At 40.5% G+C, this 72089-nt stretch overlaps 1 protein-coding gene across 1 annotated transcript; it reads right to left on the reverse strand.

Moving 5' to 3' along the window:
* Positions 1-3268: 3268 nt before the first annotated feature.
* SMAD1 (SMAD family member 1) lies at positions 3269-45507 on the reverse strand. The gene is made up of 7 exons (XM_075199155.1): positions 45271-45507; positions 33555-34111; positions 16491-16745; positions 11304-11420; positions 6907-7128; positions 6068-6324; positions 3269-4621 (listed from the first exon to the last, which is right to left on the reverse strand). The coding sequence occupies exons 2-7, from the start codon at positions 33952-33954 to the stop codon at positions 4478-4480; spliced, it is 1395 nt and encodes a 464-aa protein (XP_075055256.1). The 5' UTR covers positions 33955-34111; positions 45271-45507; the 3' UTR covers positions 3269-4477.
* Between the last annotated feature and the right edge of the window lie 26582 nt (positions 45508-72089).

The following is a 72089-nucleotide window of genomic DNA, read 5'->3' on the forward strand; positions in this document are numbered from 1 at the left end:
TTCACCCTGGCATGCAGTCAATCAAATTCTGGGCCACATACTGACTGATGGCCACTCATTCTTGCCTAATCAATGCCTGGAGTTTGTCAGAATTTGTGGGTTTTTGTTTGTCCACCCGTCGAGGATTGAGCACAAATTCTCAATGCAATTAAGGTCTGGGGAGTTTCCTGGCCATGGACACAGAATTTCAATGTTTTGATCCATGAGCCACTTCGTTATCACTTTTGTTTTATGGCAAGGTGCTCCATCATGCTGGAAAAAGTATTGCTCGTCAAACAGTTGTAAATGGTCCGAGGATGCTTTACTATTGGCACAGGATTGATTGTAGCTCTCGCCATTCCTTTGAGACAAAAGTTTTTCAAGATGCCCCAAACAATCTGGAAGTGGATCAGAGAAAAATTACTTCAACCCAGTCCTCAGCAGTCCAATCCCTGTACCTTTTGCAGAATAGCAGTCTGTCCCTGATGTTTTTTCTGGAGATAAGTGGCTTCTTTGCTGGCCTTCTTGACACTAGGCCCATCCTCCAAAAGTCTTTGCCTCACTGTAGCAAGCTCTGCATTGGCAATGCCCCAATCCCGCAGCTGAATCAACTTAAGATGGTCCTGGCGCTTGCTGGACGTTCTTGGGTGCCCTGAAGCCTTCTTCACAACTATTGAATCTCTCTGAAGTTCTTCTAGCAGCAATGATGACTGCACATGTTTCTATGCAAATAACCAAGGTTAACCGAGGAACAATAATTTCAAGCACCACCATACATTTAAAGCTTCCAGTCTGTTATTCTAACTCAATCAGCATGACAGAGTGCTCTCCAGCCTTGTTCTAATCAACACTCTCACCTGTGTTAACGAGAGAATCACTGACCTGATGTCAGCCGGTCCTTTTGTGGCAGGGCTGAAATGCAGTGGAAATGTTTTTTGGGATAAATTTTCATTCTCATGGCAAAGAAGGACTTTGAAATTAATTGCAATTCATCTGATCACCCTTCATGACATTCTGGAGTATATGCAAATTGTTATCATAAAATCAGAGGCAGCACACGGAAAAATATTTGCGTCATTCTCAAAACTTTTGGCCATGATTTTACAGCCTCCTACACAGCTGTTTAAGTTAATGACTTAACCTACATACAAGAATGATCATTACCACCTGTTTAGTATGATTGGTTAATCATACACCCGACTATAATCCTACAAATTCCCCGACTTAACCTAGAACGCCGTTTTGAAGGCACACTTGCACAAAGGGTGGTCACACCAGATATTTATTCGATTATGATTTCTTCTGTTTATTCACTTTGCATTTTGATAATTGGTAAAAACAACAACTATTAACACTTCTATGTTAGCAGCATTTTTCCCCTCACCTGCCTTACACTTTGACAGTATTGCATTTCATTTGTGTTACTATGTCAGGAGCTATGGAATCCGGGGCGCCATAGAAATAAATTAAAAAAATATTTTGTTACTTGATTTATTTGTTTCTCTATCAATTGTTAGGACTTGGATGAATACATTTAATTAGAGATTAAAAAAACATAAGGGTTTGAAATTTTCAAGCACCACTGTACATGTGACAATTTAAGCTTAGATGTCCCTTTACAGACAAGCAAATATTAGAGCAAGTAAAATTATGTTCTAATACAAGAGGTATTCTGGGGTGAGCTCTGGATTCAGAAATACCTAGAGGTTCTCCTTGTTACAGGAAAACACTAGCAATGTGATGTGGAAGCCATCCTCTGGCATGTTCACACAGTGTTCTATGTTACAACATTATGTGCGGCTATCTAAATGCCAGGGACTAAATCAAACTCTTCCCATTAGATACATTATACACTGAGTGACTGCCCAGCTTCAATGCAGGTGGGCAGAAGGGTATGCAGACCAATTACAGATCTGTTGGGGGACATTAAGAACCTTCCCCTTAGATCGTAAACTTACATTAGTTGGTCAACAAGTGGTTAAAATGTACACCATAGATATCCGTAACATGTTAAACATTAAGCAGGTTATTGATTTCAGGAAAGATTATATTGCAGTTTACAGGAATAATTATTCTCTCCATACCCCTTATACAAGATGGGGAAAAGCTTTTGAAATTAAACAGTGAAAAAAATAAATAGGTCTCCTTTGATGTTCTTGCTCAGATAAGGTAGAAGGGGGGAGTGTGTGGGGGGACACTCCACTTAATATGATAGCAATTCAGTGGCCCTGTCCCTTACTTCAGAGACACTGCATTTTCCATTGAAGTAATCGACTGATGCATCAGATTGCTTGAGAATCAAGCTGTCAAAACTAAGCAGTGCTCAATAAGGTATCCTTCCAACTGCAAAGTTAGAATTAGCAGTAAAACTTAGAGATAGCAAAGAGGTGCTGCAGCCCCACACACTGTAGTAATCAGTTCCAGGTGGCGGTGAAGGAGCCTGGTGATGGCAGTGACAACTCTCCTACAACTGAGGGAATCACAGTGGTGTACCGTGCACACTTAGTCAGTGAACGTCCAGTGGTCGAGTAACATCAGTAGGAGTTATCTGTAATCTGTTACTGACTGTAAGAGGAGCCCCAAGACAAAACTGTAAGACCACCTCTCCCAGACAGGTTGGCAGAGCAAACCCAACTTGACACATTAACCCTTTCTCCAACAAAGAGGTTTAGCTTTCTAAAAATCCACCATTCAAGTCAGACTAAGGAACAGGACAATAGAGGCACTTTAAACTGTGAGGCTTACAACTAGAGATGGAGGAGCTGTCATTTTTGGAAGACTTCTCCACCTTCCAAGAGGAGTGGCTACCTACATACTACAATCTATAAAGTATTATTTGATTGCTTCAATTTAGCAGCTAATAAAATGTTATATATAAAACGCTCTCAAATGAGATGGTCAAAAATTAAAGCCTTTATAAGCAGTTTGAAATATTAAAGGGTTACTGTATTTGTAATGTGTGGATGTGTTCATATTTAGCAGCAAATGCTGGAGCTTTTTTCCCTAGTTGAAAGACTTGTGCTCCTAAACTGAAGCAGGTGTTGGCTTGTTACCAGGTTGCAGAATATACACAGAACAATTCACACAACCAGTTCTGTATGAAATCACTTGAGGCAATTTAAATTGCGTCTTACATGTCAAAGCAGCATTTTAAATGAATAAGTGTGTTCATATCTCCATAAAACAGAATATGGGCAGGCACACAGAGGTATACACTCTTCTCATGAATATTACACTGAATGCAGTTATTTTGCTGCCTCTTTTTTAAAAGAAAAGTCCACAAGATTCATACAGGTAAGCAATAACGACCGTTTATTTAAACTTCTAGCAGAGACCATCCACTAGATTTGGAATAAAAGTACTTTTGATAAGTACTACAGCTTAACTGTGAATATAAAAGGAAAACAATTGTACAAAAAAGTAACATCATAAAAAAAGGGAAACAAATAAGTCTGCAAGTGAGTAAACCTTGGATTTTGTCATTTCTAATTAATCCAATTTCTAAGCTCAGCAGAAGTTTTGTTCAGGCTGTCAGATACTAGAAGAGGTGCAATATTTTAGTCCCCCCTCCCATTAGTTAAAGCCGAGATCTATGACACTGCAGTTATGTTACAATACATGGAAGGACATTCCCAACATTGCAAAGGCTTTCTAGTGACAGTGAAGCACATTAGCTAGATAAAAAAAAAAAAAAAAAAAAAAAAAAAAAGAAAGGGAACCTTGGCTGGTATGGCAAAGAGGAAGAATGTATACACTTTACTCAGTTTTTCCAGACCTGCAATTGCAGAGGGGTTCAACTGATTGCTTAAAGTTTAAAAAGAAAGAGGGACGCAGTACATACACAGATGGTCATAGAAGGCGCTCAAAGCAGTGCTCAAATTTTAGAATTTTACACAAATGACCCTCCTCAAACCACCTATTCTACCTTAACTATTCTTTACGCCTCGCAATAAGGGGATGGGGGGCGCATATATAAAAACACTGTACAAGTAGCAAAGAGCAACTCCTAACATCTTGATGGCAGTTTGGCCAGTACACAGTTTAAGTATTGATAAAATGTGTGTTTTAATGTAGCCAAAACCCAATGATGCATTTACCTTAATATTCCCAGTATGGAAACACCAAATGCTGATAATATCACCTAGATCAGCAAAGTTTGTATAAAATTCTCATGTCTAGTATACAGCCAGGAGAAAATCTGCTTCAGTTAATACCTTAAACAGCACAGTTTTAAATTACAACACTATACCGTGAACTCTAAATCCATTTTTTTTCTTTTAGCAGTAGCTGCTGTGAAGTTTTAGCCAAGTCTCATATTAGGGACCCCTCTTCCCCTTTCATGTTAAAAGTTGGTCACAAACATCAAGTATTAGAGGTGCCCAAACTGGAAATTAAAAATAAAAAGGAAAGTCTCCTCCTTTGCCAATATCTGTGTCTGACGCATACATCCTTCAAGTACATGCATGACTCCATTACATCCAGAAATGTCCAGTTCCAATTAAGAGACCGAGGAAATGGGATTATGGGGGGAGCCCATCTGAGTAAGTACTTTATCCAGCCACTGAAGTGGGCCATGCAGGTGAATCTCAATCCAGCAGGGGGTGCTAGTAACATCCTGACGATGATACTCTGCACCCCAACCCTAAAAAAAATGTAAAAGAAGAAATGGTTTGTTAAAATCTGCCAAATGAAAGAAGTTCAATTGCATCAGAAAACCAAACATCTCCCCCAAAATAAACAAGAAATACCCCCACAAAGTTGGACATTGATGGATGGCCAACAAACTTATTCACCTACAATTAAACAAACATTCTCATACCATAACCAAACATGTTTAAAATTGACAAGTACAGAACACATTCACTTATTTAGCAAATATAAATGGTTTTAGTCTCAGAGCTGACCTATGCCAGGTGGCTGAAGCACAACTTCATTTAGACCAAAATGTTATCAGCTACTTCTCACCAGTATTTATACTTATATTTGATGTACACACAGGTCAGCAACAAGGGTATTTTGGCCCATGTGTCACTTTTACCAGTGGAAGAATGACTGAAGATATATATAAGATACTGAGAAGCCAGCTGCTTTCCCCATTATTTCAGCCATGGGAACACTGATGTCACTTTGTAGCAGCACAAGATTTCCTTTTACACTGCGAGAACCCCGACATCTCAGCATTAGGATTACAGAGCATTTGTCACATGGTGCCTCATTGTCCGTTGTGGCCAGAACACTTTTTTTAAAAAACAGCCATATAAAAGGGTAATAAAATAACCCAGACTGTTTACCGCAAGGGGTTAATACAGGGAAATTATGGCAGATTTGTTTAATTTGTGGTCTGTGAAACAGATGGGTTCTTCACCATCCTCTGAGTAAAAATTCCATAGCCATTACTTATTTTTTCATCCCCCTTGAAGGATCATACGTCCAATGGAATATATAGGGACCACTCTTATTAAAAGTATGCACATCATTGCTCTAAAAGTACAGGATCACCTACTAAACTTAGATCGGTACATTTTGAAGGAACATTTCATCTTACTCTGGACAAGGATTTTCCCCTTGATGCTTCTAGTGAAGACTAGAAGATACCACGGCTATTAACAATCTTTGTTCTACGTACGATTAGTTTGGCCATTTATTGGTAGCTTCCAGCAAGACCTTACCTGCCAGCTTGCAATGGAACAACTACCATTCTATAAGACCATATTTAAACAAGAGTAGATTCAAATCTGACAATGAGATTGTTTACAAAGTCCACACACATAAAATTACAGTATCTGCTGTATATTATCAATGATTTATGAAATATTTCTAATGACATCAGTACATCAGCTACGTGCTGGTCTTTGCTCAATATTGGAAAGTGTGAATTTAACCTTGCCAATTGTCTTAAAATGTTATACTTTGTTTTTATGTTCTTTATTATACGATTGCCATAAGATTTCACTGTTAAACTAATCAAAAGAATAAATAAAAAGCAAGAGAAACCAAACAAACCACTAGTTCAATAGCTAAAATGTGAAGCACCACATTCTGATACGTGTGTACCGGTCACAAAGCCACCATTTATACTGCACATTACCTTAACAAAACTCATCCGGATAGTGCACATCTTTGTTAATTCATAGACTGTCTCAAAACCGTGGTTCACAGACTGGGCCAAGAGTTGAGCAAACTCCTGGTTGTTGAAGATCTTCAAGCTGCAGCCACTGGGAATTTTACAGACTGTGGTTGGGTGAAATCCGTGGTGATAATTACAATTCCGAGACTGAACGAAGATGCTGCTATCACTCAAACACTCTGCATACACTTCACCTCCAACATAGTACAAGTGAACACCTAGAAGAGAGCATTTTATTTTCTCTCTAGAAATTACATGTGTGTGTTGGTCAAAGAACACAAAAAATATTTTCTTTTTCCCCCCTCACACATTTTACAACCGACTAAGCAATATCAACCTTTTTAAAGCACATTTGATGGCATTAGATGCTTCAGAAACAAGGTTAAGACACCAACAAGTTTTTGTTAATTTCAGCAAGATTCTGGAGAAAGAAAGCATGCCAATAAGCATTTGTTTTATTACTTTTTAGCACCACCAGGTACAGGCAAGAAAAAGGAGGACGGGATCATTTTCCATGCTCTTGGATGTGCCCACATAAGTGTGGAAAAGTCTTTAGTTCAAAAGGAAATGCGGGAGCCTTCCAAGAATTTCTTTAGAAGAAATCAAGCTGCAAAAGGTTTTTTGGGGGTTTATTTAGGTCAACAATCTACTGCAGGCATAAAAGTGGCAGCTAGTGTATTATGGGTGATATGCAGCTGTTGCATTTTGATTGTGAGAGCACTATATCATGTGATAAGGATTAGAATCAGCTACAGTTACAGCTATTTTTTCCTAAATGTTTTTATTTTAAAAGCAAATACCTTTCCCAATATGCCGCCTAGTGTTCTCAATAGTGGAGTTGCGGTTAACATTGGACAAGAGCCCAAGGCAAAATCTGTTCCTGTTGTTTGAAGGATCGGTGAAGCCATCCACCAACACACTAGTGGAGGAGGCATGGAACGCTTCTCCTACTCGATTGTTCAGCTCATAATAGACAATAGAACACCAATGTTTTGGCTCCTCATAAGCAACAGCTTGTACATCTGCAAAAGAAAGATGGATGAAGTCACATGCAATAGGCACCAATTAAATAACCACACAGGTTTTTCAACTTTCAACAAAGTAGTAAATGCTGTACGGAAACACTAGTTAATTTCACAAATGGGGGAAAAAAACAAAAAAAAACAAAAACATGCTGTGCAAATATTTAGCATGTAAAATTGATGACGAGTTAACACACTTAAAAAAAAAATATATGAGTGCTATTTTCACAACTGTGGAGTAAATACACAGCCACGTTTGAAATAAAGTCTATACAACCCAAAACATATTTATAAAACATAGCATTAATATACCAGACACTTACATTGGCAAGCAGTGCGTCCCACTTTATGTCCAACTTAGCTACAACTATAGTGGGTGTAATTATGGCATTTTGTCTGCCATGGGAATTGACAATAGACTAAGAAAGTCACATTTTGCATAATACAACTTTTCAGCGGACCACATACTGCTGTCTGCGTTGGGAGGAGATGGTTCAAGGCTCCGGATTGGCTAGAGAAAAGCAAGTCCCTTTCTCCTTAGTCCTGCCACCCCAAATGAATGAAGCAGCGGGGCCACATTGCACTAGTCACGTCTTTAATTAAGCCCAACCCACTGTATACACTACTTTCCATGCTGCAATATACCCACATTCTTGACTATTATAGGCCAGGCACTAGTGTTGCCACATTTTCCACCACTTCTAACCAACATATGATAAATGCAGATCTGATTATGTGGGGTTCAGCTGTCTTTTTGGGGCCAAAACACAGATGTGCATTTAATCAGGTATACAGTAACAACTTGGGACATGAAGAGTCTAAGGACCTTTACAGTACTGCCCATGTTAGGTTTCATAACCAAACAAAAGCTTCAGCATGGTTTCGTTGCAAATTGTTTCCAAATAGCATTGCATACAAGCTTAAAACCAGCAACAAATAGGTCTCAATAGACACATGGTGGTCAGATGCTTTATTCAAACACACTCAACAAAAAACAACCCCCACCCGCAACAGCAGCAGCTGGCATCAGACACAGAATCAAAGCCAAATGCTGACGCATTACCCATTCCTTAAATCATGCTGCTTAATGGAGCACCCCCACTGCAGACATTATTAAAATGTGCCTTCCTTGTTATAAAGAAAGGGTTACTTAACTTTCACACATCAGATACCAGTAACCATCAAGGCTACAGCTTTCTCAAACTTTGTAAGAAACACTGCCAGCTGGCAATTCTTCTGGGATGAATCATCCCTCTCTCACAGATATCTCACACAACTTCCTTACATTCGCTATAAGTCATGCAGAGCAGGTGCGATATGTCTCTGTTCCCAGCAAAGGCCAACAATGGAAATCACCCAATTCTACCTACAGGATGCAGCTTGTTAAATTAAATCTCCCAGGTCCAACAAATCTCTGGTAGAATAGGCTGAACAGTTTGACTGGGACTAAAGGAGAGGTCAGTTTGGTAACAGAAGAGTCAGATGCTGAATACACGGCAGTATTTGCATGGATATTGGGCAACTGCCCCAACAGAACAACATGTGTGGTCCCAAAAGGACCCCCATGATCAATAAAGTTACACTGTAAGACACAGAAGCACATACTGTGGTAGTTAAAGGTGATTAACTGCATAAAAAAAAAAGACAGACAGTATCAAACTGAAGTATGGTGATCAGAAGAGGAGGGAGGGGGGGGGGGGGTGTTGAAGTTTAGAGACAAAAAAAAATAATGAAATAAAAATAATCAAGGACACATTTCCACCTTCAACAAATCTGGAAAACCTCTTGTTAACACACTCTGCTTAATCACTCAATGGAAGTAACAAATGCTCGTCATGCAGCAATGCGCAAAATGCTGCCCACTTACTACCCATTTAACACTCTTAATTAGTACTAGTGGCAAGTATATAGAATCATGGTGAATGAGCACAATTTTGTGCTATGCATGTCAGATTTCTCCAACAGTAATATCTTGCTCTGATAGCTCCCCCCTCCAATAGAGAATTTCTTTTTAAAAATAGAGATAAATAAATGCAGGTCTCAGTGAAGGACTGCTAAATATTTATATTATCTGTCTTATGCAAAAAAAATATTGAAACTTTATGTGCTTAAGCCTGACAGCTGTCTAAATGGTCACATGATCTTGTACCAGACACATGACATGTCAAGAAATGCAGTGCACAGGGTGTTAAGCAGCTAGTGAAGAAAGGGAAGTAAGAACAACTCTCAGGCAAAGACAAAAACTGTTCCCACGGGAAGAGCATAACAAGTTCCTAAAACAAAAAAAATAAAAAAATAAGGGGACAAAACTAAATGGAAACAAGTTTAGCAATTCTGAAATCCATTAAACTGTTCCACTATCTAAAGTGTATGTTTTTGGGAGCTTCATATTTAAGGGGGCCGGGGACAAAAACACCCTATACAGCACCAGACTTGCAAAACCTTCAATAAGGCCACTTTACTTTTTTTGGACACTTGCCATTTACAAGGTTCCACAAGGGTTCTGCAATACCACACATATGCAGTTGTAACACAACAAAATGACAAAAACAAAAAAAACAAACACAAGTGACAAAGTTATATCCTCCAAATACATAATTATGTAAGACCACCACTAAAAGGGGACCCTGCTCGTGAGTATTCAAAGCATTTTACGACACTTGTCAAAAGACCACTGATTTCTGCATTGTACACAGCCAATAGGAGTCAACAAAAGCAGTTTCAACAGTATGGTGCTATATTTTACCCATTTCTGTCAATGGCCCATTCAGTTTAATGGGCTTGAGCACTACATGTACAAACCCTAATGAACTGAATAAAGCTACACAACACTGGTTAATATTTTTCTCTATATCAATAGAGACTCAATTAAAAATACTACTGATGTGCGAATAAAACTTAGAATCCCTAGGACTCCCCTCCAGTGCCAGCCAATCACATTGTAGCTAGCATGGGAGATCACTTGCAAAAGGCTATTGACACTACTGGTCAACTGATTCTTCTGTAACAGGGCTCCAAGTGAAAGAAATCATGTAGTTTCTTACAGGATAATATTTCTGGTGGCTTAAATAAAAATATGTTTATTACAAAAAATGGAATACAGGCTTGTAAGTGTGGTCCACCCTCCCAATGACCACTCGCTGAAAACATCTGGGCATTTCAAGAAGGTCACCATCGTTTAAATGCAAGTTGTTTTTTCCCCCTTTTTTAATAAAAATAAATAAATTGCTGAAGGATTTGGATAGTTTTATTTCAAAAGTTTATTCAACAATCGTGTGTTTTATTTACATTATATTGCCCCAGCAGGCGGTTGGTGGTTATTGCAAGGGACAGCCTATGCTGGTTCTGCCAAGACATAGGGACACTGATGATTTCCCCATTAATAATGGGAACCAGTCCAGGCAGCTAGCTTGCGTCTGTTTTCCACTCTAGCAAATCAACTCTAAGCTTCTTAACGCCAAGCATTAGTGGGAACTAACCTGGTCTTGTGTTGGGGCTGGTTGAGTAATAAATAGGGGGCCCAAGATACCCAATTCTTTCCTTTATATAAAATAGGATTTATCTTGTAGCACATATACTGGTAACCCCATAAAAGGAATGCCTAAACGCATCCAGTACATGTTGCATATGTAGCTCACATGTGCCAATGTATAGCACTTGTGTTTTCACATGCAGTTTGCTAGTCTAGTGCAAACATTCATTCTGGAGACTTCTTTGCCAAGATGCCAGGGGTGGCAGACAGAGGGGGAGGAAGGGGGGAAAAAAAAAAAAATAAAGTGGTGTGCAGCACATTTCTTTTTAACAAAAAAACAAAAATAGCTGCTTGCAGCTCTTGGATTAACAAGTTTCTCTATTCCTTTACAACAAGCTAAAAAAATTTGCTACTGCCCCTTCTTTTCCTGTAGAGTGTTATGTAAACAGGGGAATAGTTGGTATGGCAATTACTTGTGACAGTATTGCTTGCACTGTATTACATATTTTCCAGTTTAAACAAAGCTTACTCAAATGACAGGCTACATCAAGAGTTTTGAAAATCAGTGAAAATGCAGCTACCTAGAAATACAAAGTCTAGCATCTTTAGTAAGTAAGCACATACAAAAATATAAACTGCAGCTACTGAGATTATACACATGGATCGCTTAAGTGAGCTTTATTTGTGCACTAGTTTAGCTTACCTGCTCGATTTATTTCTTGAGGGATGGGAGGCACTAACATGTTTGTGTCCATTGGTTGAGAGTTGTCCTGGGTCATCTGATCTTCAGGAGGCATATAAGCCGGAGGAGGGGTGTCAGCTGAAAATCAGAAAATATATTTTTTTAATGCAGGACTAGAATAAAATCTTATGTCCAACTATGAAAAATACACAAATGTCCAGTGTATCTCAATCTCACATATCTTCCATTTGTTTAAGCATCTGAATCTTCTACAAATTAATGGCCAATTATTTCATTTAGTTAGGTTTAGCTCTTTATTTTACACATACGTCTCCTATCTTATATTTAACCATCTTCCATATATACTCTAGTAGGTAGTCTACAATACTTGTGGCTATTGATTAGTCCCTGGGCGCATAAACAATGTAACCTTGTATAAAACAATTTAATAAATCATATGGTAAATTCATACAGTGCTTTACATAAACACATAAATAGCAGTAGTAAATTACTTTTTAGTGGTAGATAACTACCAGCCCTTTGCATATAACAACCATAGGTGACAACTTCTAGAAGGGCAATATGGAACAAATACATATATGATAGATGTATAACAGCTGGTAGCCAAACGGACTGGCCGTGTGTGCAACAGCACTGAGTTATAGTCCAACAAGTATCTTGTAATAGTCACAAACAATGTCCAAATGTGGATTCCATAAGTTCATACCTCATGGGTGAGGATATATAACAAGTAAGAAATGGTGCAAATAGTGAATGATCCCCAAATAGGCGGGACAGCAATGGGCGCGAAATTTGCGCCCAGTTACGCGACCCTGTTTGTGGCTGTCTGGGAAAACAACAACATATGGACCCACAATCCGTTTCTCCAATTTCTACAGCTTTGGTATAGATACATCGATGACGTCCTATTCATCTGGACAGGACCCCAAGACCAACTTACACTTTTCCTTAACCACATCAATTCCAATGACCTGAACCTACACTTCACTGTGGACACTAGTACAGAGGTTATCAATTTTCTGGATTTACAGATTTACATCCAACAAAATCGAATTGAAACCAAAACATTTTTCAAAGAGGTAGACTCCAACTCATTTATTCCATCAACAAGTAGTCACCACAAGAATTGGATGCACAACATACCCAAAGCCCAATTCACAAGAATTAGGCGCAACTGCTCCAAAATAGAAGATTTTGATAACCAAGCAGTAATACTTAAGAACAGGTTTCTTGAGAGGAACTATAATCAGGAAACAGTTGAACAGGCCCTAACAACTGTTAGGGAAACAGATAGGACTAGTATCCTTTGTACTCAGTAGCTGGGGCATTCTTTTTACAATGTCCCGTTCATAAATCAATACAGAAATGACTCAAAAAGAGTCGAGCACATCATTCAGAGGCACTGGAAAGTCCTTCTGGGTGATGAAAAGTTCAAAGAGATTCTCCCAAATAAGCCAAGGTTCATCTATACAAAGCAAACTGTCTTAGAACCCAACTTGTGCATAGTACTATAGCACCAAGCAAACCAAATACCAGCGAGACTTGGCTTAAAAAGAGAGCACAAAAGGTTTTTTTTCACTGCACCAGATGTGCAGCGTGCTTAAGTCAGCACCAGTAGACACACTAAACCTTCTACCCTGTATACCTCCACCACTACGGGAGAAACATCCCATAAAAGGAGAAAATTACATGTGACACCACAGGGGTTATTTACCTCCTACAATGCCCCTGTGGGTTACAATACATTGGGAGAACCATTAGAAAACTTCACGTCAGGATCTCAGAGCATCATAAAAACATCAGAAAGGGCTTTGACAAGCATAGTGTCTCAGACCACTTTGCTAAACATCATTCCAAGGACCCATCAAAATTGTAATTTATTAAAAAAGGTCATCAAACCTTGGAGAGGGGGTGACTATATAAAATCTATATCGAGAGAAGAGTCCAAACACATCTACTTTATGAAAACTCTTACACCAGAAGGACTCAATATTGACTTTGAACTAGGCCAATTCCTCGGAGATCCCCTCTGTACAATCTGCAAACCCTGTTTCCATGCAAGTACTTGCCAACTAATGTCACAACTACATATGGGAACTACGTACTACCCAATTCTGCACAACTACATATGGGAAATACATATTACCCAATCCTGTATAATCACCACAACCCCTAATTGGCGGTCAATGTGGGAATTTCAAGTGTCTAATACAACTTTATTGTTTAAATTTATTGTTTAAAAATAATGGCAATACCCACTATAAGTAGGGGCCAACATATTGCTGCATAACTAGCCAAACCACCATCACCGGTCGTGAATGTAGGGGCGACCCTTATGACCGTATGCATATATACTTGTGTTTAATGTAAAATTATGGCAACAGGAATTTGTTGCGAACGTAAGCATTACTTGCCAGTATGCAGCCAGCAATAAGGACCACTGCTCCCCAGAGCTTCTAGGAGATGTTTATTAGACATTAGACATTGCACTACTGCAAAAGGACTTTGGACTCCTTATAATGGAATCAAATGAAGGAAAATGCAGGCTTTGAAACCCATCTGGGAACATTATTAACAAGACTATAAAGTTAAACACTAATATGGACACACTTTATGTGTTTGTGTCTATTTATGGTATACTACCAGTCCACCAAATGTAACCTTAGCCCTATAAGTAACAACACACAATGTGGAAGATGTAACTACAAACAGCTGGCACAATACGAAGGGAGAAACAAATTTAGTCATCATGATCACTCCCATTGGGTGAGACATCTGTCTATCAAAGATGGGGCATATGACAACACAAATGACCTATCAGTAGCCTACCCGGAACATGGGTGCCTATAAGAAGCTAATCAATAGGCACCTTTCACAATCCCTGAGGAAGCCCCAAGGTGAAACGCGTTGGTTTGAAGCCACACAACACCACATTGCATAGTTCTCTGCAGTTATCGCTGAAAACACCCATATCCAAACCCACCGCTACGAGCGGCGGCATCACAGTCGCATGCGCAAGAACATACACTTCCGCCAGGCAACAGCACGTGACAAACATCTCCATGGCAACGGGTCCAAAACACAAGGGAGCGTGTTCAGGTTAGGACTATCCACAACTCTGTGATTCGCAATCTGCTTCACTAAGGGTAAGTCCCTCAACCAGTCTCCATAATTGGGCTCACCCGATGGACCTGTTTGGCTTATATAAATACTCAAACCAGGATTTATTTCGGAACCGAACTATTCCTATTTGGGGATAATTCACTATTTGCACCATTTCTTACTTGTTATATATCCTCACCCAGGAGGTATGAACTTATGGAATCCACATTTGGACATTGTTTGTGACTATTACAAGATACTTGTTGGACTATAACTCAGTGCTGTTGCACACACGGCCAGTCCGTTTGGCTACCAGCTGTTATACATCTATCATATATGTATTTGTTCCATATTGCCCTTCTATAAGTTGTCACCTATGGTTGTTATATGCAAGGGGCTGGTAGTTATCTACCACTAAAAGGTCATTTACTACTGCTATTTATGTGTTTATGTACAGCACTGTATGAATTTACCATATCATTTATTAAATTGTTTTATACAAGGTTACACTGTTTATGCACCCAGGGACTAATCAATATCAACAATACTGTGTCTAAGGGTTGAGCTACCCTTCATCCTTCCCCTTCCCATTTTCCCCTCCGGTCCCGTGTGGCTGCAGTACACACAGATCCATATGTGTAGGGAGCGCTGAATCAACATCCTTTCTATAGTCTATAATACTTACTTGCAATTTTCAGGGGAAAGACTGTAGAGGGTCCTGCTTATGGCTACATCACAAAACTTTTCATTCGATTTGAATGGACAAGTGGCAATACTTTTTTTTTTGCTCCATTTGGTCAGCAAGACTATACTGCCATAAACAGGACTCACTCTGGATCTTCCCCCTTGAGTGACAGGCAAGTATACACTTTGTATATAGAAAATGGTTAAAGGTGGGAGAAAAGAAAAAACTACACTGAAGAAACCGTTTAAGACAGAGCATTAGACTATTTACACCGCATTAGAAGCGATACCAACATTAGCTTACATTTTCAGATAACTGCTCCATGGAACTCCAGCTATTTTGAATTCCCCTTTGAATGGTGCCAAAAATACACATTTTCCATGATAGAGATTGAGGATGTGACCAGAACTTAATTATCCTCACAACCTAATCTGACACATTCAGTCTATTCAGAAGATAAGGCTTCTCTCCATCCTGCTTTAGTGAACAGCTGGATTATTCATAAGCTCTTTAATGGTGCTCAACTGATACCTAGCTTCCTCTGTACATAGCGTTCATCCATACAGCACTTTAAGCCCAGCTAAAAGGGTAGTATTGCATTTTAATTGTGAAGGGAAGGGGGTAGAGTTGCCAGAAGGGAGAGTATAAAACTTATTTTGAAGGTCTCATTATCAGTGGAAATACAGCAATGTACAGAAAAACGCAACATTTTGAATTAAAGCAAAATTGAGAGAGTGTTCCTTAAAACCAAGATCCTCTTCAGTTCTAGTTTAAGGATATGGCCTCCTAAAGAACCAGCACATCCAGAGTCATTTTTAAGACAACTTAGGGCTCCAATGAGCATGATTTGGTTTTGAAGATACACTTTAATACCCCGTAATCTAGAGTGATGTTTGTTCACAACACATGCTCCACTTCTGCCCATCACATCACTGGTTTACTGGATTTATCTTGATTTAGTGCACCATGATTACATGTTCCATCAGCTCTTACATGTGAAGGAAGATCATAACATCCTATTTTACTCCTCACCGGAGAGAAACAGACCAACACACACACGAAAAATAGTGATTTAATTTGCACAAGCCCTGTATTAATCATAGCACCCACTAATGTAATAGTGACCATGCAGAGATATGGTAAATGTCCCCGAGGAGAAACGAAGTCACATTATTTGTAACCGTGTTACTAGGCAGCATCTTTTCTAAACATGAATTATAAACCTTGGATGGGAAAATAAAGCAAGTTAAGCCAATGTGGAATTGTGGAATCCTTTAAGATAACAGATCATTTCTTCCTGCATCCCCCAAGTCAGATCATGCCATAGGAAACAGATTTTACAATATGTACATGTAGATACAGATTTGCATACAAAAATGGAGGAACAAACCTACACATACCTGGGATCTGGAAAGGGCTTCCAGGGTCCGAGCTTGCTGGAGAGTGAGGGTAAGTACTGCTACTGCCTGGAGAATTTGGATAACTGCTGTTGGGCGAATGAGGAAACGGGTGGCTGTTTGGCTGCTGGAAAGAATCTGGAAAAGTGGCATTGTGGGGCATGTGCGGCTCACTGGGCTCCATGGTACGGAATTGAGCCAGAAGACTGTGCTGTGGGTTGTATTCGCTGTGCCTTGGAACGAGGACTGGAGGAAGAACTACAAGAAGAAGAAAAACAAAAGTTAGAGGTTTCCTTTACAGTGAAACAGTTTGGACTTTTCACTTTTCCTAAATATAAATCAATTCATTTAAGGAGTTCTACTGGCGTTTTCTAGAAGGGTCACTGAAAATCATACCAAAAAGGACCAAGAAAACAGTTTCTCAAGGCCAACAGACTACATGGATGTCTTAAGATTTGCACATTTTAAAGCCAGCTTAACATTAAAGATATATAATTTTACCAAAGATAAGGTGTACTTTTTATATGCAGACAAGTTAAACTGACAAAGCATTTAACATTGGGAAATCACCAAGAAAAACTCATCCAAATCAAGTACAACAGTGGCTTGTCACTCACAAAGTAGAGTTACGAGTAGGACACCACGCCCAAGCAGATGACTGCTACACAACTGACTGCAGTGGTATGGGGAGGCATTTTTAGCTGCAGTTACTCCTATATTTAGGTTCTAAACATTTGCTTTTTCATACTTGTCTGTTTATTTTGGCACAAGTAATTCCCGTCTGGACAACATGCAGATACCAAGTGCTTAAAAATAAAAGTTGCTACAAATATCAGAGCAACAGTTCTACCTAAAAAGGACAATACTTTAAGAATTGTAACGTTTATTTAATTTTTCCTTAAACTTATAACAAAAGTGTTTGTCTATGGCTTACTGAACACTCTCTGCATCATTAGATTGATAAACATACTGCTTGAGCATTGACATTAGCTGGTCAATAACAGCCTAAAGAAATGAATAGTAAGCTTAACGTAACCTGTGGAAACAAATATCATTACACACTGGTGTGATCTAGGCTTTTATTTGTCTTTTAATGTAAAGGCATGTAGTAAGAACTATGTAAACTGGTGTGAGTTCCAGTAACCGTATTTGCACTTCAGGGAGCAGCAGTGTGAACGTCCCTCTCCTGACCGCAAGTGAAAAGGAGACCATTTCAAGTTGCGTCACGTAACACCCACTACGTATTTTCTCAATTAAATGTTTTGGTCTTAAAGGCAAGTAAACTGAACACACAAAAGTTGACCTACATAAAATGGATACCAATAAATTATTTCAGGAGCTTACCAAAATTAGAGATAAAGTGCTGGTTTGAGAACAGTTTTCTTACACACAAATACCTGTCCAGTAATGACCCTGAAGCCAGCCTTTCAAATTTTGCAATGGCCGATAATGTAGAATAGATTGCACTCAGCTATATAGCAAATGAACAAATATAAAGCCTCATGTTCTGGCAAGGTATGGGAATGTTTACATATTTATCTGTGTTAAAAACTGCCTTGTGTTTTTGGGGCACTTTAAACATTGCACACAGCAAAAAGCGCTTGAAAGTGCAGGGCAACAGGACATCTGGAGAGGTAAGCTGGGTTATACATCTATGCATTCTTACTTTGGATACAATTTCTGTATCGATTTCGGGAAAGATTGAAAGTCCCGATGAGCATGCCGATTCACGCGTGCACACCTACACAATTTAGACATGTGATCTTCATCTCATACCCATCTGCTAAAAAGATGGCGACTCTGCATAATATCTGCCTATGCTGCTGGTCGTGAGTGTATACACATTTTCAGATTTGCCAGACATCGTTCCATCGCTGATCATGATTTTTAGGACGTTAAGAAAGTCAAAGCAACAGATGCAAGGTGTTTTGGTATGATAAAACATGATCGTGGGAGCATGCACACTCTTGCAATATCTGAATGAACAATCGTGAGATCTGCATGATAATTGCATAGATGTGTACACAGCTGTAGATTTAACATTATAGGCTAGGAGTGCCAACATTCACTCTAGGCACTAAACAATTTGAGTAAAAAAATCATTTAAGTTTCCTTGTGACAAGCCCATTACATGAATAAATGGGATTTGTGAAATGTTTTGGCACATTCTTCAACTTCCAGTAATATGACAATGCTGCATGTAATAATTGTGGCTACTAACTATAACCCCCCACCATCCAGTGCATCTGTGTAAGCATTAGAGCTGAACTAAAACAGTGTGCCTGACTAACACTGCATGCAGCAAGGCTGCACTATCTAATGATTCAATTTTAAAGAGCCAATACCTGCAAAGTTGGTAAAAACGATTGAATTCTGTGTCATGCTGTATGGTTGGGCCCATTTTAATGAAAGCCACGGTGACAAATTTTTACTGCGCTAGTGAGAAAAAAAAAATACCTAATAAATAAATAATCCTCAATGCCCTGCCAATCCATTTAAACCAACAAGCCACACAGAGTGGTCAGTATATAGCCAAAAAGACTTGGCATAATTTATTAACTATGCTGCAGCACCACGTATGGTGCAGCTGCTCTGGACCCCACCTCCTGGTCACTGAACTGAAAAGGAGTTTTGTCTAAGCCAAGCAACTGTGGAGATGAGAGAACATTACGTGGGTGGGCAAGAATCAACGTGTGCTAAATGCTCCAGATTCCTCCTTTTATACCTTCCCTACTTCTAATTTTAGATGAGAACCACAATTTCACCAAACGGCTGATGTATAATTGGCTAATTATATACATATGAAGCAGCCAGACTGCTGCACACATGAACAGTTGCGAGAGGCAGCCTAAAAAATACAAAAATAGATGTTTATGTCACTGCCCAGCATGCAGCTATCCGACAGGTGGAAGACGATGTAACTACAACACCAGTATGGACCTTTTGGATTCAGATTTATGCAGTACATTAAATTACTAAAGAAATATAGTGAAGCTACACATTCTGCAATAGATTTTGTAGTGTTATTCTGTGTTGTAGTATTGAAACTTTAATGCCTGGTAAGCCAAACAAAAAGTGTTACTATTTTTTACCCCATAATACATTTGAAGGGGGCTCTGTTCCACAGTCAATGATCGTTAAACCTAGGCAGCAATATCACATCTTTAACTCATGGGAAAAAAACAAAACAAAGCGCATGCATCTTTGACCTGTCCTCCATATACAGTTTATCCACACCCTCGCTTTGGCTTTTACAAGCTCTCTACAGTATCTTAGATGTGGTGTTTCAGTACCGCTACAAGTGGTAACAATTCTATGGTGCCCAGTGTCATCTTCAGCATGTGCACTGCTGCCCTGGCATCTATTTGGTGATAAACTATTGTCTATTAGAAGATGGTGGCGGCTCCCTTACGTAATGTGTAGTATGCCATGGGGAAGGTCAGCCCAGGATAAACAGAAAGATGTGAAGGTGCTGTAGCAGCGAAGGCAGAAGAATGGTTGAAGGCCAGAATAAGAGTTTTGGGGCTAGATTTACTAAGCTGCGGGTTTGAAAAAGTGGGGGATGTTGCCTATAGCAACCAATCAGATTCTAGCTATCATTTTGTAGAATGTAATAAATGAAAGCTAGAATCTGATTGGTTGCTATAGGCAACATCCCCACTTTTTAAAATCCGCAGCTTAGTAAATCTAGCCCTTGGTCTTTATTACCTAACATTTCTAGAAGAGTTCACTGCTCCCATTTTGAAACCAGTGGGGGCTGGAAAAGGGGCAAGCATTTCACGCTGTCAGACTGCCAAACGTTTTAAGTGTTACTATGTAACGGAGTTTTGCAAGTAAGCCATGCTCAAAAATAGTGTGGTCTAATCAAAAAATAAAAAAATTTTTTTTGTCACCATTCCAAATAACTTTACAGAAATATTGTTTCTCGTTTTGTCAATTTCATTGCTCTTCAATTTTGAAATACACTAGCACTAGATAAAGCATGCACCTTCTAGCCACGAGACATCGCTGAAAAATAGAAGTGTGCCTAGATGCAAACATGCGGAACTCTCTAAAGGGGCATCACACGATTGTGTAAATATCACATTAAGTTCCAACCCTTTTCAATGAAACACTTGTCTTCCTACTAAGCTACTGTTCAGTATAGGCTCATTCATTGTCTCAAACATGAGTGAAGGAACAGAGACTGTTACGCGCAGCTTTTTTTCCCCACTAGCTTACTCAAAATCTCACTTTTGCAGCTGCTTCTCTGCCATACATGGAGTAAAACTGGTGTCTCAAAGAATGAGAGAACTGAAGGATGCTGGTGTCTACTCACTAGGCAGGTACAAACTTCTGATCCTCTCCATACGTTTTGTACCGAGCTTTTATGCAGCAGTGAATCCCCCCCCCCCCCCCACATTTGAAGGTTCTTTATAAAAAGCAAAAAAAATAATTTTGTTAAGTCAAAGCATTGCATACTAACTTGTACATATGCAATTTAATTAGACAATACAATTCTTCAACATTTTGCACTGTTGAAGGCTGTGCAATACAAATTGCTATTGTGGCCATTGGTCCTCTACCCATCACTTGGTTGTCAGTTGATTCTACTATCAAAATCAGTCTTTAGCATTCAGCCTTTACGGCTCCCAGGAACTGGATTATAGAATGCTGCCTTATTCCTGCATTAAAAGAAACACTTCTGTAATTACACGAGTATCACTATAGGGGGGTATTCAATTGTCAGTGGGTTCGAGCGCGGAAAAACTATTACCGTTAATACAGCAATCTCTCGCTGGATTTCAGCTCACAGCTCCCTGCTGAAATCCAGTGACTAAATTACTGTATTAACGTTTTTTCCCCGTGCAGGATTACCGTAATAAAGGTAATCCTGCGCGGACCGCGGGATTTTCTGCAATCCCACGGACAATTGAATATGCCCCTATGAGTGTGTTTGTAGCATTACAGCCATGGTAATCTCTCAGCATCTAGGAGCTCTAAAATGTCAGGAAACTAGTTTGGATTATTCTTAATAGATTGACATTCCAGATCATCCAGAGTTCACGTTCCCTACTAGAGGGAATGGGAAGTGGGCCGAGGCTGGTAGAAGCACTTCATGACCGTTGGTTAATAGGTTGTGTAATACAAGAGTGTGGATCTTATTCTGTGTTAGGGTGTCCAGATTTTAATATATGTAGCAATATACTTGTAACTGCCTCTTTTAGGAAACTAGAGCAATGGTAAAACTGACACCAAAAAAAAAATAAAAAATTGGCCACCAGTTTAATAAGTTAAAGGATTATACACAGCACCAGTTTTAAATAAATCTGTGCCACTAAGATTTTGGATACTCGTTAAGACTTGTCACTATCTGGCTCTAGTACATTTATGATAACAAAAACCATGTTGGGGATAGTGGGATTTAACTCTAGTTAGTTTTATTTATAGTGACCAGTTAGAGTAGAATCCCATCAAGATATTCATTATGGGAAGCAGTATACTTTGTCCTCTTTTCCTCTGCATTTTAAGCAAAGGAGAGAAGGCAGATTCAGTAGTATTCACCACCTGCCATTGTTTTTAAATGCACATTTTATAAATATTAGTAACTAAACGGCTCCAATATTATGGATGTAACAAGTCTTGCAGCCACATACTGGAGGGTACACAGTTGTGATGCCAACCGGGCCTCTATACAATTGTAATGTAGACAGATTTTATTGTGTGTTGAGCTTCCTTGAAATGTTTATATTATGTCTAGTTGTGTAAATTGGAGAAAATCCCAGAACTACCAAATTGTGTATTTGCTTCCAGAACTACTTTTGCCACACCTATACATTGTGACATACATGCAGATATTTTTCTCCTTGTGTCGTCCAGATTTTCATTTAAGACATATTAGCATAATAAAACAAAAGCAAGTGTTTTCCTATATTTGGCTTTGTCCCATAGATTGTAAGCTTGCGAGCAGGGCCTTCTTACCTCTACATATGTATGTATTACCCAGTATTGTTTTATTACTGTTTGTTCCCAATTGTCAAGCACTACAGAATCTGCTGGCGCTATATAAATAAGTGTTGATGATGATATGGTCATAACTGCATTTTATACAGAAAATAAAATACTTGTTGCTATGACTCCGAATGTCCATCACACATACAAGACTTTGGCTAAACAACCATTTCAAAAACAATAGAGAGCCTTTGGTGGTCATCATCATTTATATAGCACCAACATATTCCGTAGCGCTTTACAATTGGGGACAAACATAGTAAACTAATAAACAAACTGGGTAAAACATACAAAGGTGAGAAGGTGATGATATTTTTTGTGAAGTCTTTAAAGAATTTGCATTATAAAAATGTGTCCTTTACACATCCAACTATCTAGTTGGAGACCTCATTACAGCACCCAGTCAGAACTGCTGTAGCAGTAATACTTACCCCCATCCCCCCAATTTGTGGCTGAAAGTAAGGGAGCCCCGTTAAGTGACACAGGATTAGGTCAATGGCTTAAATGTGGAAAAGACCCAACATAGTTTTACATCTGTGGCACTGAGCGGGTTTTAACTGGGAACATGAACATTCAATTTGATTTTGAGGATACATAACTGACCTTTGTCAAGAGACAATAGAACCAATCACATGTAGATAAGACTTATCAATAACCCAATGGGTTTTGGTGGGAATGTGCTTGGACTGAAGCAAGGGTATTAGAACTGTGCACTTGAATGTGGATAAACCTACAACTCTTCTACAGATATCTTACAAGAAAGTTGTTAAGCTGGCCTAACATGCTGTGATATCGACAATCAGCCCTATACTACAGTGTGTGGTTATATTCTGATTGAATTTAAGTCAATGGGATGAGCCAACATGCTGGAGGATGACTGCTAGAGGCCTACCTGGTCATCTTACCACATTAAGAGGTCCCAGAGATGCCTGTGTGCCATAAGGCTTGGTCTTGTCCAATGTAACCACCCACATTGCAAATAGAACTTCTATTTGCCTAGCTTAAATATTCAAGTTACAATTACAGGGAAACCTCTTCAGTCATATTTTTTAAAGCCTATAGAAGACATTTGGAATGGAATATGCTTAACCCAACCATCAATTGCAAGGCTATTGCCCAGCATTGTATAAAGTGCACACTAGCCAAAAGACTGCAGCAGCACATGTTTTGGCAAAGAGGTCACAGGGATTAAAACATTCTCTCAAACAAAATAAAGTAGTTTAAGAGAAAGCAATATATAAACCAGAGATCACATATGCTTGAACTTTAGTGTCCAAGAGTGGTTTTAAGTAGAGATGGTCACTGACCCCCGTGTTTTGGTTTTGGATTCGGTTTTGGATCTGGATTACCGTCGTGTTTTGGTTTTGGTTTTGCAAAACCGCCATTGCGTGTTTTGGTTTTGGTTTTGTTTGGTTTTGTTTTGCTATTTTTTGGGAAAATCCATGTTTTTGGGCCTAAATTAACCCAATTTAGTGCTCCAACTGTTTTAGAGACAAGTAATCTAATTGTTGAGGTAATAAATCATCCAAAAAAACAGTTTAATTCTTCGTTGGTAGGCCTATTCTACACACAAAACAGATTGTCTTCCTCTCCATCTATGCATATTGGCAATGCAGCCATCGTCTTTGAATGTATATTACACCCTACACTTATAGTTAAATATGTAAAGAAATGGAAAAAGCCAGTTTGGTTTCTGTCTCTCAAGGCCCCCCTCCACTTGTATAAAATAGCAAAAAATTCAGCCATTATAGACTGTACAATATTAATTGACATGGAGAAAGCCAGTTTGGTTTCTGTCTCTCTAGGCCCCCCTCCACTTGTATAAAATACTAAAAAATTCAGCCATTATAGACTGTACAATATTAATTGACATGGAGAAAGACAGTTTGGGGTCACTCTGTCTCTCTAGGCCCCCCTCCACTTGTATAAAATACCAAAAAATTCAGCCATTATAGACTGTACAATATTAATTGACATGGAGAAAGCCAGTTTGGTTTCTGTCTCTCTAGGCCCCCCTCCACTTGTATAAAATACTAAAAAATTCAGCCATTATAGACTGTACAATATTAATTGACATGGAGAAAGACAGTTTGGGGTCACTCTGTCTCTCTAGGCCCCCCTCCACTTGTATAAAATACCAAAAAATTCAGCCATTATAGACTGTACAATATTAATTGACATGGAGAAAGCCAGTTTGGTTTCTGTCTCTCTAGGCCCCCCTCCACTTGTATAAAATACTAAAAAATTCAGCCATTATAGACTGTACAATATTATGAAAAATGGACAAAGCCAGTTTAGGGTCACTCTGTCTATGACACCCTACCCTTAAGGATAAATTGCCCTAACAGCAGCCTTTCAAGATGGTATGTGATATGGAAATGCCACAAGTCCCTTTCCTCTTTGGGGGTAGATTGCACCCTACACTTACATAGAAAGTTTTAAAAAGATGTTATCGGCATCATCTTCAGCTTCATCCTCACCCTCATCAGTGTGTACGTCATCATCACAGACTATCAATTCATCGCCGCTTGAATCCGCCATTAGAGAACAGTCAGTGCTTGGATGTCTTGGATGGTGAAGGCCTTCCTCGTGGAAGATGTAGTTCATTTTTATAAACATCATTTTCTCCACATATTTGGGAAGTAACCTTCTACGGCGATCACTGACTAAGTTCCCTGCTGTGCTGAACACTCGTTCAGAGTACACACTGGAGGGTGGGCAGCTTAGGTATTGCAAAGCAAGTTTGTACATGGGTTTCCAAATGGCCTGCTTTTCTTCCCAGTAAGGAAAGGGACTGTCTGACATTTCCATATCAATTACCTCTTGAAAGTAATCCTCCACCATCCTTTGCATGTTTATACTCATATTGGATGGACTTATGGGCAAAGTGACACATTTTTTTGAAAAATCCTTCAAACCAGCCCAGATGTTAAATTGTTCTCGTCTGCCCCCTGTGTCTTCCCTGCTTCTTTTTTGGAAATTTAATTTTTTACGAGCAACAGCTTGAGAAAGTGAAGGAGGACACGTCGTCAAGCCGAGGCCCAGTTCAGCGGCCAACTTGCTGAGCAATAGCTCCTTGCAAAAGTTCACATCTCGCTCATTTACAAGTAAAGACTCAATGTAGGTTTTAAACCTTGGATCAAGCACAGTGGCCAAAACGTACTGATCCGAGTTCAAGATCTTAATAACTCGAGGATCATTGTGAAGCGAATTAAGTACTTGATCGACAAGGCCAACATACTTTGCTGAATTGCTTGCTTTCAGCTCCTCCTTCATTTTCTCAAGCTGCTTTTCCAATAGTCTAAAGGAATGACTTGGCTCAAACTAGCAGAGTCTGCACTGACCTCACATGTCACAACTTCAAATGGTTTCAGCACCTTGCACAGCACTGAAAGGATTCCCCACTGTGCAAGAGTGAAATACATCCCCCCTCCTTTCCCAATGTCATGACTTGTGCAATATGCTTGGATGGCTTTGCGCTGTTCCTCCATCCTCTGAAGCATGTACAGGGTGGAATTCCACCGAGTTACAACCTCTTGCTTAAGTTGGTGGCAGGGCAAGTTAAACTGCTCTTGGAGCTGCTGTAATCTCCTACATGCTGTGGCTGAATGCCTGAAATGGCCTGAAATTTTACGGGCCACCGAAAGCATCTCCTGCACCTCACGGTTATTTCGTAGGAAGCTCTGCACCACCAAGTTGATGGTGTGAGCAAAACAGGGAATGTGCTGGAAATCACCCAGCTGTAATGCTCGCACTATATTGTTGGCGTTATCTGAAATGACATACCCTGGGGAGAGTCCGAGTGGTATAAGCCATGCATCAATCACATCTCTCAGTTTGCGTAACAAATTGTCAGCCGTATGCCTGTTAGTGAAGCCGGTGATACAAAGAGTGGCCTGCCTGTGACAAATGTTACGTAGTGGTGTACATGCTGCTGCTGTTCCTGCTGGTGAAGGTGAATGACCAACCCAGTGGGCTGTCACAGTCATATAGTCTTTGGTTTGGCCACTTCCACTTGTCCACATATCTGTGGTTAAGTGAACAGTGGGCAGAATGGCATTTTTCAGCGCAATCTCTACATTTTTACACACTTTTTGGTATAGTTGTGGAATAGCTTTACGGGAGAAATGGTGTCGCGATGGAATTCTGTAACGCGGACACAAAACCTCAATTAACTGTGAAAAACCAGCTGCGTTTATTGTGGAGATTGGACGCAGATCTAACACTAACATTGCAGCCATGGCGTCTGTGATTCGCTTGGCGACTGGGTGACTGCTGTCATATTTGCTTCCCCTCGCAAATGATTGTTTCACAGTTAATTGCTGAAATGTAGGACTGCTCATTTTATTCACCTGCCTCTGGGATGACGATTCACCCCCAGCAGCAGCAACAGCAGCAGCAGGACTAACGCTTTCTTCAGAGGAATCAATAATAGTGCCGGAGTCATCCAGCCTTAAGTGGGATGCCGGGCTAACTCTGAGCGCTACTGAGGATATTGATGAGGATGGTGTGGTGGGTGTATTTTGTAGCCGTCGGTATGTCGGTGAGCGGAGGGTCTTAGCTGATGAGGGAGTGCTTGTATTCTTTTGGGAAGAACTTTCAGCTTTTCCCAACACTTTGCCATGAACTCTCGTTAGATGGCGTAACATAGACGAGGTTCCAAGATGGTTAAGGTCCCTCCCTCGACTGACTGTGGCTTCACATACACTACAAATGGCTATACAATTGTTGTCTGGATTTGGGTAGAAATAATTCCACACATAAGAAGTGGATTTTTTTGTTTTATGCCCAGGCATGACAATGGCCTTTTTCTTGTCACGTGCCAGAACTGCTGCCACTGGTGCAGGACTTACACAAACAACCTCATCCTCATCAACATCCTCATTAGCGCCCTCGTCGCCTACACAAATCTCCCCCTCATCCTCTTCTAATTCCAAAGTGGCATCCTCAATTTGGGTATCACCGGCTACACTCGGGCTATTAAGGCACACATCAGCAGAATGCTCACGATTAGACATCCCACTGTTGGATGGACTCTCCACAGGGATTGTTGTCATTTGTGAATCAGAGCAAATATTCTCCTGTAATGCCTCACTGGTATCTTGCAGCTCAGCTTTGACGCGTAACAGTAGTTGTGCACCAATTGTAGCCTGGGTAACTTTTTGGGATCTGCCACTAATAGCCAAAGGTGAAGGCCTCATTCTCTCTTTGCCACTGCGTGTGTAGAATGGCATGCTTGCAATTTTTTTTTTATCGTCACTTAACTTTTGCTCAGTTACACTTCTTTTTCGCTTCAATACAGTAAATTTTTTTTTGGTTTTTGTTTTTTGCACTAATTTGAAAACACTCTGTTGTTTGACATCGCCTTGGCCAGATGACGTACTGGGAACACTAACATCAGGACTGGTGACAGAACCTGGTTGCTCATTTAGATCATATGTGGACTGCTTTGAATCCATTCTGAGCGCAAACCACTGAGGAGTGCTAAAAATTATTGAGTAGATACTGCTGACAGATATGACTTTTGACAGCCAGAAATATTAATGCACAATTATGGGGGACACCCCAAAAACACTGAGGAGTGCTAAAAATTATTGAGTAGATACTGCTGACAGATATGACTTTTGACAGCCAGAAATATTAATGCACAATTAGGGAGGACACCCCAAAAACACTGAGGAGTGCTAAAAATTATTGAGTAGATACTGCTGACAGATATGACTTTTGACAGCCAGAAATATTAATGCACAATTAGGGAGGACACCCCAAAAACACTGAGGTGTGCTACAAATTATTTAGTAGATACTGCTGACAGATATGACTTTTGACAGCCAGAAATATTAATGCACAATTATGGGGGACACCCCAAAAGCGCTGGGGAGTGCCAAATATGAAGAAAAAATAATAAACCTCTATCCTCCTCTCTGCACTAGCGATTTTGGTTAGAGCAATTGCAAGAACAATATGGTATTCTCTGTCCCTGCTCTAATTAGCCTATGACTACACCCTGCTCTCTCCCTCTGTCAAATGGCGATGGATTGCTGTGGAGGCGTGTATTTATAAAGTTGAAGTATCGCGAGAACCGAGTCCCGAGATCCGACGACGTCACAATGACGTTCGGCCTCGATTTGGATTCGGAATGGGCGGGAGAGTACCGAGCTGCTCAGCTCGGTACTCGGATACCCAAAGTTCGGGTGGGTTCGGTTCTCGGAGAACCGGACCCGCCCATCTCTAGTTTTAAGTAGAAAACATGTTGCAGTCCATCTACCCTTCTCTACAGAGGTTTGGAGAAATCCAGTTCTTCCAATAAGAAAGTTCACCATGATCAGTGTTAATGTGCAAAACTCCAGCTAATGCAGAGAGGTGAAGCAGAGCAGCTGGGAGGATAGGATGCACAGTTGGAAAACTCATATCATGGGCAAGAGACAAAGAAGCAGGAAGGAAGGGCAAGGGAGGAGGTTTAACACCAAAAGGAATAAAACAAACTGAAATACTTAAAAACCAGTCTGTCTTAGGTTACATGTGCACAGGATTTAAAGATATTTACATTGAAGGGAAATTTGTAAAATCAGCCAACATTTATAAAGGGGGAAAGCAGTGGGAGTGGCCACTTTTTTTCTCTTTTTAAAACAGACTTTATACAAGTAGACCGGTTCCAGGATAATATTATATTGCAACAGCTAGTTGGAGCACTGAAATATTGCACGCCATTAAAGAATTATGCTCATTATAATATCAATGGCCATGCATACAGTTCACAAAAATGGCAGCAGTTATAGCCTTAGTAACCAAGTTTGTACATTTTGCTCAGTGTTTTTTGAAGTCATTGAAATGTCAAGGACTATGCTATAGAAGAGATCAGGGGGTAAATGTATGAACCTCCGGATTCTTCAACTCCGGCGAGTTCGGCGCTTAAATGAAGACGCTGAACTCGCAGGAGTTGAAGAATCCGGAGGTTCATACATTTACCCCCTGGTCTTATTTCAAATAACAGTGCTTCAGAGCTACACAGGGGACTGCTTAATAACTGCTCTTCATTATATGAGAACATTGACCACAAAACACGCGTGCGTGCATATGCTGGGGAGAAGCAGCACAAGTCAGTATGTCCACTTTTGCAAGGACAGAGTCGTTTACAATATGGCTAATAATCCCATGTCATCTCAGCAAGACTAAGGCGTATATTTACAAAACTGCGGGTTTGAAAAAGTGGAGATGTTGCCTATAGCAACATCAATCAACAATTTTTAAACCCGCAGTTTAGTAAATATACCCTCAAGAAACAGTATTTCCAAAACAAATCTAATGTAGGAGGTATTCATTGGCTGGATTTATTTTGTATTTTTTAATCACATACATGACTCATTTCAGATGTTAGGGCAATCCCTAATGTACACGTCGGCAGGTAAAAAGAGGTAGACTGGGTCTACTCCAGAACCTCTGCTGACAAGTGTAGTATCCAACTTTCTTCCAGAAACCTGCCAAAACCTTTTACATATGCTCATGCGTTACAGAAGGGATCATTCAGACATTGTAATGTTACTAGATTTGGTTGAGGAGGTAATTCTAACAGAGTAAAGCAGTGGGAGGTGTACCCCAAATATGGGAGACATCAAGGGAGTTCTCATGTCAAAATACTTGAATTTGGAGACCCATCCATGCCTTGTGAAATACCACGAGTTTGGACCCAAAAAACAATTATATAGACCAGGGATGATCATCAGAGCATATCTACTCCACTGACACAGGAGCAAGTGCTGCATGCAAGAAGAACACCTTTCCTTAATTAGAGACCAAAAAAAAAAAAAGACAATCAGCGTTAAAAGCACAGCTACAAAATAATTTATCAGGTTATGGGTGTATGAAGAGATCCATTACATAAAATGAATGGAATAAGGAAATTGCTGACTGGAAATTGAACTTAGCTGGCACATTTAGCCACAAAATGGTTATTTAAGCTGGCATATTGAGTTCAGATAGAGAATTTATCTAGAAGGGTTAAGACGACCTGCTTGAAAAAGATGCACACTAGTCCAATGTTATAATGTAAGGTGGTCTGGAAAAGGTTTCTGAGCATACCTCCTTTAGAACAGAAGGCAAAATCTGAACAGTCCTTTGCCAATGTTGACATAATGCGGGTGGCAGGGGAGGCTGCCAGCAGTACAAATGCCACACATTACTACTTGGCTAGCCAACTACTTGCTGTAGAATTATAAAGGCTTTGAATGAAGCCAGACCCATAGTCATCGCCGTATTATACTAAACAGGGTGGTCTATCAGAAATTAAGTTTTTGGTTTGCCAAATTCAATTTTTAAATAAAAAAAAAAAACACCCAAAAAAACTTTATCAATGATGTAGCACTTTAAAGAGGGTACTATACAGAACCATTTTGTTCAGTAATGGACATTATTGCTTTACGGACTCTTAACTGGCAAAGGTTTCAATATCACCATTCCAGGAAGGTGAAGCTTCCCCAGGATATATTCGTCTTGGACCAGTGCATAGCCAGAGTCCGTGTGACAGGATGGGTACAGATTGCTCTACTTGTGTCACAAAATGAGACCATGTTAGGCACTGTCTAAAGGCCTTTCCGAAACTATTTGTAATAAGGGATGAATGTCACCATTACTTACAGTGGAAAGTTTCATATATGAAATTACAGTTTTTTGATTGACCTTTAAAATTCAATTTAAATACTCCTTAAAAATTCTCTGGATGTATTCAAATCTCTTAAATAAATATACAGTTTGCATTCTGTACAACCACCCATTTCATATGTAGCTTAGCAGGTGGCTTCTTAAATAAAGATCTCTGCCTAGCTTTAGAAAGCCTTTGATTAAGCCATTAGGCAAATGTGTTAGTAAGAGTTGCAGGAGGGCAAGTACAAATAGAATAAAGTAAAACAGTTGAGAAAATATAAAGTATTCATATCACTATGTTAAAACAGGTATCCAGACAGAAAATACATAATTAAGCTCATTGTATTCTAGCTGTATAGTCTTTTCTATATTCACTTTTATTTGTTTTCTCCATGTCTGCATGAGGGAGACCATCTAATGGGCAAGTTCTGATTATTCATGACTATTGGAGTGTGAGTAACCCATGTATTTGGTAGGAGAACGCTCAGTGTGCTCCTGAGAAACATCCCTGTTACATCAATGCTTCAGCTTTCAATACTCAGTGTGGGCAGATGACCATTTAAAGCCAACAGCCAGGTGCATAACTAGCAGTCACTGGGCCCCACTGCAAGAGAGCAGAGCATGGGCCCTTGGAGCAGTTTATCCTCACATCACCAGCCCCCACCCAAATCACAGCAAGCTTCATAGGCTGAGAGAGAGGAACAGTTTTATGGCAGATCTCAATTTTAACCTATATTAAATTTACATTACAATTTTAAATTGGGCTGTACTATTTCTGTAAAACTGTTTTTTTTAACTGAAATCCAGAGTATCAAAACAGAATCCACTTGTGGTTTTTGGAATTCACAGCAGGAAAGAGGGCTTTAAATAGCCAAACTGTGTACTACTCTCCAACATCCATGACTATAGGCAGCTGCCCAGCTAAACTAAACATAAAAAAAAAAAAAAAAAAAATTAAAAATGTATTTTCCATTAATCCTATAAGACTTGAGAAATCCTCACCTAAGTGAAAATAATGCAAATAAAAGTTAAAAAAATTATCTACAATTAAGTTCTATAGGAAGCAAAAAACAAAATTGCTCAAAAATACAAGTCACACAGTGACTAGAGCCAAACTGACAGCCAAGGGTTTCACAATTGGTTTTAACAAGCTTGTGATGATATGGCACTGGAGAGACCAATTACCTACTCCAATGCAAAAGAGGCACCATTCACTTCCTGCTCTTTTTGGATAACTGATACTTTGCCACCTATGCAGGGAAATGGTACCACAAGAAAATCAGACTTGAAGAACAAAGGCGACCCCAGTAAGGGCAGCAGGATGAATTAGCAGTACTCTAGAAAAGGAGGTACAAGAATAAAATAAAATCATGTTCTGTTAATAAGTATCGCAAGGAGAGCTTTATACAGTTTAATTAAACTGAAACGGACTTTATTATTTACAAACTGTGCAAAATAACCTCTTCTACATATACACACACAATCTGAGTTAAGCTTCCATGTCAGATTTAAGGTATGAAATCGGTACAATGTTGCCTATGAGTTTAGCAAGACAATAGGACTTGAGGTGCCTTTTTTTTTTCTACACTAATGATTATGCAAGTATTTGTTTCATTAAGTTCATGGCGTTTACTCATATGATACTATGTTTTCGAATCATCTACAATAAAATGATCAAATATTTGAATAACCCTATACATATACACGTATATTTGGTTATGTATTTTGAAGCTCGATGTAAGTCACAAAGGTTTTATTTACAGGACATTAAACAGTGTATAAATACACGTTTTAATTGAAGTGCATCTATATTCTAGTTTATATATACAAGGTGATACCAATGTCATGCATTTTAATTGATAATTATACAAAATGCACTTTGTTTGTTATTGACCATTGTGAATGTTTTTTAGTCACCTGTTAAGGAATTGACTCACAGGACATTTTTATTTGACCCTTAATACTGAGGTTACACTAACACTAGGACATACCTATGAAGTCATGACACGTGAAATTATAAACACCCGATGAAGCACCGTTAGGTTTCACAACTTGTTTTTAACTGCAGCTTAAAACATAAAATGTACAACATATACCCACATTCCCATTTAAACATATTTTGGCTTGTCAAAGGAATCTCATGGGCAGATATCCAGGATATTTTCCTACATCTAAGACCCCAGAGCTTCTTGGAATTTTAGAAACAGGAACAAGTTTGTATACCAATTTAGATTCTGACCAGCATATGTAATAAAGGTTTTCTGTTCACAAGATTCAGTTTGGCATTTTACAACCAAAATGTCTCAATGGATAGTCAAACTATTAACCTACTTTCTGCCACCAGAGCGTTACACGTGCTCCAAAGATAATGGCTAACAGTCTAGAAGATATTCAGTCTGATGTGTTAGGCCTTTGCATGCACATTCAGTTACCTACCAGGACTCTCCACTCTCTTGTAGTGGTAAGGGTTAATGCAGACTTCTTTCTGTTTAGAGCCAAATGGATACTCGCAGCACTCCAAGGGTTTCAGTTCATGATGGCTCTGCAAATCTGGCCAACGCCACACTCGACAGTAAATTACATGTGGGAGGCCTTTTCGGTGAGAGACTTGTAACCTGCCGTCCAGGGAACGGGGAATAGTGACACAGTTACTGGGCTGCCCAGGACAACTTAGAGCTTTCTCCAACTCCTCCATTGCACCTTTCTTCTTCTTCAGCTTTTTTACCAATGCATCAACTGCTTTTTCAGCCCATTTTTCCTCCTCATCTCCCTGTTTCCAGCCAAGCAATCGCTTCACTGCTGGGCTAGTGAAAGAGAATAAGCTGGTCACATTCATTGTGACTAGCACAGAATAGGTCACAGATGCGTGTCCGTAAAAATGGCCTCTTCCAACCGTATGAGATTATTGCCGTTTCCTTTGCTTGCTTCTCAGCTAGCAGATAGTTTTCCAGCGCAGGAGTCACAGCCTATATTTCCCAGCAGAGCAGCAGCATCTAAAGGGGAACAGAGTATATATCAGTTAGGGAGGGGTTGAAGTCCAGATGTGAGGTTTCATCATCTGGCAGCATCCAAGAGCATTGAACATATTGGCTGCTGCACAACATACATCCACAGTGAACACACCACCCCCCTGAGAACGTGGTGACCTTTACTCAGAGGTCAGCTTATTCCCCTCTATTTGTGCTATTCTTAGTTTCACTTACTTCATCATATCAATATGAGACATATTTCAGATGCACATTGGCATTCAATGAATCACAAACGAATCTGCATTTGCAACATGATTTAGTGAGCGCTGCTTTTGGATAAAACAGAACAAGTCGCATATGACAATATAACGCCATTTCATGAAAATACAGAAAAATAGAAACAAAGCATTGTTCTTGCAGCCTCAAATTTTGAACCTACAAAGAAGTCTTCTGTCATGTCGTTTTGTTAAATTCTACTCATGGCCTGAAAGGCAAGAACCACACATAAAACCACCAATCATCCTCCCCCCACAGAGAGGGACAGACAGCAAGCGTACAGTGTAGGCCAACTGCATAGTGACCAGTTTTATGCCCGTGCTGATCTACATATTAAATATAGACCAGGCAGCAGTTCAGGAGCTTATTAGCATGTACATCAGTCTAAAATTTACCCATTACCCACCAATTGGGGGCAATATGCAGACTTCCGTTCCAATTACAAGGCCACAAATATAACTTTTTACTTTACCAAATTAAGGTCTCATCCAGACCTCAGTCTTGATGTGACATTAACACTCTTTCTAATGCAGAAGACATTAGTGTCTTTGCATTAGCTGTACACTGAGCGCCATGATAATGGAGCAAGAAAACTGAACCATTTGATTCCTGACTCACTCCCTATACCTCAGACAGGCATTAAGAGCCAATGTATGTGAATGGTTGCCATCTTTAAATGACATTCCCAAGAGCACATGTACCATTTTCTATATTTTGTCTGTATTACAAATGAGAAGCTCTACTACTAGTTAGCCACTCTTTATACAGTTTGTGCCAGACTAGCTTAGTGAATAGAGGAAACATTAAAATGGCATGCCATCCAAGCCTCTTGTAGAGTGGACCAGCATATTTCAAATCAGTGCAAAAAGAAAGACCTTTAACAAGTTAGACTACTCTGCATTTTTAAAGCATATAAACACTTTCTAAAAGCAATGTGACTTTGTGCCCCTAAGAAAGGCAATTTGTCAGAAAGTGTGTTTACCGAGTGGCCAGTTTTTGGTGCACTGTTAGGTCTGACTTATAAATTTTGCAGCAACTGTAAAAGAGGGTGTTCCTTGCAAACATACTGCAAATCACAAAATTCACTGTATCTTGTTTCAGGAAACAACTTGCTACTGCAATTCTATTGTTCTCTGAACATACACATTATGAAGCAGAGCTGTTGGCTCACAGCTCAACCAAATTCTCTTGAATACGGAGGTTACCTTAATAGCATACGTTTCAATGGCTGTTATAGAGTTAAAACAGACTTTGCAAAGATTCTTCTTTTTTTCCCCCACTTTTTACCTAAGATAATGGTCATATATTGACAAAAACAGAACAGTGTAACCCAATGCTCAAAACTGTAATTTAGAAGGCTGGTGTTTAGATGATTGGAGTGACTGTAGAGAACAAAAAGTTTTAAATGGCTCATGTAAATATACAGAGGATTCTACTCACATCAGCCATTTAAAACTATTTTGTTTACTAAAGACACCAAGCTAAAGTCAAGCAATTCTCAGAGTAAAAGGTTGTTTTAAAAAACAAATAAAAAAAGGCAAATACAGATGGTGCATGTTTAGCTGGAAATATGCAAGAGTTGCCCATGCAACCATCTCCATTTAATGCATTGATACATAAACTTTATGGGCTGTTTACTATGTAATGTCATGAAAACAATTATATTAAGTAAACATGAAGGCTCAAATCCGATTTATGAAAGGCTTCACAATTTCTATATGAAAATCCGCCAGGCGGGAAGGGGTGGAATCAGCTGGCCTTTGTCTGGACTAGGCCATCCCTAACACCCAGCCTAAATAATGGAGGAAGTGCTTGTTTAAAAGACACAAAAGAACAAAATTCCTAACTCTTCCCAGTGGAGGGGTTCAACAATTGGGCGTGTGGTGTGGAACCGTGTGTTACTCTGCAAAAGGATACAGCTTGGAAAGATGTTTCCTTTGATGCCTGAGGGCAGTATGGATGCCTTTCCGTTGTAGAGGACCCGATTAAATTATGCAATTAGACAGCTCTATATATAGTGCCTATCCTGCTTTTGTACTTCTTGACATACACACCCACACAGATGTGCATTTTTTTGTAAAACACAACACCTGTTTTCCAGAGATAGTTCAAAAAGTCAGGGAGGGAGACCAATGTGTACACGATGTGTGCAGGAAAATGAGGACAGGGTTTTCCATTAGATTATGAACAGCTCTGTTAAACACAGAGCACTTTCCATAGAAGTTGGCGGTCTGCTGGCATGTTTAAGGACGAAGATGCATAGATGGGATTGCTTACATTTAATTACATATGTAGATGAATAGAAGGGGAGAGGACTGGCAAACAATCAATACGGCAGCCCTATGTAGGACACTAGTGTGAAATGTTTAGTGCTCATGTAGTACCTTCACAGCTGTTGATTTAAAACAAACATTGTTTGTCTTTAAATAAATAAACAAATATTGGAACCAGTGACACTGGTCCTATTTTATGATTTTCCAACTTTGAAATGTTAGTCAAACCTCTGAAAGCCTGACTTTATACCAGTGTTTTGCAGTTGCATTATTGTCTGAGGTATGAATGTTGTTCTATGCTCAGGAGGTGGAGAAATAAAAAAAAAAATATATATATATATTTTTATTTTTTTTATTTTTTTTAGATACTATTGATAAAGGTCAGTTCTGATGTGTTTAATATGTTCTACACATTCATAAAACACTATAAAACGTTATAACTTGTGTTGCACACGACTGAACTGCAAGTAAGTTACTTATTAGAAGTCAACTTCTAAATGCTGCATCATTACATCTTTAGACGATCCAATAATCATAGGGTACCCTGCCACATAGGATATGCTGTCGTTGTATGGCACTTTCTAATTTTACTAATAGTCTACAGATGGTAAAGGTGTGCATGCAGAGTCCGTATTAATCAGCATGGATAGTGACTTGTAAAGCATTATGGGTACATTTTGTTTTTTGGGGTTTTTAGATTACTGCTATAGGTTTACAATAGATTATATTCTTAAATATTCATGCTATGGTGAGCTATTATAAGACGTTAGAGTTCTCCTTAACAACGGATGTATTCCGTAAACTAATACCATAACATGCATTATGGGTTAAGAGTTCAATATATTTATTGCAGGATGTTCTAGGCAATGCAGAAGCTTAGACAACAGAAATTTAAATTTACTTTATCCTGCTTGGAGCAGCGCCCCCAATAATTACAACCCAGAAGAATCTATCCCTTTCCTTAAAGAAGGTGTGAACAATTCTAATGCAGAGTTAAGACAGTCAGTCATATGAGGTGTAACAATCTCTCCTGAGGCCGCAAAGAATCCACTGAAAAAAACTAAACACAAAAAACAGGAAAAAAAAAAAACCTGCATAGAAATGCAAAAAATATGGTTGCCTAACCAAACATTAGGTGCATGGTATGTGTTGAGCGCTGCCTCAGTAAAATTAAGATCATACATTGTGAAAAGGCAATATTCACAAGAGTATTTATTAAAAATATAAAAAAGTTAAGGTACCTTAACTTGATATTTATTTAGCAATATATACACCTTTGATATGCAGCCGAGTGCAATCTATTGCCCTCTTTTAATAGCAATTTCAGAGTTAGAGAAGCTGACAGCAATGACTTTCAACAGGGCTAGTTATTTTGACAGGATAAAAAAAAAAAAAAAAAAAATCCATCAAACAACCATTTATACACCAAGCCTTTAGCCAGCTGATCCCAATGAAGGCAAAAATAAAGCATTTTCCAATGTTTGCCTGATGGCAAGGTGGACATTAAACCTTCCTTAACTACATGAAGACAAGTTGGCAGCTTTCTGGATTAACACTATTTTATCTATAGTAGTCTTACTGTCTGTTTTGCAAAGATGTCCAATTTTGCCACCGAGTACAGTGGTAGAACATCCCATAGACTCGCCCACTACCCATACTGTGAAGAACCCTTTTCACTTAGGGATTCGTGTGTAGGTATAGACACAGTAAGTAAACTGGCGTGAATAGAAAAAGGTTTTCCCACCACAATTACTGAACCATAAAACTGAAGTTTTTGGATATGAAACATTAATGTAAGATACATTGTTCAATTACTCTGGCATTCTACTGTAGCTTTGTAAACAATTAAATACTACGCCCCCACAATTCAGATATCTGTTGATTCCTTCCAGATCCAGATGGGATCTCAAAGATCAAAAAGCAGATTCTGCAGGCATGGTACTGGTACTGCCAGGGCAAGAGCCAACTAATTAACATTTCTGCACAAGAAGACTGCAAAGTGGTCACTGCAACTGCCTGCTTAATTAGAAGCACCTCCTAAGGAGCATGGTGGACATGCTTCGCGAAAACAAATGTTTCAGAAATATTATTTAACTCAGACATTAAGATATAGCAGAGGCTATTTGGTATCACAGATGGCACTTTAAAACTTTCCTTTAAATGATCTTAAGTTCCCAAAATGTTTACTTACATGTATACATTTTAAAGTAAAGTTTTTTTTTTTTGTATGTATGCAGACTTTTTTTCTTAGGTTTATTTAAAATAAGGTAATTTACTGTTTATTTTAAAATAGTAAAAGTATTGCACACTAGTGAAATTTGTGAAAAATATACAGCTGGTACTTTTTTGGGTACTTTTTTTTTTTTTGAGGGGGGGGGTGTATTACTTTTATATTGATATTATAAACTGAACATGGATTAGTATATAAATATTTCTGTGTTTTATTTCCCCCTGCAGCTTCATTTAAGAGCTCAAAGCTTGTAAAGATCTCCTGCACTGTAATTATATGAGGACTCTACAGCTCTTAAAGCTGTAGCATTGTCTCTGGGCACTTCTAATTTCTATTCCGCCCCAACCTCACTTTTTCAAGCCAAATGGTTATTTGCAGAGCTCAACGATCATGCACAAGAGTTAGTGGACACTGTGAATATTAAGTACTCAGTGTTGAAGTCATTAAGATGGCGGCAGTCCAGAGAGGACCTAGAAAAACGGGAAGTTGGAATCTAGTGGTTCTCAACATTGCACGTTTTTGTTTGTTTTTTTCCTAGTTACTAAGGGGCTCAAGGCATTATAAACCTTACGGGACCTGGCAGGTCTTTCCTCATTCATTTTTAAGATTGCCAAGATTTTCTAAGATGTTTGAGATAGATATACACATATATACTTCTACACACACACAAACTAAGCACACACTTTATATGTAACCAGAAGGCAGTGGTCTGCATGTACAATTCTTGTATTTCCTGAAAGAGTCAAGTCACCCATCATTAAAAACAGAATTCAATTACAGAGGAACACAGCTGCCTTACACAACCAGCACAATATTGCTAGCAAAGTTGATGGATGTATCTGCAAAACAGCTCAGCATTTTAAAGCTAATGTTCGGTATCTGCCCATGGATTCAAGGTCAGCCTAGGTAGCTTAAGTGCCAGATGAGCAATGCCATTTGGGGTGGGGAATCAAGCAAATATTTGCTTTTCAATTTGTCTTTTATTAGAAACTCTTTTCTGTTCCCTTAAAACTACATTTTGCACCAAACAAAAGTGGAGATTCCCAAAAAAAACAAAAAAAACCCCACACAATACAAAAAATATTCTAAATACGCCAAGTTTCTCACTAAAATGTGATTTGGCAAATACAATTCATGGTAATTTTCGAATAAAAACAAAAAGTTCAGATTAAGTAAATAGGACCACACGCATATTTAAGATACCAGTGATATAAGTCAGCACAAAACATTGGGGGACTATCCTAGCAAAGGAAGCGGATGTAGCTGGCACAGTAGTCAGACGCCTGTTTATGGAAAATATCACATTTCCTGATTGACAGAAAAATACACCATTTAAATTTGTTTTATTTTCAAGTCACTCCTTCCATCAACAAGCAACATTGTAGAATAATTGTCAGAGGGCGAGGGAAAATAAAATAATTTTAGTGAACAAGGAATTTTTACATTTAGAAACCAAGAGATGTTTATCAAAAGCAAGTGTCCCATAGACTTATCAAATGAGAAAGCATTATTCCACAGATCATGCATTCAGTTGCCTTTTTAATGTGGCTTAACAAGGATTACTGAACTAATAGGCTCACATAATACACTTTTCCCAAATGACCCTGTTCACCCTGATGGATCATTTTGCACCAGATCAGTGCTATAAATCAATCAGAGATCTGTAGCATCTTGAACAGTCTGGTAATGATGCTTTTTCCTCCCTCCCTAGAGTATCTCCATTAGACACTGCTTACATTATTTATAAGGGCTAGTTGAGACCTCCATTAGCTGGATAAAGCTACACAGATTGAGAAGCAGTTTTATGCACCACTTGGAAGTACTAACAGTTTGAGAGCATGGAAATGACAGTCTCTATAATGCAAAAATAGAAAACTCCCCACTATTGTAACTTATTCTTTGGGAATTTGTAAAGACTTTATGGCCTAGTAGTTTTTTCCCAGGGAATTTCCATAACATCCAAGAAGACAATTTTATATACTAGAATTATTTGCTGCAAGATCCATAGCAACAGACTGTCTGTGAATGACCTCGACCAAGACCAAATGGCAATCCTTTCTCCATGGAATGATTCTGTCTCAGGTACTTGATCACACAATACCTAACAGACCACGTAACCATTTCAGTAACATGTACATTACATTGTATGGTGGATGCGATAGCTTACAAAGGGCAATTTGATAGTAGAGATGTTAGATTGGTCCTTATCAAGGGCCAATAGTCCTTTTATACAAGGAGAGAAGGCGTGGTTATTTTTTGGCGCAATATAACTGTCAGATGAAGTTTTTACAGGCTCTCTGGAGCTCAGAAAAACCCTCTCAGATATACTTTACTATTCACCCATTTCCTTTTCTGCAGAAGCACATTCATCACCTTTTCCAATAATTCAACTCTCCTAAGAATTCCATTTAGGAGAGTTAATGTTTGTGCTTTTTTTTTTTCTCAGGAGCTGGTAGAATTCTCCAGGTTTCTCCTTTGGAAATTATTCTTGACCATCTCCTAAAAAGGCTTTGAGTTTTCCCAGAGCACCAGTGTATCTTGATAGATACAATTTCTGGGCAGAAGCCCAGACTCCCTAAATAGGCAGTTAATGTAGGTGAAATAGGAGAGTGGGATCCACCAAAACTTCTACCCTCAGGAATCTGATAACTGAATGGATGCAAAGACGACTAATTTTGGAGCCAATCATTTCAATTTTGAAACTTATTTAATTTGATTAGCTTTAAAGAGTTCAAAACATTGACACAAGGTTTTGATTGAGAAGACATACAGGGCGATAAAACCTCCTACTGCCAGGACTTCTTAATCCAACAGGTTACCATGTATATGACCAAAATGGCAAAGAAAGAAGTATCTGTTTTGTAACATCTGAATCTGCTACAATTTCACCTACTTTTACCAAATAAACTCTCAACCACCACATGTTATTTATTACATACAAATTAAATTTTGAAGAGACATATCAGATCTAAGCCAGAAAGCTCAGACAAGGAGAGTTGGACATAGCTATTGTCATGTCAGCCAACCAAACAGATTTTCCAGAGACCTCATTGAATACTAGGAGTAAAACAGAATGTGGTTCCTTGGGGTATTTTGCTTTCAAATTATGCACAAGCTGTTCCAGCCAAATCAAAAGGGGACTTGGCTATATGCTCTTGAATCCTCCACAGATACCTGCCTGGCCCATGCAGTGGCGAGGATATCAAGCAGCCCCCCTCTATGATGAATGAGGCCATTAAAAAGTTTTTTCCCCCAAAAAATAAAGATACACCTGAAATCTCTCAGGGAGTGCAAGACCTACACCAATGATTGAGTTCCATGCTTAAAATACACTAAGTTATATTTTTTTTAAAAAAACATGTCTTGTTTAGAAGTGTTCCTACCCAGTGTGTGTTTGACATTACTGAACATTGCTTTATTTATGGTTTTTAAAACCTTTTGGCTAACAGCTTTCTGGATAAGAAATCCCTTGGGTATATACCAACCATTGAACAACTGCTTCAGTTCTACACAGCGAGATCAATTTGGAGCATCATAGAAAACTGCACACAAGGAACATTGCAAAAGGAGAAATATTTACAACCAACATTATAATCTATAGAAAAAATTCTCAATGGTTCAAGTAAAGAGGTGTATCGGATACAAAACGTTTGTCATCTCAGCAAAGTCCTCCACACTTCATGTTCAGCCATTTGTATTAAGTATGTTTTGAGGGGGAGGTTGAACCCCTACAATGAGCTGGAAGGAGATGTGTTTGGTTTAAGATAAGAGTGTAGGTAGGCCCTTACCACTGAGCTTTGTATACCTGGCCTGCAAAGCCAGTCACACAGGCTTAGAATATATACACAAATTGATGTAACGAACACTCATTTGACATCTGTTCCAAGACACCAAGAAGTCTGGGAAACACTGATCCACAGAACGGAATTTAATTCAACCTGTTAAACAGGTCACGGCTCACAGGTGGGCTTTGAACGGTCATGTGGTATGCCCCATCTCAACCGTATTCACAACTTTGTGAACATAGCTCAACAGTCACTTCAAACCACTACTGAACTCTGAAAATATGTGCTGATAGAACAGGGCAGCATTTCCCATTGCCTTACATCCATAATACATCCAGCATTTATGTAAACTGTACATGCATTCTTCATAGAGTTATTGTACACTATTGGAAGGGCCAATAGGCAGCGTTCAAGGTACGTCATGTACCACAGGAGCATGAATAGTGCACAAACACTAACCTATTAACTTAAGAAAGATCAAACAAAATTCAAAAAGACCTCTAGATCAGTGGCCCCCTGAAGTGTCATAACACTGATTACATGATTTCTCCCAGGCACAATTATTTTAAAATCTAATAAAACCAGTTTTAAAAAAGAAAAAAGACATTTATCTATATCTCTAACTGTGTGTGACTATTTCAAGGAAAACAAGAGATGCAGCCATCTATAACTCATTGTTCACCTGCAACTGAGCATGGAAATTAATAATGATTCTTGTATTCCATTTAATGCATACAATGATCAGAGTTGTAAACAGAACAAGCCCACAGCAATATTCAGGAATATATATCCTGAACACATTTCCAGTTGTACAGTGCTATGGAACTTGTTGGTGCTGTATAAAAATAGTAATGTCTGACTAAACATTTCCATTAGAGCAATTACATAAAAAGGACAGCCTTAGTGGTCTTTTTTCAGCTTCCGAAAAATACTGACACATACTAATGACTAACAAGTGGCAGTACTTGGGACTATGACCTAACAAAATATTTACACTGCAGGCTTACGGGATGTCATTTGTCATCATCCACACTAGACATCACAGTTCCTTTAAGGCTGCACAATAAATGAAAGCATGGGTTGTTCTTACCCATAGCCTAGATTAGCATGAAACGTGTGCCTTACTAATCAGTGATTACCTGGAAGGACTTTTCTTTCTTTTTTTTAATAAATTGAGATTTTCACACTTGCTTAGTACTTCGGCCATGTGTAACCCTTTAAACTTCTTGACGGCTGCATAATCGAAAATAACCTCAAGCATAATTGTGAAATTTTCTCAGTATAGTTTGTCTTAATATAAGGGTAACAGATTTAAACATTTACTTAACGAACGCCACAAAACATACACAGAAACGAACAGCATCTACTCAATACATTGTGATATCAGACATGTCAAACCATACAGGACCTTAAGAGCTTATAAACAGCCTTCTAGGAAAACAGAGTAAATAAGATGCCTTGTTTTAATACACAGAGAACCAGCAGATTAATATTAAACAGTTACATGTCTAATACCTAAACACACCAAGGCAAGGACATCCTGCGCCCTCAGGATAACTATCCAGCCTTCAAGCAATTTTCTCAGGAGACTAAATGGTTCAGGATAACTAGACTACAACCTCACAAAAGCTAAAGGCCTCATGAGTGCCATAGTAACCAAAGCTCCAGCAGCCAAGGAGCTCACAAACATTTCTCCAGGGAGAATCTGAGAGATCTTCCTGACTGATGCAACAGACAAACACATCTGTCTGACAAGAAAAAGGAGACAGTACTTTCTTATACTGTCCTCTGGAATATAGAGGTACCAAGAACACAAGCAGCTCTAACAGTATGCTCAGGCTGCAGTCACTCGCTGATCCTGCCTGGAGGGACACAAAAGTGTTACAAACTGATAAAAAATACTATTGGACATCTGACTAAACAACTGTTACCACTTGTGTTACAAGACAGAAGCGGGTTACCAGAAACACAACACTGAATATACCACTAAGATCTGGGATTTCACTTTTTATTAACGTGCTAAAGCTTTACCCCTCCCCCAACGAGACATATTTATCGCCTAATTTTATAACTTACTTTAAACAGCAACTATTCTAAAAAAATAAAAACAAACAAACACTTCCTAACATTTGACAGAGACAAAGGAGTGCGAGTCCTAGGAGAGGGCAGTGTGCTGGGACTGGATGCTGGATACAGGGGGAGACAGAGGCTTCTGTGCACTGCAGGCGCCATTATGCTGCCCCCTCCCTCTTCCAGGATCCTGAGCGAGGAAAAGTTCCCACTATCCCGGGGCGGACTCATTGCGGCCGCCGCAGGATACAGGCTCCCGGGAAGTCAGTGTCAGGGCGAAGAGCTCCATGGTGGGGTTGGGAGCAGTGCGCCGCTCCCCTGCCCGGGCCCCACAGGCGCTGGGGAGACGAGGGACCCCCCGGCTGTGCAGGAGATCGGGACGGCGGGTCACCGCCCGTCAGTATAACAGCTGCGCTATATAATCCCCCGGCCCCAGTGTGCGCTCCCCGGCCGGCAACACACAATAAAGTCCTTGTAAAGTGGGATCTCGGACAGAGGCCGCACTATACTTGGCCGCACCGCTCGGCGTACACCTCCCCGTCCATTTACCTGCTGCCGAGCCGTCCGAGCAGTCACCGGGTTGCCGCTGGTCGGTTGGTCACTATGCAGCGAGCGGATCGCATGCCTCCTGCAGCCCGGGATGTGAGGCTCCCTCCTCCTCCTCTCTCCCCGGCTGCCTAGATTGATCTGGTCTCACTGGCGTCAGGGAGTCGGAGCCGCCCCACTGCCAATACACAACACACCCCGACCAGGGACCGTCTGCAAAGCGCAACTCCGAGCACACGGCGAACGGCCGCCCAGGGACCCGTCTTAAAAGAAACTAGAGGGGGAGGGGATACAGCATAGTTACACATAGTCCTGCCTTGTACACAATTATCACACACAGTTCAAGAAAAACATCATAGGTGCTCCTCTATTTTATTTTTATTATATGTTTATGAACGTGGAGAATGGCAGACAGCTGATAGTTTTTTGCACACTTTTATATATTTAGCTAAATCTCATATACGTGTTGCAGAAGTAATGCACACTGATGCATACTTTGTATGTTAATGTATGTATATAATACAGCCTCTATTTTTTAATATAAACTGGATATTTGATTTACTTAATGTAACTTGTCATCAAAGCAAGTATGTAATAGGATTGCTATAAATTTGTTTCTAAAAAAAACAAATGATATCAGGCGCTCTAATATGTAAAAATTAATTAAAGTATCTGGAGAAAAGTGCAGCTGGAAATGAGTAAGGTCAAGTCCACAATAGATAAATGTAAAGAAACGACAACCATCTGCGCTGGTTGTAGTTTCTTTATAAATTTGTTTCTATCTATCCATCTATCTATCTCCCTCTCTATAAATAGATAATTTATTTTTCTAAATGTAGCTATATGTTTTTCAACATTTTTTGCATGTAAAATGTTTACTAGTAATTTCATTTTCCCTAAAACGTGTAGTAAAGCATTATGCTATAGTTATGGCTTTACATTAAGGGCTATTATAATCCCATTAGACCAGGCTCCATTTTGTGACATATGCCTATTGTTGTATAGTTGAACCAGTTTATGTGGATAAAGTGCTTGAATTAGCACCTAAAGATGGTGCCAACTACAAGTTTGCAAACTTTTGATGGGAGGAGCGGGCAGATCAGGGGTGTTCCTTGCTGATTACCAGCTAGGTGCAGAAATGCCAACATGGAAAAGCACGATTATGTCCAGTGAGACAAGATATTTAAATAACACAAGTACACATATAAGGGCAAATCTACTAATGTAATAAAAAAATTAAAAGCTACAATTGTGACGCATGAAAACGAATGACGCAATATCACCTTTCACGATTTATTTACATATAAATGCTGTTATTACTTAAGCAGATGGTCCAAAAGTGATCATAGCTAGGGCTGTGAAATTATGTTTTTGCTTTTATATATGTGCATTACCTCCTAAACTCACAAATGGTTGCTCAATGCGTTTGTAGGGGGGTACTTCACAAAAGTCATCATCATTGTTTATTTATAAGGCAAACATGAATAAACATGAATAAATGTAATTGTACTCCTTGTGCCAATACAGTGTTGGACACGCTAACATACTCAGTGTACACTCCAATGTCTGTTTTACTGTAAGATTCCTTGAAAAAGCATCATGCAGCGAAACGCACATTGTCATGGAAAGTGAGTGTGTTACCATGTCCTACACTGTATTGATACAAAAAGGTGTTTTTTTGATAATCCTTTATTATAGATAAGACAGTGGAGATTTAGAATACGGGATTGCTACCTCGAGGCTTAGTATAGTCAGTTACTATATATGTGGTTTTCGGATTTCACAGCTTTGTAAAGCTCAGGTGGTGGTATAATCCATATACGGCCACTACTGAGCCTGATACAATCCCAAAAATACGGAGTTCAGCAGAGACAGTGTGATACTATTGATAATTAAATACAGCAATCTTAACAAGATACCAAGTAACAAGCACAAAATAAATTATACTTATGCTTCATTAATCAGCACAGCCAACTACATTTTAGGGGGACCCCAGATCTCATAGAAATATTATGCTTACTTGAAAAACTTAGATGATTCTCTTACAGATATTACTAAGCATGCTACGATTTTAGCTGAGACAGATTATTAATACTAATCTCAGAATAAATAATATTTCAATATGGGTTGGGTACGGTTGTGCGATGACCGAAGCTCCAACAAGATTTACCCTGTCTACTTCAGGGCGACGCTGCCATTCATCATCATCACCATTTATTTATATAGCGCCACTGATTCCGCAGCGCTGTATAAAGAACTTATTCACTAACACACACAGAGAGACAGACAGAGAGAAAGAGACTAGGGTCAATTTTTGATAGCAGCCAATTAACCTACTAGTATGTTTTTGGAGTGTGGGAGGAAACCGGAGCACCCAGAGGAAACCCACGCAAACACGGGGAGAACATACAAACTCCTCACAGATAAGGCCATGGTTGGGAATTGAACTCATGATCCCAGTGCTGTAAGGCAGAAGTGCTAACCACTACGCCACCGTGATGCATAGCATTGTCTCGATTCAGTCTGCATATGGAGGATTATTGTTTCTATACAAGTAATAATGTATAGATGACAGCACTGTAGTACTAATTAATATGGATGAGCTCATAGTGAAGAAACAGGGCATGAAGCAGGCCATAGATCTCAAGTGGCTTTATACACCCTTCCCCCTAATTTCTGTAATAATAAGAAAATCAGACCCCAGACACTTTGTGGCATAATAACAAAGAGCCCCCCCCATCTCTGTAGTAATAAAAAATCAAAGTCCGGGGGGTAAATGTATCAAGCTGAGAGTTTTCTGGCGGGTTTGAAAAGTGGAGATGTTGCCTATAGTAACCATTCAGATTCTAGCTAACATTTTGTAGAATGTACTAAATAAATGATAGCTAGAATCGCAAACACGGGGAGAACATACAAACTCCACACAGATAAGGCCATGGTCGGGAATTGAACTCATGACCCCAACGCTGTGAGGCAGAAGTGCTAACCACTTAGCCACCATGCTGCCCATTTGCCATTACCGGAACACTTATAATTCATACTGTTTGTAAAACTGACTTCCAAGTATTGTGAGCACTGAACATCTCGGCACGAGAAAGTGACCTCGCTGCGCGACACGACTCTATTATTGCTGTTGTTAAGGGGGTAATGGTAGAAATTATAAGTGTGCCGGGAATGACAGCGTCGCCATCAAGTAGTCGGGGTAAGTCTTGTCGGAGTTTTGGTCATCAGTAAATTGAATCCCACTGCAAATTGCGCAATCATATAATAATATACACAGAATATACAGTAGATCTCTGTTTCTCCTGAGTGAGGTTAACTATTGAAAAAACAATTCCCGAATATTGCACAAGAGGAGAAGATCTGGATCTAACAGGACAATACTAACATAGAGTCATCCTATTCTATGGTTCATAGTAGCATTATGATACCACCTCAACCTAAATTGTGTAAATTTGAGTGGACCATTTATTAATATACTGTATATACAAGACTTTCTGACATTTTGATTGATGAAATTGCAGAAAAGCCCTGATGTCTTTTACTGGATGTATGGATATTGTACTCATATTATCTTTTATGTGGAATTAAAACCTTTTGGAAATGTTAAAATCTGGCACTTTCCTTTGTTAAAGCTTTACAAATAATCTATGTGTTGTTGTATTAAATACTGATCTCTGTTACGCACTTTTATTTTTTATCTTTTTATTCTAATATGCTTTAAGAACATACAATACTACTTTATTCTGTTTTTTTGCAGCTGGAGAGTACTCTGATGTTCTGAAGATTTTGAGTTTCTTATCTGACCATATTATCTGTTGAAGATGTCCTTACATTGACTTACCTATATATTCCATATGGATAAATCCTCTTTTGATCTATTTTTATTGTATGCGATTATGAATTACATAACTGTTTTAAAATTAATTTAAGTTACAGATACTACACTATGGCACTTTTCTCTTTTGTGGTTTGTATACATAATTGTATGTACACCTAGAAAAATTAAAATATTGTCCAGTTAATGTATTAATCTCATGAAAGAGGAAAGAGAAGCCTTAAAAACATTACAATATAACCCAAATATTGTTATTAAGTCCACCGACAAGGGCAGAGCAATTGTTATAATGGTTAAAGGGGAATATATCATAGAGATATATAGATAACTACATAATGGTCTGATATATCAAGAACTGATTATCCTACGGAAATAATAAAGTATTACTTTAATAAGTTAATTAAGAAATACATGAAAAGGGAATGATAAGTATGGATGAATTAGAGTTCCTTAAAATAACAAATCCAAAAGTCCCTATTATTTATGTACTATACAAAGAACATAAGAAAGAAAAGAATCCCCCTGGCAGGTCGATCATAGCAGGAACAAATTCTATAGAATCAAATCTGTTGCAACTTAATCGGTTATCATTTACAACAAATCATATCTCGAGGACGTAAAAAATAGCATAAAGAGATTACAAAAAATTGTATGGGAGGTGTCAGGTCTTACTGAAGACTTGAGTTGTAGAAAGCCACTCACCGGTATTAGCACTACTGAACTAGCAGGTGCGGAGTCTAACGTACCCCTGGTGTTCGCCAGGGATCCCCGCAAGGAGGTTTGGACTTCGCTGCACAGGGCACGCAGGTCGCGGTCCTACTAGCCAGTTACTGGTGTAGTGGTAAGGAGAGTCAGACGGTCCGGGTCAAGCCAATCGGGAATGCAAGGTACAAAAGGAGAATCCAAACGGGTAGTCAAACAGGCCAAGGTCGCAGGAACAATATGGGGCAGGCAGACAGGAGGATGGTCGAAAAGCCGGGTCACAACAGGAGAGCGAGGAGACAGGAGAATGGTCAGGAGAGCCGGGTCACAACAGGAAACAATCGCAGGGAAACGCTGGAGACAGAAACCTGTTACTCTGGCACGCTAATGGCGCCAGAGCCAGGTTTAAATAGGGGCAGCAGAGTAGCGATTGGAGGAGCAGAGGAGAGGCACGCTACATGCAGGGGAAGCCTCCCGTTGCTAGGCAATGGGACAGAGCAGGGTGCATGCGGAGAGGTTCGGCGTAAGCCGCAGCGCGCCTGTTACTAGGCAACAGAGCGCTCCGGCCAGAGACAGCAGGCGTCCGTCCCCGTATGATAGGGGAACAGCGGGGACGGCGCCTGACAGTACCCCCTCCCTTCTCCCTCAAAGAAGGGTTAGTCCTCTCCAGAAATTCAGCAAGGAGACGAGCATGAAGATCAGCCTCCGGATCCCAGGATCTCTCCTCAGGGCCGTAGCCCTTCCAATGTACCAGATACTGGGAGTTGCCACGAATAGAGCGGAACTTCAGGATTTTCTCTACCTCAAATTCGTCACCCAGAGAGGTTTTGATGGGTGGAGGGATGACTGGTTCTTTGAAGAATTTGTTGAGGACTAGAGGTTTTAACAGAGAGATGTGGAAAATGTTATGGATGATCCTAAGGGAAGGAGGTAAGGAGAGTTTAAAGGAGACTGGATTAATAACTTGAGAGATAGCAAATGGTCCAACTCATGGAGGGAACCCGGAGTCGGAGGTTGCGGGTAGTAAGCCAAACGCGGTCTCCTACCTTCAGGACAGGTAGATTTCTTCGATGGCGATCGGCAGCCGTTTTGTACCGTTGAGCGGACATAGAGTGTTTGGCTTGTGTCTTTGGTCCAGATTTGCGAAAAGTCGTGGATGAGGGAATCGGCTGCGGGAACTGTTGATGCCGGAGCCTCTGATAAGAAGGGGGGGAGTAGGATGTCTTCCGTAGACAGTAAAAAAAGGAGAATAGCCCGAGGAGGAGTATAAGAGATTATTATGTGCAAATTCTGCCCAATAGAGAAGGTCACTCTAGGAGGCTTGGTATTCAGAAGAAAAACATTGCGGAAAACATCGGTCTGTCCATTAGTCTGGTAGTGATAACTAGACGAGAATTTAAGTTTGACCCCAAGTTTAGTGCAGAAGGCTCTCCAGAATTTAGCCACGAATTGTACTCCACGATCGGAGATAATCTCCTGAGGACACCCGTGGAGACAGAACACATTCTGTAGGAACAGATTTGCGAGCTGAGGAGCCGAAGGAAGACCTTTGCAAGGAATAAAATGGGACATCTTGGAGAATCGATCTACCACAACCCTGATGGTGTTATAGCCATGGCTTTGAAGTAAATCGTTGATAAAGTCCATGGTGATGCTGATCCAAGGGGAGTCAGGAATGGGAAGAGAAAGTAGAAGACCAGTAGGACTCTGGGCCTGATTCATTAAGGATCTTAAATGAAGAGGATCCTTATTTCAGTCTCCTGGACAAAACCATGTTACAATGGAAGGGGTGCAAATGAGTGTTCTGCTTTGCACATAAGTTAAATACTGACTGTTTTTTCATATAACACACAAATATCAACTTTTCATTTCAGTGTACAAATAAGCTATCAAGTATTTGTGTGTTGCATGAAAAAACAGTCAGTATTTAACTTATGTGCAAAACAGAACACTCATTTGCACCCCTTCCATTGTAACATGGTTTTGTCCAGGAGACTGAAATAAGGATCCTCTTCATTTAAGATCCTTAATGAATCAGGCCCTCTGTCTGGGAGTCTTGTGACGAGCACATACACAACAGGCCGACACGAACTTGTGTACATCAGAACCAAGGGAAAGCCATCAGTAGTATCTGGAGAGGAATTCCTTAGTCTTCTTGTAGTCAGCATGACCTGCGAATTTAGATTCATGTGCTCAGCACAGCAACTTGGAACGGAGATGTGGATTTACAAAGGAGCGTCCAGGTGGAGGAGAGACCGTAGTAGATTTGGTAAGAGCCACCACTTGAACGGGGTTAAGAATGGTCTTGTTGTCCGGAAGAACCAGGGAGTCGGCATTGTCAAAAGATCTGGACAAGGCATCGGCTTTGAGATTATTAGATCCAGGACGAAAGGTAAGGGTGAGTTGGAAACGGGAAAAAAAAAGAGACCAGCGAGCCTGGCGGGGATTGAGACATTGTGCCTTCTGGAGGTAGGTTAGATTCTTGTGGTCGGTCATTACTGTCACAGGGTGTAGCGCACCCTCAAGAAGGTAACGCCACTCCTCAAGTGCCATCTTGATAGCTAGCAGCTCCTCTCCAATCCCATAATTCAATTCACAACCGGAAATTTTTTTGGAGAGGAATCCACAAGTCTCAAAGGAACCAGACAAAGATTTTTGGGACAGGACAGCCCCTATTCCCACAGAGGAGGCATCTAACCAGGTAGCCGAGGAAGGGAACTTGGGGACATTCGAAGAGGCATTTGTCCAATTTACAATACAGGGAGTGTTTCCGGACATGGGAGAGAACAGTCTTAACATGGTTGCGATGAGAGCGCAGGTCAGGTGAGAAGACTAGGATATCGTCCAGGTAGACGATCACAGAATGGTTAAGAAGATCCCTGAAGATCTCGTTGACGAAATCCTGGAAAACAGCGGGGGCATTACAGAGCCCAAAGGGCATCACCAAATACTCGTAGTGCCCATCACGAGTGTTGAAGGCTGTTTTCCACTTGTCGCCCTTACGAATGCACACCAGATTGTAAGCTCCTCTGAGGTCAAGTTCGGAGAAGATCTTGGCACCCTGGATGCGATCAGACAGTTCTGTTATAAGGGGGAGAGGGTAGCGATTCTTGATGGTAATTGCTTTAAGGCGACGGTAATCAATGCAGGGTCTTAAGGAACCGTCCTTCTTTTTGATGAAGAAGAATCCGGCCCCCGCGGGAGAGGAGGATTTTCTGATAAAGCCTCGCTGAAGGTTGTCAGAGATGTACTGTGACATGGCTCTGGTCTCCGGTAAAGATAGCGGATAAACCCTGCCCTTGTGGATGGTTTTGCCGGGCATGAGTTCGATGGGACAATCCCAAGCACAATGTGGAGGTAGACACTCAGCGGCAGATTTGATGAAAACATCAAGGAACTCCAAGTAAGGCTCCGGAAGCTTAGACTGAGAGGAAAGCACAAGACAAGGCAGGTGGGTGCACCTTAGAGAGGCATCTGTTAAAGCAAGAAGCACCCCAGGAGGATACATGGGCATGAAGCCAATCAAGTTGAGGGGAGTGAGTTCTGAGCCAGGGCAAACCCAAGATGACTGAATTGACGGATTGAGGAATGACCACCCAAGATGACTGAATTGACGGATTGAGGAATGACCAGGAACTTGGTCCACTCGTGGTGAAAAACCCCTACCTGAAACCGGACAGGACTAGTAATACAGGTGATGGAACCGTTGCTGACTCGGTTACCATCCACTGCAGTGAGAGCCAACGGTTGAGGCAACGGATGATAGGGTATACGGAGCTTAGACACAAGAGTGGCGGAAATGAAGTTCCCTGCGGATCCAGAATCCACAAAGGCGGAATATTCCAGGGAGACATCCGTAGACTTAAGGGTAACTGGCATCAAGAAGTTGGTATCCTTGAAAGAACAGGGAGTATGGAAACGATCCTAGGTCAACCTCCCTTCTATTGCCTAGGAGGTGGAGTTTCCCGGTCGCTTAGGACAGGTTAATAGCAGGTGGCCGGACTCCCCACAATACAGGCAGAGACGGTTCTTAATTCGGCTTTCTCTTTCTGCCCGGGAGAGACGGGAATGACCAATTTGCATAGGCTCCTCGGCCGGAGGAGCCGAAGACTGGAAGTGAGGAGCTAAACGAACTTAGGCGGCGGCCTTTGTCTCTCTCCAGAGAGCGTTCCTGTTGGCGAATGTCCACTTTGATGCTAAGTGAAACTACCTCGTCCAGTTTAGCAGGAAGATTGTAACGGTTAAATACAGGAATACAGCTAGGAGCCACGAATATGGTGAAAACACTCTATGTTTATTTACAGAGACGTACAAATAGCAGGTAATCATGAGTTTGTAGTAATTACCAGATGCAGAGCTGATGCAGGAAGCAGGAGGTAAAATGAATTTGCAGAAACCACCAGGTACACAGCTAATGCAGGGAAGCAGGAGGTATGGACAGATCCCAAGCAGCAGGTAACCAGAAGTATATCAGAAGGCAGGAACAAGTAACAACAGGATGTGACAACAGAGAGTAACATCAATAACCAGCAATGAATGCTGGGAGAGACAAGTATACATAGGGAACACCCAGGTGCCAGGGATAACCAGTGCAGCAGGGTTAACTCCTAAGGAATCCTCGACATCCCTTGGGGTTACCATCATACTTTTCAGGTATACGTAGGCTCCTGGAAGTAGCAGCATTCACACTAGGAGGAGGTGCGACTGGAGTTGCTGCCTGTGGAAGATTCAGAGGACCATGCAGGGAATCCAGGTGGGATACCACCCCTTGGATACACTGAAGAAGTTGAGCCTGATTAGTCTCTTGCTATTCCACCCGCTGGGCCAAATGGAGGAGGAGGTCACGAGCAGAGGGTTCCCCAGTGCCGTCCGTCATGGCCAGAGTAAACTGGCAGGCCTTACTAAAGACTTGAGTTGTAGAAAGCCACTCACCAGTATTAGCACTACTGAACTAGCAGGTGCGGAGTCTTACGTACCCCTGGTGTTCACCAGGGACCCCCGCAAGGAGGTTTGGACTTCGCTGCACAGGGCACGCAGGACGCAATCCTACTAGCCAGTTACTGGTGTAGTGGTAAGGAGAATCAGACGGTCCGGGTCAAGCCAATCGGTAATGCAAGGTACAAAAGGAGAATCCAAACGGGTAGTCAAACAGGCCAAGGTCGCAGGAACAATATGGGACAGGCAGACAGGAGGATGGTCGACAAGCCGGGTCACAACAGGAGAACGAGGAGACAGGAGAATGGTCAGGAGAGCCGGGTCACAACAGGAAACAATCGCAGGGAAACGCTGGAGACAGAAACCTGTTACTCTGGCACGCTAATGGCGCCAGAGCCAGGTTTAAATAGGGGCAGCAGAGTAGTGATTGGAGGAGCAGAGGAGAGGCACGCTATGTGCAGGGGAAGCGTCCCGTTGCTGGGGAACGGAGCAGGGCGCATGCGCCCGACAGAGAGGTCCGGCGGAAGCCACAGCGCGCCTGTTGCTAGGCAAGAGAGAGCTCCGGGCCAGAGGCAGCAGGCGTTCATCCCCGTATGGCAGGGGAACAGCGGGGACGGCACCTGACAGGAGGACGATTTCTATCCTGTAACAGCAGACGTTTGCTACTAATATACGATTATAGATCAAAAATTGTGGCTAGATGCAGTTAAAAAGTCCTAGATAAAAGAGGATGTATACTTGGGCAAAACACTTTCTACTTAAGGATACATAATTATTTTAATTTGAAGAAAAATTTTATTTTCAGAAAGTCGGCGTGGTAATGGATACCTGATTTATCCCCTGCTATGCTAACCTCTTTATGGACCTTGGGAAGAAGGGTACATATGGGGAGGGCCATCTATCCCCTATCTTTCCCTACACTTCACCCTTGTTACTGTTTTACAGTCCCACAAAAGGGTATTATAAAATATTGTTCAGGTCTCCCCATCTATTTCCTACCTGACTAGTAACAAAAATACTCAGTCCAAGTAGATCAAAACAAGGTAAACATGGGTTACTTATCCCCACTGGTCTCCAGCATCTGTATTCAAGATGACTCTTTACTCCTCATGTATCTGGTAAACTTTCCCAGTCTCCACTGCAAAGTCTTCTCCACTCTCCCAGGGTGTCTCTCTGTCAGGCGCTCTCTCCGCACTGACTCTAGGTGCAGGAGACGGCTGCCTGTCTTTCTCCGAGAGCTGCCTCCTGTGGCCTAACAACGGGGCACTTCCTCTTTTCTTTTGGTACACAGTGCGCATGCATTTGTGGAGGACCTCACCTCCTGTTGCTAGGCAACGGGACACTACTTTCATTCACCTGTCAGTAGTCAGCTATGTTTGACCGCTGGAATTCTATCACCCTATCAGGGCTTACCTTGCTGCATAAATAGGAGCCTCTGGCACCACTAGGGTGCCATAGTATTTGTTCACTACCTGCTCAAGCACTTCTCTGTGGTTCCTGACTCCTGCATACTTTAGTTCTGACTCGGCTTGTTCCTTCTACTATTCTCCTGGTTTACTTCTATATATGCTGTTGCTTTGTGACCTCATTTACTCATTTGGCCCGAAACATCAACTATGTGCAGATGATATGCAGATATGTTTGTTCACTACCAATTTCACACTTTAAATACAGTCTGAAAGCTTAGCAGCCCCCTTCAATATCTTAGCCAATGGAATTACCTGTCAAAAAACTTACCTAGGTGTGATGTTCAACTACTCTATATTCCTGTTCTAACTAAAACCTACTTCTTTTTCCTCCATAATTTTGCCAAATCTACCGCCTCAACCACCTTCATCTGCTAAAAATACACCCCTGCCACTGGCAGACATACCTTCCTACATTCCCGACCAAAGTACTGACTGGTGGAACTGGTGGAAAATTAGGACAGCTGGGAGGTAGTGTATAAATGCTAGATCCAAGTCTCCATCAGTACCAGTACCAGTGCGGTAGAAATTAAGTTTGGTGTCACATGTATGACACCAAAGGCTGTATTATGTGACTTTTCTGAGCAGAGTGCCTGCTGCTCCCATTTCGCATGACCTAACTAATCAGCATTCACATCCACAATTGGGTTGCAACAACGCGTCTGCATCCAACGATGATTCTCCAATGTTGCCAAGTATGCATAGGCTCATATACTTATGCGCACTTTCCGGGCATGCGCAGATTGATTTCACTTAATAAATGCTACATAAGCTAGAGTACGCCCCACTCTGCATTAACCCTCGTGTTATTTTTGCCTGGCTTGCTGTGACGGGGGACATCCAATGATGAGCTTGGAGCTGACTTTCAAAAACAAGGTACTAAGACTAAGCAATCTGGTGCTTGAAGCTTGTCTATTACACAGGCTTTGAAACCAATATATTACATATTCAGTGCTGGATGAATAATAAACAGAACCTGCAATAATCATGCACTATTTACCACATATGTTCTACCTGGCCAGACACCAAATTGTTGAAATTATTATCATTTTAATTAATAATAATAATAATAATAATTAATATTTTAATATACAATATTAGTATGAACCCTAAGAGTGCCCCCACATTAGAGCCTATGTTCTTTTGTATTTTAGAACCTATATCCCTACCAAACTAACACACACACACATCCATACACATGTAAATTTTGTTAGACATATAACAGAAAAGACCACACTCTTTGGAATATAAAGCCTGACCAGTGACCAGTATGTACCTATAATGCAATAGAAAAGAACATTGTGACATAAGGCCTGTCAACTGTATGTATTTTTTACTTAGTGAGGCTACGTGCAAATCAGATGGTAGAGGCCCTAGGACATTTTAATCACACCTTAAATGCTGTTTCCACCCTTTAATAGCTTTTAAAATTAACAGTAGACCTCAGCAGGGAGCAATCATTTTAACCTGGCTATATTTACTTGTACGCACAATAGAAGATTATTACTCTATTTTAAAATTTACATTCATTTGGCCAAGTAACATGTAGGAAACTTAGTAATCAAGACCCTGATCTTTGACGCCCACTTGCAATTAACAGACAAAAAGCAAAACAAAGTCAATCATGACCAAGGTTCCTGAATGGTAAATAATTCTTATAATACATTGTATAAAATATGTTAAGTGTAACTAAATGTTTGTGCTTTCTCACTATTCTCTTGATAATTATAAATGTAGTCTTCCCCTACTAGTAAGGTAACCATTTTGCTTGATTGCAAATTTTAAACTAACTCATTATTTGGTATCTTACGCACATTTAGACATTACTTGTATGCCATATACAATCTTAATGCATGAATCTTGCTGGAGTGTTGTTGAAGTTTAGAGGTCCCATATACTGATGAGCTATGTAAACTATGCTAAATGGGCACTAGAAGGTTGAAAGCTAGTCATGACTCATATGCAACTCTGTGTTCTTCAGCTGTCACCTAGTGTAATATATTTAATGTAGCTTACTATCATGTTTTTTTGCTAACTTGTTTGTCCACAACAGCATCTGTAGCATGTAAACTGTAGTTTGGCCTTTAGGACATCCTTAACTTGTTCTAGTACACAAGTACAGCTATTTTGTTTGCAATAGTGGCTGCATGATGGATATCTGACAAATAAGCACTGATGTTTTGGAGAGAGAATAAAAGTTGTTAAGTACAGAGAGACAAACTGCATTATGTCAGTATTCTTTAAACTATATAAAACAATATACCTGGCACAAAACATCTGTTGTCCTGCTGATATACAGAGTAGCTGAACAAAACTCTAAAACATCCAAACATTCAAATTTTTTAAACTGGTATACCACAAGCAGGGCTGTGATATGTCTGAATTGCTAGACTGCCCCCGTCGATATCCCCCTGAAAGCACCCTTGCATTGATGAGTGTACCTGTGGTAGTGTTGCCTCAGCTCACCTCTGTGAGGCAAAACATATGTTCTAGGCAGCCAGGGCAAAATCCTGGCTGTTGGGATGACAGCACAGTCCCCCAGAATCGGGATTGACCCGCCTAAAGTGGAACAGTTGAGAGATATGCTCTAAATATGTTTATTTAATTTTTGCCTTTTAGTACATTAAAATAAGTGAGGGAGGGTGATAACTGTAGGGCTATAGAATTGAAGGACAGTTTCTGGGATTTCTGTAACACATTCCAGAGTGGCGGTAGGACCGATCCTATGGCAACTCTCCTCAAAATTATTATTATTATTATTAATTTTATTTATAGGGCGTCACTAGGTGTCTGTAGCGCCATACAGGGACAAACGAATTACAATACAGGGTGAGACAGCACAGTACAGTAAACAGTAAGCACAGTAACTCAGTAAGCTTAATACACAGCTAGGGAGGGCGGGGGAAGGCAGAGGGAAGATCCGCATACGACAGAGCCCAAGAGGGAGGGTGCAGAATTGGTTTGCTTTCAATTACTTTGAGCTGCAATGCAGGTGTTCTACCTGCATGTGTTAGGATTCTGTTGTCAGATTCTGCAGTATTTCCCTGTGTATGAGACCTCTTTGCTTTTAATTAGGCTGAACTGCACTGCAGTTGTGTTACCTTTATTATCCTGATTGGTTGCCTGCACTATTTAAGGGAGGTCCTGACACCCGATCTTTGCTAGTGATAGCGTTTTACTTATAGCGGTAGCGTTCTGGTTCCTGTGCTGTATTTTCCTGAGTCTGTTTTCTGGTTCTGATCCCTGGCTACATCTAACTAGGATTCTGATTCTGATCTCTGGCTACATCTGACTATTATTATTATTATTATTATTATTATTATTATTATTATAAGAGGTCAGGAAAAAGATGCTGGAGAAAGAATGAAAATAATAGATGATCATGACGGAGAATAAGAGATGAGAAAGAAAAGGAAAAAAATTAAGAGCAGGCAAAGTGAAAGTGAAATAAAAGAAAGTAAAGTTGTTGTCATTTAAATTGGGAGGGGCGAGAAGGAAGGGAACAGAGGGGGGCGGAAAGGGAAAATAGGAAAGATAGAAAACAGCAGCTGAGAGAGTAGGAGTGCTGTGACAATAAATATAGGGAGGAGGGGTGGACAGTGATAGTGAAGAGTGGATAGCAGTATGAGGAGAACAGGCAGAGAAAATAAAGAGAACAGGTGGGAATTAAAGGGCCCAGAAGAAAACAGGACTGTAGTTAACAAAAAGAGGGCATAGGCAGAAAACAATAAAAAAGTAGTGTGACAGTGGAGAAAAGGGAGGCTGGAAGACGAGATACAAAATTGGGGCCTCAAATACTTGATAGCTTATTTGTACACTGAAATTTAAAGTTGATATTTGTGTGCTACATGAAAAAACAGTCAGTATTTAACTTATGTGCAAAACAGAAAATTAATTTGCACCCCTTGCATTGTAACATGGTTTTGTCCAGGAGACTTAAATAAGAAGTTTCTTAAGTTAAGATCCTTAATGAATCAGGCCCTTGGTTATTTACTTAAAAAAAGAGAAACAGTACAAATGCGCCCATATCCACTATCAAACATTCAGACATTTGCTTTCATTGTCTGATTTACACTCAATCAGTCAGAACTGCTGCTAGATTTATTTATGGGTTAGTGCATATTTCCACTTTGACTGCAATTAACCCAAAAATAGAGACGGACCAATATATAAGGCATACACATGACATGAAAGAGAAAGGATAAAACAGGGAGGAGAATCCGAGGACCAGAGAAAAGAACAGAAGACCTATTTATTAAAGGGAGAAAAGATCTAATTTTTTTTTTTATGTAGACAGAGCTTCTCCCTATTTATCAAAGGCTATTCCCGGAGGCAACTATGGGGAATCCAATTTAACAATGACAAGAACATCTCAGGATGGTGATAGCCAGTGGCTTTATTATTGAGAAACAGCATTTTTGCAAAGTTATATATATTAAACAATTTTTTTTTACAATTCTTTACTTATTTAGTTTTCTACGATATGCAGCAATTGTAAATCTTTGATATCGCCTTCTAATGGTAAATAGACCCCCAGATGACATAAAGAGATGAACAGGAAGGATTAAATGAAAAAAAACCAAAATACAGGAACAAGGCATAAGGAATGAATATCGGGTGACGAACAAGTGGAAATCATGCATCATTAATTATATAATAAGCAGGAAGACAACTGGAAAACATGTATATGAAGAAAAGCAGAAAATTTAGTGGAACATAATTATTTTTCAATTGCACTAACTTGCAGCATTAAATGTGTGTGTCTTTTTAACATCACTTCTGGGTACCTGAGCATACCAGGAAATTGGATAATTTCCCAGTTGTAGATAAATCTAATCTCTTTTCAGATGCAGTGCCTCCATCTGAGTTGTGTTCTTTCTTCCAGATTGTAGCTCTTGACAAGGTCGACCAGGGGTTGACTTGAGAAACCCCTGCAGATTGGCGATTACCCACATACACACACCAGGTAACAAGTCACTTGAAAAATGTATTAAGTGGCCTGCAAAACACTGCAACAATCTTGGTTCAACCTCCAAGCAGATATAGTTATGTAAGCCAACACCCATTAATTGAAACATCCTTCTATTAAGTATGTTTCACCTACATCCTGGTCCTTAGCTTACAGGCTGAGGTGCAGCAGAACTGAAGATATAGGTTCCGGGCTGACCTCTATGTGTAAACAGAGTGTAGGCGCAGTGAAAGCTCTTTTATTCCCCAGTGCTGGTGTTATCATCAGCGCCGGGCGTGTCCCAAGTGCTATAATAAACTGGCGCGCTGGTTGCCACATTATTGTATGCCAGTTATTGCATCTAGCATTATAATTATAATTATAATGGGCAGCACGGTGGCTTAGTGGTTAGCACTTCTGCCTTACAGCACTGGGGTCATGAGTTCAATTCCCGACCATGGCCTTATCTGTGTGGAGTTTGTATGTTCTTCCCGTGTTTGCGTGGGTTTCCTCCGGGTGCTCCGGTTTCCTCCCACACTCCAAAAACATACTTGTAGGTTAATTGTCTGCTATCAAAATTGACCCTAGTCTCTGTCTGTCTGTGTGTGTGTGTGTGTGTGTGTGTGTGTATGTTAGGGAATTTAGACTGTAAGCTCCAATGGGGCAGGGACTGATGTGAATGAGTTCTCTGTACAGCGCTGCGGAATCAGTGGCGCTATATAAATAAATGGTGATGATGATGATGATGATGATAATTCGATCATGGTGTTATGTTGTGTACAAGACACTTGACTCATTACTAGCGTCACTGACTGTCTTTTTGCCATTTCACCTTGGATGTCCTCTCGCCAACTCAAACTCAATCTTTCAAAAACAGTTAATATTATTCACACTCGCCAACCGATGTTACCTACCTGACATTTCTATTTCTGTTGACAACATGACCATAAATCCCACCCCGCAAGCTCGCTGCCTAGGTGTGATCCTTGACTCACAACTATCCTGTGTCCCGCACTTCGACATTATATCTAATAATGTTACATACATCTAAAATATTTCCAAAATATGCAGATTTCTCACACATAACACTGCAAAGACTTTAATTCAGGATTGTCCAATCCGCGGCCCGCGGGCCGCATGCGGCCCAGCCTGCCTGTAAATGTGGCCCAGCGGTTGTGGCAAGGGGGCAGCACTGTTAATGAAAAAAATATCCTGCAAAAAAAAAAAAAGAAAATACCTTGCGGTCACGTCAGCTGACGCTCCGGCTCCCTCCCTGGTCTCCTCCTCTGTGCGGTGCTCGCAGTGAATGTCGGGGGTGATGTCATCACACCCGACATCCATTGCGTAGCGCAGCACAGAGGAGTCACCCGCGCCAACTATCAGCAGCAGTGAAAGATTATTCAGTATCTTATTGTTGTTACTCTGAATTTGGACTTTCTGCACCATGCAATTATGAACTAGCTGTTTTCTCTGTATGTATCTAATATAAATATTAAGAGATGATTGTATTTTTAATATTTTAAACCATTTTAAATGTGCAGTGCTGAGTAGGGTGAAATTATCACCCACTGTTACCCTCATTGGAGGCTGCTCCATGAGCCATTTTTCCCGCCACCCTATCTTTAAATCTCTGTAGATTTCTATTAGTCCTCCTGATGCTACCTATATCGGTGACCATTTCAAACTGGTCAATAAAAAAAATGATTCATGGGGGCAGAAAAAGAGGAAAAAAAAGTTTTTGGCATTTAATTCCCCGAACCCCACTAAGGGGCAGTTAAATTGTAGCTGGTAATGGGACTACTGCTTTAATCATGATTCTGCAACAGGTTTTCTAACTCTTACTAACTTCATTTCCAAGTAAGTTTAATATGTTAACTATGTTTTCTATGTTTTTTTGGATGATCAGCTATCGTTAGTGTTAGTGTATTTTATGTGCGGCCCAAACCAACTCGTCGTTTTCCAATGTGGCCCAGGGAAGCTAAAAGGTTGGACACCCCTGCTTTAATTCATACTCTCATCATCCCCCTGCATTTGACTATTGCAATTCCCTTCTTACTGGCCTTCCCCGCACCAGACTCTAACCCCTACAGTCTATTTTGCACACAGCGGCTAGATTGATTTTTCTTGCAAATTGTTCTTCCACTGTTAATTCACTTATGTAAGTCTCTACATTGGTTGCCTCTTTTTCACTGAATTTAATCTAAAATACTTCTACTAACCTACAACGCCATCAACAAAATTGCACCAACATATATCTGCTCACTTGTCTCAATATATTTCCCAACTAGACAACTATGTTCTGCACAAGAGTTGCGTCTCTCTTCCACTCTCATCACATATTCCCATTCCGTGTTACAGGAACTTTTTTGGGCTGCACCCACTCTGTGGAATACACTCCCTCGCAATATAAGACTTTTTTGTAGTCTACAAACCGTCAAGCATTCTTTGAAATTCCATCTCTTCATGCAAGCTTATAATATTCCTCAACCACACAAGTGTACAACCCTTTGACCAGCATTGCTGTAGGATTATATAGCCCACTAAGCATTTTTTAATTTTGCAACCTGGCTGGATTAATATATAATTTGTAGCGGTTATCCTCATATACCAAACTCCCATTGTCCAATAAATTTTAAGTTTGTGATCAGAGTCTTCTTACCTCTCTGTCTGTCTGTATTATCCAGTATTATTTTAGAACTGTTTGTTCCCAATCGTAAAGTGCTATGGAATTTGCTGGCGTTTTATAAATAAATAATGATAATGCATCCTGAATATGATTTTTGGTTCTCCCTTGTGATTACCATCTCTGTGCCATTGCCATTAACTCTGTGTATGCTGAAGGAGGAGAGATTGTACTCAGTAATTTCAGTGAGACTAGTAAAGTTGCTAACAGTGAGACTAGCTTTGGTTCTGACTACCTGGCTTAACCAGGAACCTTGGATTATGGAGACAATTACAGTTTGCTTCCAAACATTTCTCTGAGCATCATATGGCTTTAAAGGCATTGTTTTGCCTTTAAAAACAACACACATACAGTTCTCTAGGGAACAGCCTCGGCGCTTGTAGTCGGCAGATAACCCTTGTTAGGGGAAGGTTCTCTAGTTAACCCTGCAGCTTAGACCACGGTTCATCGAGCCGTGTAATATACAGAAAAAACACACACCAAAATGTCCAGCGCTGGGAATAAACCTTCTGCCCATGTGCAATTAATCTATAAAATACACACTTGAATAAAAATGCACAAATTTATTTGAATATATATTCCTGCAGTAAATAGCACAACTCCCAACTGGGGAGCTTAATATACAAATAGCAGACAACAATATATTGGGCTGAGCGTATTTGTATGATGCAGCCTTTAGGTGTCCACTTGTTCCGTGTCTATACGGTAGGTATAATTTATAATGTCCTCCTTTCTATACATTATACCTACCGTATAATGGCTCCTCACTGACAGTGTTGGGACATGGTGATGACATCACACCCTATAGTCAGTGAAAAGGAGGGTGCCAGAGTTGGAGCGAGGCACCGCACATTCTCTGAGACTGCACTGGTGGTGGCAGTTCGCAGAAGGGGATGGGGGGGTGACTAGGATCTCCCCCTCTGGATCTGCTCCTTCTTGATGGTAATTTCTAATTGATATGGCATACCGCCTACTTGCACCACTGCTCATAATTCCCATATAAACTAACCATTTCTGGAGACCTGGTGGGCACTTGAAGTAAAGTTCAAAGGGCTTGATGGTCCCACTGGCTGTCCTCACTAAACCAAAGGGAAGAAGTAATAGCAAATGCAGGCATCTGGAACAAATCAGGACACCATGTGGACAACTGGATTGGATCTGGACAACTTCTGGACACATGGACAAGATCTGGACTCCCTATGGACACCTGGCAACTTCCCATCTGGCAATAACAGATCCATGTCTGGAAATGCTGGCAGCTTGCTCTCTGACTCAGAAGATCCGCCACTGGCTTCACCTTCCTCTGCAGTCTCTTCCACCTCTGTACTCATTCACCCAATAGTTAAAGGACTTATATGTAGACTCCCTGGTTTTGGCTTCACTACCTTTCCTACCCCAGCAGATCTCTTCTGACAGGCACTGGTCCCAGCAATGGCAGCACCTTCTTTATCTTTGGCCAAACTCCTGCACTTCTAATTCTCTGGTACCAACGTCAAAGCAGTGGTGGGCTCTGATGTAATTTCCTTTTTTTGGCTGCACTGGCATCCTGGGAGGTGTAATTTCCAGAAGCCTTGTACTTCACCAAGCCAGCAGCTCGTTTTCCTCTATGTCTCCACTTCCGAGGCCCAATCACCCTGAAAAAGTGAAAGCTGGGTTCGGGTGTTACATAGAAAATAACTAGAAATTCTGAATAGAATATTCTGTACTGGGTAAAATTGGTCATGTTGGAAAGTATAGAAGAAAAGCCTCCTATACAGTGGTTTAATATAAATTATTTATTTTGAAGGTGTGTTTGACTAGGGTCAGAGCACCTTGTATCCAGTCTTCATCACCTACTCATCAAGGATGTCTTCAGTTTTGAAGAGGATAATGATACAGCAACCTTTAGCCAAACTGATCAGTGGAATGTTAACAGCAACACAGAATAACTAGATAGGTGTGCTGGCCTTGTAAGAAGCAATGAAATGTCTACCTGTGTGATTGTGTAAGTGAGGACAGCGCCGCACATTATGGTAATGTAATTATGGGAGGAGGGTAATATAGGCAAATAGAAAGCCACAGACTGAGAGTTAGGTAGTGTAGTGTAAATATTAATTTGGAAATAGGTGTGTGGGCATACAACTTGGGGGAAAATGTGTCAAAGATCGTTTTTGTGTACGGTTTGAAAACCGCCACACATCATATGGGGTCTCAGCCCTAAACTGCAGGATTTACTATGCTGTGGTTTGGAGGCTAAATACTCAAAGTATATATGATGTGTGGCAGTTACAAAACTATAAGTGTTTTATAGCAAACCACATGTGACTTTTGTCACAAGACAAAAGACTAATGATGTAGAGTAGAGTGATAGCTCAAACCACTATCGGAACATAAGAGGAGCCACAATAGACATGTAATTATGAGGGTAATCATTAATTAATGATTAAAGAAAATTATACTGATTGATACATGTAACATCACTTCAGTCAATAAGCCCTAGATATCATGACTAGAGGGACATTCTTTGTCCACGTTAGAGTGGAGACATCACTGGCCACCAGAGAAAAGGAGACACAAAACAGACAAAAACAAAGATACAAAGTTTTCAGGCATTTAATGATGTTAACATATCTAATAGCTGGTAATGGTCACATCTTGCCATGCTCGGTAGTGTCTCCCGAGGTGGATCCCCTCCAAGTACCAGGAATACTTTTGTTCTGGTTAGGTGAATGCCCAATCCTCTGCACTTCTTTCTACAGTGGTTCAAGCCTGCTGATGTCAGCAAGCTTCAGTTTCAACAATACACTCATTACAAAAGACTTTGTTTGAGAAAAACATCAATTTAGCTACCATAACTTGAGGGTGTCTTACTGGGAAGTTCATCACCTGCTAGTTGTTAGTGAATACTGGGTAATCACTTATATTTCATGCCTTAGGTGAGTTTGAGACATCTCTCAGTTTTCACTGGTATTTAATGATATGATCACCTTAATAGGCTGGAATATAATAATTTTGGTACCTGCAAACTACTATGTAATCAAATGGACCCCTTTGTTGGCTAGTATGTAATGATATGGGCACTGCTTTCTGGTATATTACCATCTGGGCACCTTACACTGATTTTCTATTATTCAAAATTCAAGACCCTCTCCAGCTCAAGCTCTCTTCCTCTACATCGAAACCCCTACTTGGCTTATTTAGCTAGAGTGCCCAAGGGGATAGGAGGGGCACCAACCATTTCAGATTATAGCTACTTATGAAATGCAAAGTTGGGGTGGATGGGGGAGAGCTAGGATAGGAATAGTAAATAGCTTTCACCACTTCTTGTTAGTACTCACACATATAATTAGATGTATGGCAGGAGACAGACAGCAAAGTCCTTGGTGAATACAGGCAGTTAAAAATTAAACTTTATTCATTTTTATTTTAAAATTGTTCACTAATAAAACAGCGAAATTTCAAAGAAGAAGAAATGTGACTGAATTAATAAAAAATGTGAATTTAAAATTGCTGAGTGCACTTCAATTGACTCCTATATACTGAGAGGTTTTCATTGAATATCTAGGCATAGCAAGGGGGAGAGTTATTTTAATCTGTTGGGATCTAAATTCCCTTCTGTATGATTTACAACTCTCCTTCTATTGAGATTTGGTTTAAGCAGTCAATCCCTTTATTTCTGCATTACAGCTACTGCTCATACTGTTCCATATCGATACATTCAAGGCTACTTGTTTAGAAATCTCCTGATATTTTTACTAATGTATCTATTTGTATCCTATTATTGAATCTTGCATGTTACAAGTTATCTGTTTTTATTTGTTTTGTATGGGGAGTAATTTGCTGTCTACCTCCTAAGTGTTCCGTTCTCACTTGGGGCTTACAGGGATCAGTGTAAAACTTCTCTCTTAAGTTCTCATCTTGCTGCCCTTATTTTTTGTTCCTCCTATTTTTACATTAGGATCTTTAAGTGCAGTCAAGAAAAACGCCAATGTGCTCTACGTTGATCAAATGGCTTTCTAAAGGCGTGAGAAAGCCATTTGATCAGCGAAACGCGCATTGGTGTTTCTACTGACTGAACTTAAAGATGCTAATGTAAGAATAGGAGGAACAAAAAATAAGGGCAGAAGATGAGAACTTTAGAGAGCAGTTTTACAGGGTGTGGTTATGATGAGGCGTTACACACAGACAAAACCGTAAAACAGAAGGGTGTCATCCCTGAAAATACTTTGTGTGCCACATCTTGGAGACCCCATTGTAATAAGTGTGTCACGGGCACTAGGAGTCTTTGCCCAGGATATCACCAGATGTAGTCTTACCAGAGTAGTGTATGCACACAGTGGTCTTCTGGTAGCAGGGTGACTAGCGGAACAGGAGAATCAGCAGATGGTGAGAGGATGTTAGAGGAAAGTCTATGACTAGCAGCAACAGGTTATGGGTTAAACAATATGAACACGAGGATCTTGATGGACGTGAAGACGTGAGGAAAGTCAGTGGTCTGCGTACAGCAAGTTGTACCACTGCTATAGTGAGAGGAATGTCCAGGGATAGATAGGAGGTAGTGAAGTCAGTGGTCTGCGTACAGCAAGTTGTACCACTGCTTGTAGTGATGGGACTGGTTCCAGGTGCAAGTAGGTAACGGGGAAGTCAGTAGTCTGCGTATAGCAAGTTGTACCACTGCTTATAGGGAGGAAACTTGTAACTGGTGCCAATAGGAAACAGGGAGTCAGTGGTCTGCGTTCAGCAAGTTGTACCACTGCATATATAGGTGAGGATAGGCACTAGGGTAGATGAGTGGAGCATCAAAGGTAACATGGAGAGCACAAGGAACTTGATTCCAATGGTATATATAATACAATAGCAAATGACTAGCGCTGCTTGAAGATACCAAGTCACTACTGAGATCCAGGTCATATGAGACAAAGTCAATAGCATCTATAACTTCGTGAGATAGAGGACTCCGTAGATGTGCAGAACACAGTCCAAGTGGATATGCAATAAACTGGTAAAGTCAATAAAAGATAAGCATACCGCGATTCAGTTGAGCAGGCTGTCACGAGAGAAACACAGGGATAGCTGAGCGGCTGAACGCCGACACGAGTAGAGGCCACAGGAGAGTGGTAGCGGTAATCCGTGTCTGTGAAGCACACAGACAGAGAACATAACACGAGTGGAGAAATGATGATTCTTGCGGAGGTCAGCAGGAATAGTAGACACGACGAAACACAGGAGAGTTGAAGCGGTCTGGCAACCGGCAATGCAGTAGTCAGGAATCAGCTGGGACTGAAGACACGATGAAACACAGGAGAGTTAAAGCGGTCTGGAAACCGGCAATGCAGTAGCGAGGAATCAGCTGGGACTGAAGACACGATGAAACACAGGAGAGTTGAAGCGGTCTGGAAACCGGCAGTGCAGTAGCGAGGAATCAGCTGGGACTGAAGACACGATGAAACACAGGATAGTTGAAGCGGTCTGGAAACCGGCAGTGCAGTAGCGAGGAATCAGCTGGGACTGAAGACACGATGAAACACAGGAGAGTTGAAGCGGTCTGGAAACCGGCAGTGCAGTAGCGAGGAATCAGCTGGGACTGAAGACACGTTGAAACACAGGAGAGTTGAAGCGGTCTGGAAACCGGCAGTGCAGTAGCGAGGAATCAGCTGGGACTGGAGACACGATGAAACACAGGAGAGTTGAAGCGGTCTGGAAACCGGCAGTGCAGTAGCGAGGAATCAGCTGGAGCTGAAGACACGATGAAACACAGGAACACCTTCAGAGACTCACAGGGAATGAGACTCCAAGATCAGGCAACGAGGTAATGACCACAGGTGCTTTAAATAGGGAGTGTTGCCCGATCAGCCAATTAACTAAAAGCAACAGGTCTGAAGGGTTCATAGAGGCTGCGCATGCGCAGACCATCAGGATGGCGGGCGGCCACGGTTCCTAACAACGGGAGAAGAGGCACTCACAGTCCGGTGAGTGACAAAGTGGTGTCATTCTATAATGCTTAAGGAAATCAGATTCCGCTTCCCAAACAGTCAAACACACTAAATTGAGGGGAAATGTTAAAGGGCCTATTGCAAATTAATGGGACACTGCAAGAACAAGCGTTGTAAGTAGTTCAAGAGGAGGCTCAGGAGGATACCATTCAGCTGTTGCAAAAAAGATTCTACCCCATGTTTATTATTATTATTATTATTATTATTATTAATAATTTATTTATAAGGCGCCACAGATTCCGTAGGGCCAGATAGAGAAGCAAATAACAAATAGATGAGGTAACACATGTCAGCAGCACAGATGAGTGTGAGTAATGCTGTGGAGATTCACACAGAGTGCAGCAAAAGACATGACAGGACATACGAGGGACAGGATACAGACGTGGGACAATAGATAGAGAGGACCCTGGCTGCGAGGGCTTACATTCTAAAGGGAGGGGCTGTGAGAGACAGTGGTACCAACTGGAAAAAAACATTTAGATGGGAGATGAGGAAGAAGAGGTGATGGATATAATGGTTAGGAGGTGGTAGGCTAGGCGAGCTTGAAAAGGTGAGTTTTGAGTGAGCGTTTGAAAGACTGAAGTTTGGGGGGTAAGTCGAGTCAGACAGGGTAGGGAGTTCCAAAGATTAGGGGCAGCATGCCAGAAATCTTGGAGACGAGCATGGGAGGAGGTAATAAGGTGTGAATTGAGGCGGAGGTCAGAGGCAGAGCAAAGTGGATGGGTAGGTATGTACCTCGAGACAAGGTCAGAGATGTAAAGGGGAGAAGTGTTAATAAGGGCATTGTAAGGAAGGGTAAGGAGCTTGAACTGATTTCTGAAACGGACAGGGAGCTACGGTGGCGTAGTGGTAGCACTTCTGCCTCACAGCACTGGTGTCATGAGTTCAATTCCCAACCATGGCCTTATCTGTGTGGAGTTTGTATGCTCTCCCCGTGTTTGCGTGGGTTTGCTCCGGTTTCCTCCCACACTCCAAAAAACATACTAGTAGGTTAATTGGCTGCTATCAAAATTGACCCTAGTCTCTACCTGTCTGTCTCCCGCTCTGTCTGTCTGTATGAGTCTGTCTGTGAGTGTGTGTCTATATTAGGGAATTTAGACTGTAAGCTCCAATGGGGCAGGGACAGATGTGAATGAGTTCTCTGTACAGCGCTGCGGAATCAGTGGCGCTATATAAATAAATGGTGATGATGATGAGGAATGAAGGAATTTACTCAGAGGAGAAACGGAATAGGTGCGGTGGGAGAGGAAGATGAGCCTAGCCGCAGCATCCTGTATGGATTGAAGGTCAGAAGTGCGAGAGTGAGGAAGACCAGTGAGAAGGAGGTTGCAATAGTGGATGAATGAATGGACCAGGATTTTGGTTGCTTCCTGAGAGAGGAAGGGACGGATTGTCGTAATGTTACGGAGACAGAAGTGGCAGGATTTGGTGAGGGACTAGATATGAGGGGTAAAGCTGAAGGATGAATCAAGGGTGACTCTATGGCAGCGGGCTTGGGTGGCAGGAGAAAGAGTGATGCTGTCAACCAAGAGGGAGATATTGGGAGGGATAGCAACATCGGCAGGAGGAAAGATGATGAGCTCGGATTTGGAGATGTTGAGTTTCAGGAAGCGCAGTGACATCCAGGTAGTTACAGCAGAGAGACAGCTAGATACCTGGGTTAGGACAGTGTGAGAGAGGTCTATTAAAGTAATTTTATCGTTTTCAAATAAGCATTGCCCAAGCGATTGTATTGTGTTTCTAACGCACAAAGTGATTTATTTTAGCAGATGCAAAGTTTAACAGTTCAATACATGATTATATTATGATACAATACAGTACAGCCAATACCAAAAGATACATACTAAACCACGGGCACCAGTGGACAGTAGTTCACCCTTGAATACTGTGATTAGAGTAGACTGAGGCTAGTGGGGGTGCAGCTATGATTATATATTCTTTCAGTGTTACAGAGTGAACAATAGAGATGACGTGGCTTGTTTCTATAGATCCAGACTACAGATGGGTCCAGGGTAAACAGGTCATAGGCTGGTTCAATCTAAGGAATCCAAAGGTGGGGGTCATCTCTCCAGGGGATGAGCTCTGTTCTTCCCGCCAAAACTCCAATTACAATCAGTCCTTTAGCATTTTACAGCCAGCATCATATTAAAGGTTTATTCCCTAACAACAATAACTTGAGTATGCAATGTGCTATCTCTTCGGAGAAATGAACCGGACAGCTGCTGATGAATAGGGGTTTAATATGATACTAGACATGACACCTTTCCTATAACCTGAA

Source organism: Mixophyes fleayi, chromosome 1 (genome assembly GCF_038048845.1).
Source record: "Mixophyes fleayi isolate aMixFle1 chromosome 1, aMixFle1.hap1, whole genome shotgun sequence".
Lineage (NCBI taxonomy): Eukaryota > Metazoa > Chordata > Amphibia > Anura > Limnodynastidae > Mixophyes > Mixophyes fleayi.

What these genes read in the sequence shown, in the direction of transcription:
- SMAD1 (XM_075199155.1), bottom strand. Translation starts at nt 33,954, where the DNA reads ATGAATGTGACCAGCTTATTCTCTTTCACTAGCCCAGCAGTGAAGCGA. An exon ending in TCAAGAAATAAATCGAGCAG is followed by an intron (nt 7,129 to 11,303) that starts GTAAGCTAAACT and finishes TTTCTTTTGCAG; the next exon opens with ATGTACAAGCTGTTGCTTAT. An exon ending in TCCGGATGAGTTTTGTTAAG is followed by an intron (nt 4,622 to 6,067) that starts GTAATGTGCAGT and finishes CATTTTTTTTAG; the next exon opens with GGTTGGGGTGCAGAGTATCA.